Source organism: Cupressus sempervirens, chromosome 11, assembly GCF_028749045.1.
Source record: "Cupressus sempervirens isolate cs-2001-9-10 chromosome 11, ASM2874904v1, whole genome shotgun sequence".
Classification (NCBI taxonomy): Eukaryota; Viridiplantae; Streptophyta; class Pinopsida; order Cupressales; family Cupressaceae; genus Cupressus; species Cupressus sempervirens.
The window spans coordinates 696,228,656-696,300,744 of NC_143128.1; the positions used below are offsets into that span (position 1 = coordinate 696,228,656).

The 72,089-nt window shown below is 37.0% G+C and overlaps 1 protein-coding gene across 2 annotated transcripts; it reads left to right on the forward strand.

Moving 5' to 3' along the window:
- Positions 1 to 8,461: 8,461 nt before the first annotated feature.
- On the forward strand, positions 8,462 to 23,784 carry LOC149531602 (uncharacterized). Of its 2 annotated transcripts, none has more exons than XM_089810574.1 (11): positions 8,462 to 9,617; positions 16,183 to 16,481; positions 18,069 to 18,797; positions 18,915 to 19,012; positions 19,121 to 19,180; positions 19,537 to 19,625; positions 19,766 to 19,831; positions 21,072 to 21,494; positions 21,592 to 21,666; positions 22,255 to 22,528; positions 22,799 to 23,784. In XM_089810574.1, the coding sequence occupies exons 2-11, from the start codon at positions 16,222 to 16,224 to the stop codon at positions 23,515 to 23,517; spliced, it is 2,793 nt and encodes a 930-aa protein (XP_089666700.1). In that variant the 5' UTR covers positions 8,462 to 9,617; positions 16,183 to 16,221; the 3' UTR covers positions 23,518 to 23,784. The 2 variants fall into 2 exon arrangements, with proteins under 2 accessions (XP_089666700.1, XP_089666701.1); XM_089810575.1 differs by having other exon boundaries at positions 8,462 to 8,987.
- The last annotated feature ends 48,305 nt before the right edge of the window (positions 23,785 to 72,089 follow it).

Below are 72,089 nucleotides of genomic sequence, written 5' to 3' on the forward strand. Positions count from 1 at the left end.
ATAGATATTGTGACTCATTGTCCATGCACAAATCTGGGTTCCAACAAAAGATTTGGCATTATCTGAGATGATAGTAGAAGGAGCTCCAAACCTAGATACAATTCCATCAAGGAATTCAACAACTGATGGCTCTGTAGCATCCTTCAAGGCAACTGCCTCTGTCCACCTAGTGAAATAATCGGTAGCAGCCAAGATCCATTTATGACCTGCACTAGATGGAGGATTAATGGGGCCTATAAAATCCAACCCCCACTGGGTGAAGGGTTGATCCACCTAAATGGGGTGAAGAGGAAGAGCTGCAAGTCTCTGTTTGCCTGAGAAAAAAGCACATCTCTCACATTTTCTCACATACCTATAACAATCATGGAACAGAGATGGCCAGTAATATCCAGCCCTCATGATCTTCATGGCAGTTGTTCTTGCAGAGAAGTGGCCACCATCAGGGCCATCATGAAGTTCTTTAATCATCCTCTCAACCTGATCCTCTTCAATACATCTCAACAAGGTCCCATTAAAATCCCTCCTGAATAGGATATTATCAATCACAACATAGGGAATGGACTGCAGTCTGTATTGTCTTCTTTTAGCTCTATCCAATCCCTGAGGGTATCCATTCCCAGATAAAAATTTCCTCATGTCATCCATCCAGCTCCTTGGGGCATTAACATTTCTTTCCTCGTGCTGCTCTGCAATTACCATAGCAGTCCCTTCATCTGAATCCTGACCTGATAACATTTCTTTGCATAATCTTCTCCCTCTTACCAACTTGGTAATTTGAATATCAACATCATATTCCATTACCCTAGTGATCCATCCAGCTCTCTTTTCACTGATGTCCTTGCTTAACAAGAAATCTTTTACACTCGCATGAGGCACCAACAAATGGATCCTATTGTGGGATAAGAGGTGTCTAAATTTCTTCAAAGCTTTAATGACTGCAAGGGCTTGCTTCTCAACAAAGCTATACTTATCTTCATATTCCTTGAGTCCTTCACTAAAGAAGGCTATGGGCTACTCCTCATTCTTGTCATTTGTCTGAGTCAAGACAGCAGAAACACTTGACTCACCACCTAAAGTGTAGAGGATGAAATCTTTCTCAAAATTTGGGTTCATGGGAGTGGGGGCTGAGGCTATGGCTGCCTTAATTTCTTCAAAACTCTCCTTCCCCTCCTTGGTCCATGAGAAGACCATATCTTTCTTAAGCATGGTTGTGAGGGGTTTCACCATGATGGCAAGATTAGGAATAAGCCTTCTTACAAAATTTATCCTACCAAGGAAACTTTGCAGCCCTTTCTTGTGTTTAGGGAGAGGAAGGGCAAGTATTGCTTTTGTTCTTTCTGGATCAATGGTCAACCCATCCTTAGATACAATGTGTCCCAGTAATTTTCCTTGGCTTGTAGCAAAGACACACTTGGCTGGGTTGAGGGAAACCCCAAACTCTCTACATCTTAGAAATACCTGTCTCAAATGATCAAGATGATCTTTTACATTCTTGGAATATACAGTTATATCATCAAGGTATACTAAGACAAACTTGTCGATTAATCTTTTGAAAGCTACCTCCATTGCCTTTTGGAATGTGGCACCTACATTTGTTAGTCCAAATGGCATCTTGCAATAAGCATAGGTGCCCCATTTAGTAGTAAATGTTGTCTTATATCTGTCAGATTCTTTAACCAACACTTGGTTATAACCAGAAAATCCATCAAGAAAAGAGAACCTCCTTGACCCACTGACCTTGGACAGAATTTGCTCCATAGAAGGGAGAGGATGGTGATCCTTAAGGGAAGCCTGATTAAGATCCCTAAAGTCCACACACAATCTGATTTCTCCATTCTTCTTCCTTACAGGGACAAGGTTAGCCACCCATGATGAGTGTTTGATAGGAAAAATTATGTTAGCTTCAATCAACTTGGATAGTTCCTTCCTCATTAAGGGTTCAATCTTGGGATTCACTGGCCTCTATTTTTGCCTTACTGGTTTGACCCTATCAACTAGATCTATGGTATGCTAAAACAAACTAGGGTCAAACCCCTTTAAGTCATCATATGTCCAAGCAAACACATCATTAAATTCTTGACATAGATGAATGAAATTTTCTTGCTCAGCCTTAGAACATACCTTCCCCATGTGAAGAGATTTTCCATCAGCAATAGTAACTGGAGCATGATCATCCTTTTCTGCAGCTAGATTTATTCCTTTGCCTCTTGTCTGATCATCAAGATTAAAGACACTCTCCAAGGTAATGAGACCCTTGGGCAACTTGTTGGAACTGAGGTGAATGATCTGATCACCATACTGATCTTGTAGTCTTCACTGATTTCTTTCTGAAAATTCTGCTTCATTCTGCAAGAAACTCACAATCTTCTCATCAGACTCAAACACCTGCCAATGAGTATTATTATCAGGAACAACAGGCCTTACTACCACCCTTATTTGTTGCTTCTTCTCTTCCTCAAGATTCCCTGGCACATCATAAGATGCACCCACTGCTGCAAGTCTATCAGCATATTTTTTTCTTTCCTAGGAATGCTCTGGATATTAAATGCTTGGAAACCCTCAAGCAAATCCCAGACTCTGTGTTTGTAAGACTTGAGCAGGCCGTTTTTGGTGATATTCTGATTTCTCACTTGGTTCACTACCAACTCACTGTCTCCATATACTTTCAAGGCTTGAATTCCCCTCTTTTGGGCAAGTAGGAGACCTTGGATCAAAGATTCATACTCGGCCACATTATTGGTACAACTGAATTGGAGCCTAAAAGAGAAGTAGTATCTTATTTGTGCAGGAGAGATCAACATAACACCAGCCCTTGCTCCATTTCTATTCCTTGAGCCATCAAAGTACATATTCCATATTCCACTTATGTCATCATTAGCTCCAATAAGATCAGGAACTTGAGCCTCCTTCTCTATTATGCAATATGTACTAAGGCCTGTCTCAAGAGTTTTCGACATAGGCTCAAACTGACATGTATTTGCCCACTCATCTAAGAAGAAATCAAGAATCTCTACTATGGAGGTGGCAGGCTCATTTACTATGTCATTTTCATCCATCTCCAAAATGGGGCAATTCATATTAATGAAGTTGGGAGTGTAGGGTTCAGTGTGATGAAGGGCTTGAGGTTCTGCTCTAATTGAAGCGTTGGCCCCATATCTAGTCTTAAATGACATATAAGACCAATCAACAGATATGAATCCACCTATTTGGGTAGTGAAGTCTCTTGAAAGACAGATGGCAAAATAGGGCTTGACTTTAGCAACAAATATGTCTTGAATCACAGTACAACCAGGGCATGCATGTAGGGCCATTTCCACATTCCTAAGGATGCCTACAGTTTTGACAGTACTCCCATCTAGTTGTAACACATCCCTAATAATGGGCTCATATTTCATTCCTAAAGCATCAACAACACACCTAGGCATTACTGAGTTGCTAGCCCCCGAATCTATCATGCAATTATGGACTAACTTGCCCCCTATAATCAGAGAAACATAGAATGGAGGAGGTCTAACCTTTTTATTTGTCTCCACATCACCTGATGGTTGTACTAAACTAGTGTCACTCTCCATGGTAGATGACTGATCTTTGGGCTCAATCTTTTCCAATTCTTGCTGTAGCATCCTTTTCTGCATTGGTATGGTGGCAACTGCATCCCACATGGAAATGCTTACGTTGGTTTTCTTCATTTTCTCTACCACACTCAAGGGTGCATTAGGAATTTTGGAGGAAACTTTGGGAGCTGTACCCATGAGAGACTAAGATGGAGCAACATAGGGATCACTTGCATCCTCCTTTCTTGGACCTTGCCTTTGCTGTTGTGAAGTGTTTGTCTGCTCATTTGCTTTTTGTGTATGAGGTATAACACTCGAAGTTGAGGCCTGCTCAGGTGAAAGGGGGGCAGTATGTTCCATAGCTCTCTTCTTGCTTCTTGTGTTATGAGCAACGAAATCCTGGTTTACATTATAATGCTCCTCCATCTGGTGATTCAAAAAAGAGCAATCACCCTGCCTCTGAACATATGAGGCCTCCTTGGGATGATCTTCCTTGTGTGATTGCTTTACTGCGGACTCCTGGACAGTTAGGGCCAAATAAGATTCTGCTTTCTGACATAGGCAGTAGGTATAAGAATAGTTACATGAAGGACAGAAGTCTTGATCTTGGGCTAAGTTATTTTGAGGAACTAAAGCTCTACTCTGATTTGAGCTTGAAGCAGCAACATGACTATTTTGCCTATTCTGATCAAAAGAGCTATTCCAATGATTAGGAGGCCTACCACCACTTGGGGCCTGATGTTGTAATTGGGGGGGCTTACCACTTTGGGCTTGCTGCCTTTCTAAGGCCACCACCTTGTTACTCATTTTTTGTATTAGAGAAAAACTATCCTCTAATCTCTTCCCTTGGTCCTTCAATTCCTTCCCCTGCTCTTGCAATTTTTTATCCAGAGTCCTCTCTCTTTTATCTATATTCAGCACCAGACCTTGGAGCATTTCCTTGAGTTCCTCTATTCTGTTTGAGGATGTGGAAGCTTGGGGAACTGGAGTAAAGGCTTGTGACATAGAAATTGTAGGAAGGGGGGCTATTGCTGGTTGGTGGTTGGGAACATCAGGAAAGAAAGGCATAGGAGGCCTTGGAGCCAACTTTCCTCCTTGTGTTAGGATGTTCTCAGCTTTTATAGCTGTCTCATAAGCATTCGGTAATGTATCTCCTCCCATAGTTTGGATTGTAGTGGCAATGTCACTGTTGAAAGCTCTAAGGTAATGCAAGAAGGCATTACCAGGGGTAGGTTTCACTATAGTAGGTATTCTATCCCATGTCTTTTGGAATCTGTAATTAAAATCAGTCATACATTCATGGGGGGCTCTTTTTATTGTAGTCAGCTGCTCTAGTAGTGACAAATGGTCACTCTTATCCTCAAAATGTTTGCATAATCCTACTCCTAGTCCATCCCAATCAGTTATGGAACCATGAGCTAAGCCTCTATACCACTGTAATGCTTTTCCTTTTAAAGATGAGGCTAGAAGTCTGATAGCAACATCGTCTTCTGTAATACCATGAATATTGCAGACATTCGCTACCTCTTGGATATGCTCTAAAGGGGAAATAGAAGTTTCACCAGTAAAATCAGGTATACTTTTTAGTGCAGATACTAGTATATCATGTCTTTGGGCTAACAACAGAGGACTTCCACCATTAAAGGTGGCAAAAGCGTGAACTCTTGGCTGTGCCATATAAACAAGTGTTCTATTGATGAGTGTTGATGGCAATCTAGGCTGAGTTCGAACAGTAGGGGGAGTAGAGACAGATCTTACAGGTATATCAACTATTATTCTACCCCTAACTGGTGATAATGAAGTTTTAGTCCTTCTTCTCCTAGGATTTGAAAGAGAAAGCTCTTGATATTGAAATTTACCTCTAGAAGACGCCCTTGTTTCAATCCTGGGCATGAATTACTACAAACTTGGTCTAGAACCAGACTTTTTTGATGTTCAGAGTCGCCAAGTACTTGAAGAATCAGCCTCTTAAAGGTTCGAAAACTGAAGCCAGCACTACTTCTTCAGCATTTATCTCTAGAATCCTTTCTTCTTGACACCAGTAGACTTGAAATCTTCTGGTATGAGTCCCACCGGGCGTGCCAAAAACTGTTGTCACTTAGGTCTGCACCCTTGTCCAAGGCTTAGGCGCGAGGACAACCTAGTGAAACATGGAAACAACCTCCAAGCTGTGGGACTTGAACTGCGAGGTTGAGTCTCCGGAGAAGGCCGACTTCCTCTTACTGTCAGGGCGCACCTATCTATTCTCAAAAGGGAAAGGGAGAAAGAGAGCATTAAAGCAAATCTACCTAGTCTAATCTAAGGCGGTGATGCACCAAAATAGAGTGTTCAGACTCATTTCTGCCCATATATGCACTACGGAACTAGGGTAACATTCAAGGTCATACATTCATTCAGACTTATATCGGCCAACAGCCACATACAGATCAGGAGACCAATTGAATAACACCAAAAATAGAAGATTTCACTTGTATATTATTCAATAGGCCAAAGATAGATACGGTATGCAGACCACTGATCTCAACAATACATCAATGAGAGGCAAAACACTACACACACATGTTGATGGCTGAAAGAGATGATACAGGATGTTTTATCTAGCTCAGGGACAAAGGAATTTTTTACTGCAAGTCTGCGAGCAGCAGCCGAGAAAATCAGGAAGAGTCGACCCTTACAAAATGTACAAAATCTGCCTTTATAGTTCAGGCGTAACTGAGATATTTTACTGCTGAAATGACCCTGCAACTACCTGCCATTGAGTCCCGTGGAAGACAATCATGGAAAAAATCTCAAGAAAATTTGATCTCTTTCGCCAATAATGTCCTGAGAAGATTGAAAACGGCGCCATAACTGCGCTCCGACTTGGTAGATGGATCAACGGATGGATGGAGTGTCATTCTGTGTTTTACATTTACTCTGGTAGGTCGAGATTGATCATGGAGATCAGTTCGCATGACAAAATCGATTATCTTCGCTTCCTGGTTCATGAATCCATCGAAGTCAAAAGGTCAACCGGGCTCCTTATGCGTCAACTAGGCCGCGCGGGCCAATTGCATTTCTTTATTTTGCCACCTGGAGGTCCTCCCACGGTTAACCACCCTTCATTGGACTAACCACCCCACCTTGAATACTATAATGACTGTGACGGTTACACTAACCGCCAACCGCCATCCTAGACTGCGCCGACAGGACACATGTCGACAAGGCGCTGTGTCATCAACATAACCCTCGCACATCTCCGCCATAGCGCGATGGCGTCTATCGTTGATCGGCCTCGATCCAACGATCATGGAGACTTGTCATTCTGCAACGTCTTTCCCTTGTAAATCACTGGGCCCGTGGCACATGTGGCACTTCCCTATTGGTCCGACGATCGCTTAATCCTTACTTCGCCAGCTGCATGAAACATGGTTCCACCAGGACACGTGGCGCACGGGCGCTATGTCACCGACGTTAACTCCCGGGTAAGTCTTGATAGTGAGATAATGCCAGTCGTAGATCCCTGCGGATCCGACGATCGTGAAGACTCGCCATTCGTGCTGGGACTACTGGGCCCGCTGTACACCGTGCGCTGACTCATACACATGGCACCTCCTTATTTGGTTCGACGAAACACTAGCTGGCAACCCAAGACCTGATCCGTAGAGCGACCACGTGTCAGCTAGGCGCCATGTCGCTAGGCGGAAATCGAGGTCAAATTCCCATAGTGCCATAGCGCCCACTGACGGTGTGCCCTAAGATTTACATGTGTCCCCATCCGATTTGCCACGTCGACTGCGCTTGCACAGTACCCGCTGGGACCCATCCGTTTGATCATTCCTTGCCACGGTGAACTTTCCGTTTGGGCGCTATGTCGCCATCGAAAAATGCGTGGGTTTTCCGTTGGCGCCATGGTGCCTCGTTGTATTTTTGAAACCTCCGGGCCGTGAAACTTGTTTGCCCGCCGCCATGAAGCCTCTGACCTGCCATACTCTGCAATCTGCGACTGGACCCATCCCACTCGGCGCCATATCTGTAACTGCACCACACTCTGGATGGCACCTGGTGATCCTTGGTGAGACTGGTCCTGTCGATCCACGTGGCGGATGGTCGCCATGTCGCTATGATAAAATCCGCACATCTCCGCCATAGCGGGATGGCGCCATCCATTGATGCGACCCAATCCGATGATCGTGGGGACTCGTCGTACCTCGTGCTTCCGCCCTCCATGTCGATACACCTGGCATCGCCTTGAGACACGGCCCCACCTGACATGCGTCACCAGGGCGCGATGTCGCTGTCATAACCCTCGCGCAACTCCTCCATAGCGCGATGGCGCTTATCGTTGATCTGAGCTGATCCGACGGTGGTGAACGTAAGCCCCGACTGTGTTAGCTGTGCCGACAGGAACTTTGACTTGGCACACGTGGTTCCTCCTGATTCGTCGCCGCAACACCTGATCATGTCGGTCGTTGAAACTCGCCGCCGTGACTATTTCCGCTGGGCGCTATGTCGCTATGGAGATTTTTCGACCGATTTGCGATAGCGACATAGCGCCAAGGGCGTCAAGAACCTTTTCCGACCTGCGGAACGCCGAACCCACCCCTGCAACGTGTTGTCAGGGCGTCATCGCGCTATAATAAATATCGCGCATTTCCCTTATAGCACGATGGCGCCAACCGTTGGCACCGCTTAGATCTGACGGCCAGAAACTTGCAGGTTGTAACATTAAAACACTTATTCGAGACTAACCGTTGCACGAGCCATACTTTCAAAATTTAAATTCTTGGCGGTAAAACCAGAGGTAACAGAGCTGAAACTTCTAAAGTGAAATAAAATTCATGGACTCTTACAATTTTCCTTAAAAAATCTAAGCGGATGCAGCTGCTAATGGTTTGACCCAAAATCTACTTGGAAATCCTTGTAGAATGAACACGAGCCACTTGACGGCAGTAGCGATGGGAGGTGACGACTCAAAATGGGCAGTTGTAGTAGATGACTTAGCATTAAGAAACCGACGCCTCAAGGGATTTAGCATTGTTTTCAGAGAAATTCTCGAGAAGCGCTCGACACTATTCGATTACCAAGGGAGAAGGCGGGTAGGAAACAACAGGAAAATGGGCGCGATTTGGAAAAATATGGGCATGATTTTCACAATTAGCAGTAGGGCACACTGCCCTTTCAGGCGAGGACTGCAAAATGCAGAGAAATGGATATATTTTTTCTTGGTTAGGGCGCGGGGATCGTCGCAAGTCTTGCCTGAGTGTTGTAACCAGATAGCGTTTGGCAGGTGCTATGGCTCGAGCCAAATTACTCGACTTTGACCTCCAGAAGCAGCTGCTACCTTGCATACAAGACGTCGTGCCTCTCCTCGCAATTTTGTATCTCAACATTTTAGCGGCAAACCAAGTTGGAAGGGAAAATAATACTTTCTAAGATTCAAAGAAGGAAAAGGTGCAGTAAAATTGTTCTTAAGTTAGTAAATTTAAGGCAAAAACAAAGGTGTACAGAGTAGTTATTCCCTGGACTGCCCTCATGGAACGATAGAGCGATGTTGGCTGACTAACTCAAACGAGACTCTACTGGCATCTCTGAAGAGGGGCGATTACGTGAATTGCATTCTTTTTAAAATAGATCTGCAATTTATTGGAGATATGCCATGTTTCACAATATCATTAGAAATGACGCTTTGAAATCTTTGCAGACGTTCAAAATAAGAATGAATGCGCTTTAAAATTTAATATATGATCTTGAACTTCTCATCCAACTTTGTTCTGATGTCAATGTTAGTGTTGTAAAAATTAAAAGAGCAGGAAAAATATAGAGAAGAACAACAATACAAGTCTTCAGATTTATGTGAAAAGACAGAAGATGGCCAAAAAGATTTTGTATTTTTTCAGAAAATTTCACAGTTGGAACAACATTCAAAAGTTCATGAAAAAATGATTTCTCTTAGTATAAAAAGTTCTAGTTGCAGAATCCTAACTGAAGACAACTTATTAAAAATAGTGATTATGAATCACACTGCTACATATTAAACCCTATGAAGACTATCTTTCACTGCTGGAATAACATCCTACCAAGGTACGCTATAATGACTCCACCTTCCAACATGTAGGTCTGGAAATGAATTGTAAAGAAAACACTGACAAACTAATATGTACAGGAAATTAGACAATAGTATGTGTTCAATGAAGCTGTTATATCATTCATCTAAGTATATGGTTATGCAGAAAGGCCTTGCTATAGAAGACACTAATTGAGAAAGAGTAGATCTTCTTGATTGTCAAAATTTTAAATTGCTCGAGCGCAAGCAATCCCATGAAGAGTGGACTAATATAACCCCTACCATAAATAAGATATCAATGACCTCGAAAATAGTCTTAGTTCTAGGGCTTTGCGATTTTCTCTACTAAACCAGCAAAGATTAGGCAGCCCAGACAATGATAGAATAAGGATGACAATTAGCAAAAGTAGCCACTTGGTGGATAACAATAAATAATAGCAACAATACATTAGAAAGCAATGATTGATATAAAGGAAACAACACTCTTAGTAAGCTATCTAACACAGATTCCTAATTCTAGTGATCAAATATGCTCAACAACAATTACGATTAGTTATGGGTCACACAAAAGTTTGGAAGAAACATCACTCTTGAAGAGAAGGTGGTGCAGGAGCACCTGACCAAACAAGCAAAGCGATGAAGCCATCAAGTCTTGATTAGGGAAAGGATAAGTCCAATGGACCACTTGAAGTCTTGAAGCCAGTTATGGCATATGATGTAATGAAACCAATGAATGTAAATGTAAAATCCTATTGGTCCTAATAAGGACCATACGATCCAAGATGATGTAATTGGGCATAAGAATGATCCCAGGGGTTGGTATAGGTCAATAGGAGTCAAAAGTAACCTTATTGTTCAGGAACATATAAAGTTGTGAATAACACACAATTAGGACCAAATTGGTCAATAGGTGCTAGTTGACAACATGGTCCAAATTGACAAATTAGGATGATGGATGGGCATAGAAAGGAGTTTCAGATGTTTTAAACCAGGATTAGGTGGATCAAGGCATTTACAAGCCTTTGGAGTCATTAAAAAGGATTAAATTGCGTTTGGAGGGAAAATCAAGATTTTTAATTATAAAACTAACTGCTAGTTGCCCAAACCATTAGTTTGAAGTTTTTTACAAGTTTTGGAAGTTAGAGTTGGTTCAAACCAGTTTGTTTGGACTTTACAAGTCACATTACATGCGAAGGAAGGCAGATGAAGTGATTGGAGAGGATTTCTTATCTGGTTGTATGGACTGTACTCATGAAGAAATAATAAAACTTAGATTTTTGGCAAGTTCTGAGCACATTTTGATTGTTTCTCTTACAAGCTCCATTGGAACCTTCTAGAAGATTTTTTGGACACATTTCCTAGTCCCTTCTATGGCATTTTGAATCCATTTATGAAATTTTTTAACAGACTGTAGGACTGATCTTTAACAGCATACGAGTTGTTGATAAATTTGTAAGTTTTTCAATGGAATAAGGCCATTCCAATTTTTGTATCATCCGTTTCTTGTGGAATGGGTCTTCAACATCTTCAATATGCTCCTGCTAACAACTTTGATGCAGTATTGGATGGTGATCACCAAAGTACTCAAGGAAGGCTTAAGAAGAGTATGTGAAGGGTGTGAGCAGGTATTGGATTGGAACATCTGCCCACATAAGGATAGTGTTTTACGTTTGAATATGTATAAGGACATTAAGGACATGCTGTAGGATCCTTTGTTTGGTCTTGGAAGTGAAGGTACATGCCATTTTGAGAAAGCCCTAGATATAGGGCTTAAACAAGGATGGTTTTCTGATTGATCCATCAAACAAGGATAGCTGTACAAAATACCTACAGAATTCTTAGTTTGGAGTCATAACTAGATTTTGTGCCAAGTTTCAGGTCTTTGTGACAAGTTTCAGGGGTACTTACTCACAAAATTGGCCTAATTAGGCCTAAAATTGGTGCAAACAGCATTGGATCTCCCCTAATATCGAAAGGAGGGATATGAATCCTTGAAGTATGTTATACAACTTCCAAAAGGGTGTCTGGAACTCTAATTTAATTGCTGAGTGTTTTGGGATGGAATTGAGAAAACTGAGAAAAACTAGTCTGGGTAGAGCTACTAGGACATAAAGGCTTAGTTTGGGCTGAATAAGAGGGTTAATGCCAAGTTGAGAAAGAACAAGTTTCTGGATCACTGAAATCTGTTGAATGGGACATGTTAAGGCCAATGTTACCCCAGTATTGGGGTACATTGGGATGGCGGGACTTTGGAATGAGTTTTCGAGACAAGGGGAAAATGGGCCTTATTTTCGGGATGGTGAGGGGATGGCCAGGGGATGGTGGCAAGGGAAGGACAGGGCAGGGAGGAGTGTTTTATAGTATACATATAGAACTTGAAATGCTTGTTATGAAATGATGTTTCAGTAGAACATACCAAATTAAAATACTTGAACATAGCTAGAATGCAACATGAACTAGAACCATTGAACATTCAACATAGTAACAAATTACATCCCAATAGTAGCATTCAAAAAACAAAAGTCAAATAGAAATCCAAGTCCTCATACTAACAGCAGCATGGTTGCAGAATGGCGAAGGTGGGGGTACCTGGGTACGTGAGTACCGGGTGCAGGACGTCTCGTGGATGGGTACATTGAGGTTTGGGAGGGGGGTGCGATTCCCCATGTAACACTGGTTAAGGCCCTAGAGGGTGTTGGAATACATTATTGAAATTGGTGGTTGAGTATGAGGGTTTGAGAGAAGCCCAATGAAAGGATATAGGCTTAAAACATGAAGAGTTTTGAACCAAGTGACATTGATCAGTGAGATCTGTGGGTCTACCAAGCTTTGCATCACAAGGTAGCCACCATAAAGGACAGAACCCTTCAGCAACAAGAGAAGGGTATTTATAATTTAAGGAGGAACTTTGATTGAAGAAAGGCACAAACCAACCAATGTCAGCACTCATCCAAAGAGAAGAAATCAGCATCAAAAGAGGAAAAGGGAATCAAGTGAAATCCATCTACTTTACTATAGCAGTCTGAGAACGTATAACCCGCAATAGTCTTATATTCTACAAGTATAGGGGGCAAGATTTAGGGCAATTCAAAAGGGAACATTACAAGAAATTAAACAGTTGATCAGTCATTTCATCTAAGTTGTTCATTAGTTTGTGAGTATGATAGCTTTTGCTTGGTATGAGTTTGGATGCTGCTAGGCAAAAGAGTTGTTAGAGAATGTGCTTCTGGATTCAACTGCGTGGATTTTGTTAGCATCAATGTTCAGATGGCAGACATTAGATTTTCATAGTCCATAGCCTTTGAGGATGCACTTCTGGATTCAATTGTGTGGATTTTGTTAGCATCAAGGTTTTGGATCATACTCAATGATCCATCATTAGGAAATGCAAACAAGGTAAAGAACTGACTCTTTATCACTGACAATATTTTTGAGGAGCCTTGTAGCCTAAAAATTTCTTTGAAGAAGACATCAACTACTTGTGGAGCTCTATAATCAGTGGTTATTGCCATTAAATGTGCATATTGGTAAGGTGTTCTTGTTTATGAACATGCTTGTGCTCCAAATTTTCCTTACAATGGAAACAATTTTTCTTTTTGTAGTTCTCTGTCGTCATTTCTTGGTAGAAATGCTTTTCAAACCAATTTTTCTATAGGGAAGTTGCGAGGCTAGACTTTTGGTTTTGGGTTAGTCTTCATATGATGTAATTTCTAATCTTGTTGCCTTTTGAATCAAAAATCTAGTGTACTAGGATTGAGGGCACCTACCAAACCAGAATTTTCATACATTTTGATAAACTTAATATAACTTCTTATCTTAAAACTGCATTTGTATTGTCTTTGGGACACAATTTAATGTGATCACTGCATAGACAAGTATGCGAGCGAATGTGCCAAGAATCAGTATCTATCAGATTGATTATTATGATTTGGACAAGATTTAATTAAGTGCCACGTTTCATCTAAGGCTAGGGATTTGTGAATATAGATTGCGGCACTAAAAGCCTGAGCAAATAAAGGAATGAAAGCCAACCTGGGTTAAAACAATGTTTAGGACCAATTAGAGGGGAGAAATATGACATGCTACCAGCATGATACATGCACTGTCCCTAAAAGAGAATAAAATAATTAAAATTTATACTTCTGGCTGCTAGTTATGCATCTATGAGAAGAAAATGGCCTTATTCATAAAACTTCACCTTTTCTCTATTCTCTAAGCTGATCACTACATTTAGAGTTTATTCCATAATAGGAGCACTTGTAAAACTTAACAATTCACTAAACAGGGTGGTTTCCAACAGCCACATGAGATGAAGAGGCAGGGGAGGAAAGAGGGTGCAATTATCTTGGAGGAGACACCACATTTTGTGAAAAGGTAATGGGGGTGTCTATTCATCCCCCTTGACAGATATTTAAGGAAGAATTTCATTTGGAGGAAAGCATTGAATAGGATCAGGAATCCACATACATGCATGTGTGTGTGTGCCCGCTCGTGTAAGTAAATATATACGTCAGTGAGATACAACCTACATGCATATTAAACAGGGTTCAATTATCTTGGAGGAGACAACCTGTTTGGTGAAAACAGGTAATGGGAGTATCTATTCATCCCCCTTGACAGATATTTAAGGAAGATTTTCATTTGGAGAAAATCATTGAATAGGATCAGGAATCCAGATAGATACACATATATATTTATGTATGTATATAAGTAAGTATATATAGTAGTGAGACATAACCTACATACATTGTTCTGAACTATTTGGCATGCCATGTGTGGAATCTAACAAGACTAGATGATTTGCTTGAATTACTTTAATCACAAATAATTTTGCATTGATTTAAGAAAGAAAATCTATTAGAAACAGAAAAGTGAAACACAAGGAATGTGGGGATATGAACTCCTACTCATAAGGTGGATGCCTATCAAGTTAGTTCCTTGTGGGCACTGATTGAGTTTGTTACTTGTTGGCCAAGGCGTCACATTGAGTTCAATTACTTGTTCAAAGTTCATGGGTTTAATTGGGGTGGATTGTCTCCTAGCGTTCTATGGTGCTTCTTCCCTCAAGTTTCTATTAGGGTTGCAACTCTAATATGTGTGTCTATAGGTGGGAATCTTCATTGCTATATTCAATGCCAAATAATTAACTTACTTGATGCAATTACTAATATGTAATTTAATAAGAAAATACTCTTGCCGATAAATTTAGTCGTTGCTATTGTCATTTAGGCCCTAGGGCAATATTTTAGGTATATAACAAAAGGGGACATTACATTAAACCTTTAGTCAGATGTTTCCTTGAATGAACACAAGATTGAATTAAATGCTTTTGTCAGACACTTCAGCTACTTGGTGTTTGATCTCTGAATTTATCTGTTATAGATTAAGTTTTGGGATTTGAGATCTTGAACATATCAGAGAAAGATGACAAAGAATCTGAGGTTTAAAATATTCTCTGCTAGCTCAGATGGATCAAAATATTCCCTGAGGGATATGTCATTACATGGAGAAAAATTGCCTCTATTACAAGTTCTACTTTTGGATTAACTGTCAAATGGGAAATCATACATATTATCGTCATCCAGAACTGAAAAGGGTGACTAATGCTGTAGTAGGAACCTCAGCAGAAGTTCCATCATTGGGTCCAGTGCAGACTGAACCTCCTCCTTCTCTTGGAGTAGAAGAGCTAAAGTCAGTAAGGAGTTGTCTCAAAGTTCTCTCAAGGTGGGGTAATATATCCAAAGACAAAACATTTCATTACAGTTCATTGTAGCAAGGGTTTTTCTTAAAATTTGTAGTTCGCATGGGTTTTGTATGTCAAGTGTTTTCAAACAGTATAAGTGTTTATTGCAATTTTCCAGTCCTAGATGCTATGCAGAATGTTATAAGGTTGGATGTCTATACCATTGGGCAGCATTTTTTTATCATAGTTAATGTGAAACTTCTGTGGTGCAGAGAGAAGATAAATGTTTTGGATGAAGCTATAGACAAACTAGATAGATATCATAAACTAATGTTGCCAAGGAAGAGGTCTCAAATAGAAATACCAGCACCTGTTCCACATAAACAAGTTTGCATCACCATGATGAATATTAGGGTTTGTATCAGAAATGCCTGTCCAGAAATATAGTATATTATCCTTGCATTTCTCTGTTTCATTACATTTTCTATTTTTGTAACATTTTCCTCATTCAAAATTTTTGCTAGTTTTCCTTTATCTGTTGATTGTAGAAGGTCAAGAATTTGGTAAGAAGGTTGAGAAAATTCAGTAAACGTAGAATTGGTGTTTTCAAATTTTTAAATTTTCTCTTTTGTACCTTCATCCATGCTGTAGGAATTTTTGACAAGCACTTTTGCTTGCCAGTTATAAAAAAGAGAGAGATAAGTGTTTAGATAATATCTTGGGTTTATAATTTTCTGTAGTTGAATACCACATTCTCTCAAGGAACTTGTTATAGTTTAGGATTGTTCTTAATTGTATTTTGAACAGGTCCATGTGCTGCCTAGTATAGATAGTAGAACTCTAGTAAAGAAAATAGGCATTATCTGATCTATTGCTTGATGCTTTATGAATGGTCTCAGGTGCCAGGCTATCCCAACAATATTTCTAGAGCATCTATAATGATAGATAGGGAAAGAGATATATTGAGCTCGAGAAAGGTTAGTACTCATTCAAAAGTCAAGGATAAGACCTTGGCAGCTAGAAGTGAAAGCTGGGAAACGACAAAATTGATCAGAAGATATTCTGGAATGAAGTTAGATGTTTCTGTCAAGTCAGAACCAAATAGAATGCTGGATGGAGATAAAGATTATAAACAGGGTAAACAGCAAAGGCCCAGCTCTGAGACCCACTCGAGGTCAAGTGAAAGCCATGGCTTCAGGTAGGACTTTTCATTAACATTATTTAATCTCAATTATTCAGGATGGTTGTTTACTTGTTCTAAAATGTTTACATTCAATGTTGATGGGTCAACATAATGTAGTGTCACAAATATTGATGTGGTCAGAGATTTTGAGTATTGCATTTTCGGCAAAGATAATAAATGAAGATTTTCATTAGGATCTAATGATGTTGTGCAGTAGTTTAAGGCTATTAGTTGAACTGCCTCTGAAGTACAAATGTTGTTCTAGTAATTTAGTTTTTCTCAGCTAGTACGTTCAGAGGCTCCCAGCTAATCCTCTCTACTGGTTGTCACCACTCTTAATACTTTTCTGAACATTACAGAAGAAACTGATTATGTTTATTTTGAATTCTTTGTATTGCAAAAATTGGGTCATGCATTGAGGATAATGTACATCCTTATCATGGATGCTTGCTGTCTCTGGTTGCATTACCAGAGTTTATCAATTCTTTTTATACAAAATCTAAAAGGCTTTATAAAAGCATTGTATTATGTAAACTAACAAACAGCAAAGAAAAGAACTCCAGAAAATATTTATTCATTGATAATGCAGATAATTATCTTGTGGGATAAAAAGTATATATATGCAATTACTAGCAAATAGAAGAAGATTGAAAAATTTAGTCGAATGACATGGAGATATTAGGGAAATTATACACCTGGACCATACTCTTGGGTAATTCAAATGTTGAAGGTAAATCTTGATGAAGTGAAAATCAGATTTTTATAAGTGAAAAAAGTCACTTGTACATCAACCCATGACTAATGTTGTTGCTTAAATTATAACATTGTTTAGTTAACATTTTCAATTTTAACTATTGACACTTTTTGTTCATGTCATTGATAGATGGAAACCAACGGATGATGTTTTATAAACTAAAGGAGGGGTAAAAATTTATTCAAACATAAGAGGGGAAAAAGGAGCAGAGTGCTCAGCAAAGATTTACTGTATTGTACCTAATTTTGTCACAGAGTGAAAACCATTGGTTTAATATTGATTAGAATCCTATTATTAGATTTGGATATTATCCAATTTGTTTGGTTTCTATAAGACTTTTATCAAAAGCATAGGAACCTTTGCTTTGTGAAGGAGTTTCTACCACTCCTATTCTTCAGATTGTATAACTGTTATGCATATATATTGATTCAGAGATGATATGTATTAAACTAAGTTCAAAAAGAGGTTCCATTTCAAATGATTAGTGGAAAGTTAAATACAAATGTTTTGCTTAACACTAAATTTCATTGAAATGGTCAAAAGATTTAGGACTTTTCAGTCTCTGTTAATAACTCAACAAAAAGAAGAATACTTTGTATCATCATGAAAATATCAATGGTGACATTTAATTTTAATTATCTTAGGCTCATAAGTTATTGAATCTGCCAATTTTGAAGATGGATCTAGAATCTAGATTCTGTTATCGTACATTATCTGATCTTGGTCAAGTGTGGAAATAAGGCTATACACTTCACTAGCTCTCCTGTCAATGCTCAGAATTCTTCCTCAATTTTGAGCTTGTCTTGCTAATGTCTTAACATTCAATATCTGTATGTTGTTGTATTCAGGTCCAATATCTGCAACAAAAATCATGCAGCAAACCCTGCAAAAGGAAAGGGTGGTTGTTCTTTTGTGAAATTATCTCCAAATGTTCCACACACCTCTCCAATATTTGATAACCGTGAACGGACTTCAAATCCAAATAGAGTTCAGAGCACTGGTGGCTTAAATAGTTGCAAGCAATCATTGTCATCAGGATTCTCATCAACACCTGCTATCCACTGGTCTGAACAAAAGCCACGAAAACGTCAACGTATAAAAAGAACAAATTTGATGCCTCTAATTTTGAATCATGACAATTTAGCAAATTTGTTGGAGAGGTCTTTAATACCTAATTCAACTGAAAGCAGTGACCAAAGTAATCTAAGATGCTCTTCCAACAATAATGCTTTCCAGCACAGCAGATTAAAGACTGGAAATATCTTTTCTTTAGCTGCTTTTTCTGAGAGCGAGGAATCAGGATCTGGTGACAAGTGCAAGAACAAGAGGAAGAAACAAGGAGATGCAATTGAGAAAAATGCACCTGTTTGTCAAAAGGTTGGATTATTTCTTTTGCCTTTAGTTAAGGAAAAAAATGTCATTGAACCAGAGAGTGGAGATGGTGTCCAGAGACGAGGAAGGAGTGGGAAGGATAGCACTTCTCTTAGAATGAATGGTCCTATAAGTGGAAACCTTGAAAATCCTGCACCTAGAAAGAAACTAAGAAGCACAAGGCTAGTTACTGATAAAGTAGCAAGGTTAGTAATTTTATTATTTAAAACATTTTAATTTTTGCATGATTAAATACTTAGAATAATTTTAAAGAATTGGCCATTATATTTGCATGAATGATAGCAGCTTCTCGGTTTGTTCAGTAGGACAAGTCAATCTCCAACCAGAAATTCTTCAGTGAATCGAAAGGGAGTTATCCAACCAAGGTGTCCAATTAAGAATGGATTATCAAAACTTACAGGCATGCTGCAGTTATTATTTGATAATTGAGTGTTTTCTTTCTATGTAAATTGAGAAACATTGTTCTCTACTGTCATATTATGTTAATGCTGGCTGGTGATCTTTGTAGGGGATTTGGATGATAGGGAAGAACTCCTGGCAACTGTTAATGCTTCTAATAATGCAAGTGGTATGAATTTGAGTCTTACTGGATTAAGGATAAGAAAATTGGAAATAATTTTGAATATGAATACATTCTCAGGCCTGAAGCTGAAACCGCTGATTGCTATAATTCATCATTTTGCTAAATTCACATTCTCTTCGAGAAAAATAAAAGTTGCACGTGATGCTTCTGTTTAGATTCCTAATTTTTTTCTATGAAGTTAGCCTGATTGAAACATTTGAAGAAGTTTGACCTAATATCTGTAAGTTTTTCTTTGAGGTGAATAGTCTTATATGTTTACCAAGGTTCCTGAAAATGATCTCAGTTGCATAGAATAATTCTTTTTACTATCTGGTAGCTTGACGTAGAAGTATTTGTGTCAGATGTTGCATGCTCAGGATCCTTTTGTAAGCAAATGGAACCATTTTTTGCATCTGCTACTCAAGACAACCAAGAATTTCTCAAGCAACTGGTAACAGCTTTATCATGCATGACTGCTGCCAATAAATATATTTAAGGATTCCACTCTTGAAACTTATGTAATTTTATCATTTTCTTCAATTGGATCTTTGTTTGATCTTTTGTTGTTGACATTTTTGTTGGTATATGCAGGTCAGAGAGGTAGAGGATGAAGATGCAATTCTTATGTGTCCTACTGCTGGTAATCAAACTGGAGAGGTGATTCATTTCTTTCATTCATTGAATATCTCAGTTTTATTATACATGAGATTCAGAGTAAAGCAGACATTTTAGTCTCCAAAATGAAACAAAGCAGCTTATAAAGCAAAGAGGTTTTCTAGTATATACAGTATATTCCTTAAATTTGAAAACAAAAGAAATCATGCTTATTCAGACTTTAGCTTTTTAGATCAACCAATTACTCATTAGCAATGATTTCCCCAAATATATTCAGATTATATACTTTACCAGCTCAACTACTATACAATGTTTGGATAACAAGAAACAACATATGCTAGTATTATTTAGACCGTTCGTCCATTATACAATTCAAATACCATATGCTTGTCTTACTCAGGATGTCTGCCCATAATACAATTTGAATAACTTTCTACAGCCCAGAATAGGGACTCGGTCAATCGAGGATTTAGAAAGAGATATATTTCATACGTCCAATAAATAGGCAATTAGTTTTCCAGACTTTATCTCAGGCTACAATAGCAGCATGTAAACCAATTGCATGTAACTTGTAAGAACTCTTGAACTGTATTCAAATCTTACAGGCACCTGTAGCTTTATTCCCAAGGCTTCTCTTTGAGTAGTTTGGCCTCAGAATGCTGATTAGGAGTGCCTGGGAGTGATACTTATCTTCTGGTATCAATGCCTTTCTTCTACACAAGGTCTGAAATCTGGGATATGCATTGCCATGCTCAATATAGCACTTCACCTGATGTGGCTAGTTGATTTCTGGCTTCCACGGAAAGGTTGTGACCCAATCCTTAGAGGATGCCCTCAAACTTCTTGCAGGTGTTCTGATTCATAATGCTTTTGTAGACTCCAGTGCTGCTCCTGGGCAGAGAGGCAAACCAGTTAGGAACTAGCTTAACTCGTGTAAATATGAATGGCTGTGAAATGACAAATAAATGATGCTTAATTAATGGCACTGGCACGAACCATGTCCTACAAAGTTCAGTAGTTTCATATACTTAAATTTTAATTAATAGTTAAGGTGGACTCCTTGGCAAATTAGTTTATCACACAAAATGGCTCATTTTCTGTAGAATATACTACATATTGTTTACTAAGCATCCAGGGCTCATGCTGAATGTTTTTAATAGATGTAGAGATTTTGACAGTTTGGAATTGCCTTTGATATTTTAGCATTGATTTATTGTGAGGATATTTTTTTATGTAAATTTCATATTTGCTGTCTTTAAATAAATAATTCCTCTTTTGCCAGGCTGATATTATCTATAGTATGCTGCCAGCAAATGGAAGTCCAATTGTTTTGAGTAATCAAAAAAGATATATGGATGTGTCTGTGGATAATGAGTCCTTGAAGCCTTCTAGCAATTTGAATGCTAAAGAGGACATCAAGACACCTGGAAAACCTAGTTGTCTTTATGACAGGATGGTTCCACTTTATCAAAGACTGCTTTCAGCTTTAATTGTTGAGGAAAACTCTAACGAAACAAATAGAAAATTGGATGCTGGACCAGAAGATGACTGTCTTCATTGCACAAATGACTATTCTCCTTGTGGTGATTGTACTCATATTGAAATTGATACTGAAAATGCATATGGCATTCAATCACAAGAGTTGGACCTAGATCAACGAATATTACTGGAACTCCAAACTATTGGACTATTTCAAGAATTGATGGTATATTTTCTAGCTAATTTTTCTCTATCATTGTGTCTTGAAGATTTTTTGTTTCCTTCACAATTTTCTTGTAATGTGCTTCCATTTCCCCTTTCAGCCAGATCTAGAAAATAGGGGAGATGAGGAAATGAAAACAGAGACTTGTAAGCTTAAGGATGAGCTCGAGCAACAGGTGATTTTAATCAAAATTGCTTCCAGTAAATCAATTTTCTCATTTCTTGCTTTCCTAAAAGTTGTAATGTTTCATCAAATTATAAATGCTGATGGAAAAGTGCATATAGTTAAGTATCCACTAGAAATCCTAGAATCCTCTTGAGAAAGGACACTTTCAGCTTTCAATTTTTAATGTGAATGATTTCGTTCTCCAGGGTATTTTTTTTTTTTCCATGTGAAGATCACCCCAATCTGCATGGTTCTCAGGTAGCATTAAACTCGTTTCTTGCAGTGTCAGCAGGAAAATGTCAGGATTTGTATCAAGTGAACACGGAAACATTTATAATCTGTTTATTTTCAAATCATGAAAATTCATTAGATTCATTATGGATTCTGCAGAACTTGTGAAATGTTGTTTGGGTTTGCCCAAATTAATCTGGACAGAAACCAAAAGATTCTCTCACCTCCTAAGAAATTCCACTGCGAGAAACTATAAAACTGCTTTAGAGTTCAACCTTTAGTAGCACATAAAATATTTAGAGAAAGGTATCATATAGAAATGAATATCATTCTTTATTTTTATCTGAGGGAATTATTTCTTTTACAGGGATTGCAAGGCACCAACTCACGTGGTTGTAAAATTGCACAAAACAAAGTAAAAAAGCAAGCTACTCAGAGTTTTGTTGAAGGGACACTAGCTGAGTGTAGAATGTTTGAAGAAACTGGCAGGAGGTGCCTTTCAGAGGCATCTTTAAAAGAAGGAATGTTCTCAATATCCTTGAAGGAAAAGGATACAAAGTTACTTGGTGATGCTATCAAGGGTGACACTGCAAATTCACTTTCTGATAGTGCACATGCTCTCTCAGATATCAAAACATCAGGTTTTGTACATACATGTGCTGAGTTTAGTCACTTCTTTCTGTTTTGTGGGGGATATTCTCTTTTAGTGCTTGTTATCTTAGTACTAATGGCATAAAGTCCTTTGTTAATAGATAATTGATTTAAAGTTACTTTACACTAAAAGCTTTCAGAGTCTTGTTAACCTGGCCTCAGGAACTGTATTATTCGAATGGCCACAGGTAGCGGGTTGAGTCTGAAATTAGTCAATTTGTATAGCAATTAAATTCATTCATTCCTTGTTGTGTTTGCAGCTGATCCTATAGTCCCTCCAGGACAAGCTTCTCATATTGTTGTACAACATATGCAGAAGCTAGAGAATGGAGATTGGGAATTATGTAACACAAGGCAAGGTACAGCTTCTTTTTCAATGCGGACTGTTCTGAAAGGTGAGACATGGTCAACACCTGGGAAAAATATAGAACGTCTACTCGAAGAAGTTAACAAAAGTGGCACTTTAAGGGGTACAGCAGCTGTTGGGACTACTCTACCTAGGGGGGCTAAAAGAAAACGCAGTAAAAGAGACAGAGAGGGCAAGGTGCAGGCCAAAGAGATCATAATCAGATCTGGCTGTACTAGGAATTGTCAACCAGATCTGGCCAATGCAAAGGGTGAGATGAGAAACAAGCTCAAACCAAGGCACAAAACTGCTTGGTTGTCTGCTGCAGAAAATGACCTTCTTGGCAGGCCATCTAAAGAACAAACACCATCATTGGCATCAAGTTATTGGGAAAAAATTAGTGATAAAGTGGTGAAAGTGAATGTTGAAATGCCTGTGTTACAGAATTCCATTTCTGATGATGATACATCCGGTGATAATATCCCCATAGATTTGTCACATTTGCAACTTCCTAGTGCAGAAGACATTGCAAATTGGTTGAACTATGAGGATATTAGCTTGCCAAATGCTGACACTGATTACATGGGTCTTGCTGTACCAAATGATGATGTAGATGGCCTGAACATGTTTTGAGAACAAAATGAAGCTGTGGAGCTACTGTTGTGTATTCTTGAAAACTTGAAACTTTTTAAAGTGGTTCTCAGAAGTTGACCACTGATGCAAGTTATCTTTGTTTCGGATGCTTGTATCATATTCAAGTAGTTAAATTCTTTTAAAGATCTCTTGTACAAGTTAGCTTTGCAACTAGGAGCGAAATTGGTTTTTGTCATCACAGGAATTGGTCGCATTGTAACAAAGTAGCAAATTGTTAATGCATTAGCTTTAGTTTGATCTGTACAAGTGAACTCTTCATAATACCTAAGGTTATGACAAGCTTTCCATCGTGGACTTTGCTTTTAAACAGTGTTACCCCGGCGCGGGGGTGCAACGGTGCGGGGGGACGGCGGGATGAGTTTCGGGTGCGGGAAAAAAATAGACTCAATTTGGGGACGGCGGGGGTGCGGCGGCGGGGGAGCGGAGGGAGGGTTCGGGGGGGGGGGGAGGAGAGGGAGTGGGGGGAGGGGGTTGCATAGTATATATATGATTGAAAATGCTAATTATGAAATGATACTTCAATATATTATATAACAATGTAACATTAACATACCAAATATAGTTGACTACAATGAATAGAGAATTAAAATGTGATTCACAAACCATAAGTTCAAACTTGATTCTTGAAACTTGAAATTTGAAATTTCATAACCATTACTATTACTAATGACCATTTGACAAATTAACTTAGTTCAAGATGCAAGATTCAAAATTCATTGTTCAAATATGATTTTATGAATATCATATATCATAAAGATGCTCATGATGACAATGAGCCGAATAGCATGAAACAGTGAAATAATAATAATGTATCATAGCCATATCAAAGTGAATATAATCAACAAAATGACAAAATGCCAATAATGAGAATGGAATCATGATATCATCTCAAGTGCTCTCTAATCATCCCCTATGTCGAAGTCCTCATCATTGGAACTACTAGACTCCTCGTGGGTAAGATCCTGATCTTCTAAAGGAACACCAACTAGCCCTATAGTGGCTTCTGCATCGGCATCCTCATCAATCTGAGCTAGATCCTCTGGCTCCACATCCCATCGTGCTGCAAGGCTCTCCTTGTACTCGTGTGTCTTGTGATCTTTGAGCCGCAAGTGACCATGTACAACAACCAGCTTCTCCGCTCTCTTAGAGGTAAGTCTGTTCCTCTTAAGAGAGTGAATGAAGCTATAGGTGGACCAATTCCTCTCTACAGCTGAGGAGCTAGACACCTGAGATAATAAAGTTGAAAGTTACAACTTACAAGTTACAAACAAATGTTCATACAATTTGTAACAAATGATAAATGGTAAATCGATGATTAATAATTATTGAATCAATGAATCATAAATTAAAATCAACAAGGTAAAACTCTTCAAGTTAAGATTATAAAGGGCTGGAATTAGTTATTAGTATTACAAACCTGAGAAAGCAGTCGAATGGCTAGTGAGGTGATCTTTAACTTTTGTGACCCATGACATTTTCACCACAAAATGGGATTCTTTTGTGCCATGGTTTTGAGATCCACCTTTGCAATATCCGAGTATCCTACAAGTTACAAGTTTTAAAGTTTACAACATAATATTAAAATTATAAATAACTTAAATAAAGTTATAACTTATAAGTTACAATTAATTATTAAAAGAACTTATAATTATAAAGAGTTTAGAGCACTGAATCAAGATTTAAAGATTACCTGAAAGACTAATAAATTCGGACCACTCGGTGCGAATCTCACTAGCAGTTGGCAATGCATCGAAAGAACCCATTCTTCACCTCATCATCCCGAAGTGGTGTGACTCTACCAAGCCTAAGTATGTACCACTTCGGGTTCAATGCATAGGCAGCCATGTGCAAAGGAGTGTTCAACTTCTTCCACCCGCAGTGAATGGTAGGCTCAATGTGCTCCATATAGAATGCTAGAGTGGGGTCTCTCTCATGCACAACAGCCCTCATCTGCCCAAGCATGGAATCAATGCACTCATAAACCTCTCCAAGGCTAGGTGAATCTGCATCTCCATATTTGATCACCTGAAACACTGGAGTAATGATGGAGACTATGTATTTTGCATCACTCCAAAACTGATCACTCGTCACTGTCTGCTTTACCCTCTTCCCCTACTCTGTTCTGGACTCTGGCCATCGATTCCATTCTTGTGTCATAACCATGAGTTGCAATGGCTCTTGCAACTCAATCATTCTCTCCAAGAGAATATAATATGATGCATACCTGGTCTCAACTGGTTTTAGGAATTGCTTCTTTGTGAAGCTCCTGAAAAGTGCATGTGATGTATGGTGATTGCAGATAAATATCTGCACCTCTCTCCCATCATTAACCACCTTTCTAATCCACTCTATTTTCCCCATGTCTTTGAGTGCATTGTTCATGGCATGCACACAACATGGAGTCCACCAAATATGCCTATAAGCTGCCTCAACAAGCCTCCCTGCAGCTTTGCACACGTGCTGCATTTGTCACAACTTGGACCACATTTTGTGGTCCAACCTCCTCAATGGCTTCCCTAAGCACATGAAACTGAAAATCAGCATCTTTACGATGCCCTGAACAATCAATTGCCTTCAAAAAGTATGGGCCCTCCATGCATGTAACCATAATGTTGATGAGTGGACGATGACTAATGTCCGTCCACCCATCCATGATAATGCTGCAACTTGACTCCATCCAACATGCTTTCATTTGCTCCATCAAGATCTCAACCTTGTCATAGGCTCTATCCAACACTGTAGTCTTCAGCTTGTGGTCACCTAGTGGTAAATATGATGGCTCTCCCTCATTCACTGACATGGTCATCATCCTCACAAAATAGGGAGATCGAGCCACATGTGTAGAGATGCCATTGGAAAAGAAGAAATCACCAACAACATCATCTAACCGGTCCCTTGCATGTATGTTAAATAAATGAACAATGGGGTTACTATTACTACGACTTGTAGTTGCTTTCCGTTTCCCCCTACTATTGTCCCCTCCTGAACTATGTGTAGGTGAGGAGAATGATGGTGTAGGTGACATAATCCCTGCTCTCTGATGCAAGATACGAGTAGATGTATCTCGCTGCCCCTGTAACTACTGTATATGCTGTACCTATTGCCTAGCAGACAAAGATCTAAGCACTGGAACTTCACTATCATCAGGAATGCCCCATAACTTATTCACTTCAATTCTGTATTTGACATTCTCAGGATTTGACAAGAATATGCATGGGTTCACACCATAGCCACTCCAAAAAAGAAGGTGTGAATTAACTCTTGTAATGCTGCCAAACCATTCTGCTCCACATATATTGCACTTCCATTTGCGTAAGTGTAGGACATGTAATTTTTGTAGCAAACTATTTAAGAGGGGACTTTGGGTCATAAGGACCCCTAGCATACTTCCTCAAAGTCTTTGAAGGGCAATCAATAGAAGGCACCCCTGGTGCAACATAAGGAGTCTCAGATTGACCATCTACATCAACCCCATGATCACTTCCTTCAGGCTCAGGTTCAGGCTCATAATCAGATGCACTTGGCTCATTAATTTCCATGTCTTCTGCACTTTAGTCGGATCTAGAAGCCATTTATAAAACTGCATTTCACAAAATGAAAATAAAATTATAAAAATGATCATGATACATTTCAGCCCAAGTAAAAATAATTTAAAACTTAAAACTTTACATATGCTGAAACGTTTTACTAAGTTACTTTCAAGTTTCAAGTTTCATTCTTGAATCTTGTTGATAGTTGATAGTTCTTCGTTCTATGATTCATATTTTTTTAATTTTTATTTTATTATCTATATTAATTTTTAATTTTTTTTATTGTTCTTAAAATAAAAATATGGCAATATGGCATATGCTAAAACGTATTTTAATTTTACTAAATATGTTTCAGCATATGCCATATTGCCATATTGATATTTTAAAATAAAAATATCAATATGGCAATATGGCATATGCTGAAACATCTTTTACTAAATACGTTTCAGCATATGCCATATTGCCATATTAATATTTTTATTTTAAGAACAATGAAAAAATTAAAATTTAATATAGATAAAATAAAAACTCATAGAACTAAGAACTATCAAGATTCAACTATCAACAAGATTCAAGAATGAAACTTGAAAGTAACTTAGTAAAACTAAATAGTAAAACTAAAATACTAAATACTAAATTTAAAAATTATAAATTGATTTTTAAAATAAAAAAAACTAAGTAAAATAATAAAACCCTACCTTGAAAGCTTGAACTTGAGGAGACACTTGCCAAATCAAACCTTCTTGCTCCTCTTGCTCCTCTTGCTCTTGCAATCCCTTGCAAAAACACCCACTAATCTCTCACAAGCTCCTCCAAACAATCTTTCTCACTTAGCTCCTTGCTGCTCCAAAAAGGTGAAATGAAAATGAGATCTATTGGTCTTATTAAGCCTTCAAATAGACCACATGGGACCCACACCCAATTAGGCTAAGCAAACTTAAAAAACAATAACAAAAAAAATTGCAAACACACATGTTTTTTTTAACTTTTTTGGGCCTCTTCTCGAAGCACCCTGCGAGCACATAGGAAGCACCCCGCGAGCACCTGAGAAGCACCTGCACACCCGCGCACCTGGGAAGCACCCGAGCACCACATCCCACCCGGTGCTCGACTTGTGCGGCGGGGGTGCGGTGGCGAAAAAGGTGCTGGCGGGGGTGCTCGGGTGCGTGACGCACCCGCACCGGGTGCGCGCACCCGGGTAACACTGCTTTTAAACAAGAATGGGAGGCAAAGTGGATAGGACATTCATTCCATGTCATAAATTTTTTTTTTATCATGCTTTTTGATCTAGCCATCTCTTACAAGCTGAACAATCTGCATGCATTTGAACTCAGTTCTTTAGACTTGAAAATCTTACATTTTCTGTTGTACATCCCTAGCCTTGGTTTCAGAAGTCATGTGTTGCATCTTCTCTATCTGACTTGTTCTATTTAAGACAGAATTTTGTGAGAACTTCATGGGAAATCATCATTTTGTAGTTGCTACAGATGTTAGTTTTGGTACTGGCCTCCATCTTTAGAACAAATCAATAAGGTTGAGGATTAATAAGGTTGATAATTGTTATAGTAGTTGGATACTAGATTCACCCCTCCCTTCCCCCCCCCCTCCCCCTCGCCCCCCCCTTTCTTAGTTATATTGGTGGACTTTACTTTCTAACAATTGGTATCACAGCCTTAGGTCCTTGAAGATAAAACTTTATAGCTTTGGGAGATCAATGATGAGTCACTTCAGAAAAAAAAAGTCCTAAGTTTGATGGAGTTAACTATGACAGCTGGAAGGAAAAGATGAAGACTCATTTGCTATGTATGGGTCTAGTATATTGGCTTTTCACAAAGAGTGACAAAGCAATTGTGGAAGAAGGCAAGCTTGATTAATGAAGTGAACTAGAAAGAGATTTGTTTGTGTAACATGCGAGCCAGAGAAGCACTACCGTCAGCTATTCCTGAAAATGAATACAATCATATTTAATCACTAGAGACATCTCATAAAATTTGGAAATCTTTAGAATCTACATTTGAAGGAGATAAGCATGCTAAAAGACTGAGATTACAAAATTGGATATGTTTGTTTCAAGAGGCTAAAATGATGGAAGATGAATTTGTTAGAATCTATACTGGTAGAATATCTTAGATTGTTGCAAGAAATAAGTCTTGTGAAGGATCTAAAGTGGAAGATGAGATTGTGTGGAAGATTTTGAAAACTTTGACATCACCATTCAAACGAGTAGCGCAGATGATTGAAATTTTGATGCCCTACATTAAAAAGTTCACCAAGGAGACTTTGCTTGGAATATTGGAAGCAACAAAATCTAGTTGGAGGCAGTTTGGAGAATTGACAAGAGTTGGAAACAACTTTTAGTGCATTAAGTATTTGTCCTTGTTTATCCAGAAGTGCAAGCACCCATGGAGACTATGTTAGTAGTGGCAAATCCAGATCTGAAGAAGATAGAAAGATTGAAAAAAGTACAGTCTTTCTTGTGAGAAGAGAACCACATGGTAAGAAGTTCTTTAAATGTTGGACTTGTAATGAATTTAGTCATTATGCTTCTAAGTGTCCTAAAAGAGAGAAAACGTATAAGAGAAATTTCAAGCCTAGAATACCTAGAGATTGCTTGTATGCAATTGAAGATGATGAATCTGAGGAAAGAGTTTAGAGTGAAAGTGATGATGAGCTAGGATTTGGGGCTATATAAGAAGAAAGTTATGAAATTGAAATTAGAGAAGAAAAAGCCCTAGTTTATAAAGTTGAAAATAAATATGATTGGATTATAGATAGTGGATGTTCACATCATATGACTGGTGATATGAACAAATTTTTTAAATTTTGAAATCATGATGGAGTTACTGTTAGAGTTGGTAACAATGCGCCTTGTCATATCACAAGGATATGATCTATTACTCTTGATGGAAAAACTAACATTGATGATGTTTATTTTGTTGTTGGTTTGACATAACTTGTTGAGCATTGGACAGTTGGTTGACAAAGGTTATCAATTGAAATTCACAAAGAAGACCGCATTATCAAAGATAAGGATGGTAAGCTGTTTTGAACCAGTACAACATCCAAAGGTAATGTGTTTCAATTGAATCCCACTAAGATGACTTGTTTGTTTGCAAAAGTGGATAATAGTTAGTTATGGCATAGAAGGTTCTATTATATAAACTTTGATAACATTGTGAAGGCTAGTAGTACATTTGTAGTCAAAGATTTTCCTATAATTATGAAGCTTGCTATTGTTGTGTGCAACAAATGTATAATGGCTAAGAAGAAGAAGGTTTCCTTTCCCAACAAGAAGTTCATTGCTACAAAGAAGTTGGAGATTGTTCATATAGACTTGAGTGACCCTACCAGAACAAGCGGTTTCTATGGAGAAACGTACTTTATGATTTTTTTTGATGATTTCACTAGAATGATGTGGGTAGCATTTCTTAAAGAAAAAATCTGAAGCATTTGAGAAGTTCAAGATATTTAAGAATAGAGTTGAGAATGAATTTGGAGTAAAGATTAAATGTTTGATATTAGATAGAGGTGGAGAGTTTACTTCTAGAGAGTTTAACATTTTTATGAATAAAATGGAATTAAGAGACAATTATCGTCACCTAAGACCCATGAGCAAAATGGGATAGCAAAAAGGAGGAACAGATTTGTATCAGAGGCAACAAGTTCAATGATGTATCCAAAAAAATTTGAAGGGACGCAGTTAATACAACAATATACACCATGAATAGAGTACATATCAGAAAAGGTACAAGCAAGACTCCTTATGAATTGTGGTTTGGTCATACACCTTCAGTGAATAGAATTTTTGGAAGTGTTGCATAAAAAGAGATGATGATATTGGTAAGTTTGATCCAAGAAGCAATGAAGGTATGTTTGTTGGTTATTCATTGAAAGAAAAGCTTATAGATGTTTTAATCATACAAACTAAGATAATTGTTGTGTGTGCAAATCTAAAAGTGGATGAAAAGTTTGGAGTTAAAGAAATGATGATAGATTATAATTCTGATGAGGAAGAAGATAGTCCTAGATTTGTTAGAGAGACTATTGAAGTTTTCTCAAGTTGAATGTAAGAGCGCAAATGGGGCATGCAAGGATGATCATTGGATTTAAGCAATGAAGGAAGAACTTGATCCAATTGTGAAGAACAAGACATGAGAATTGGTTCTCAGGCCTAAAGACAAGAATGTTATAGGAACTAAATGGGTATGCGGAAACAAGATGAATGAATTAGGTGAAGTTGTGAGAAACAAAGCTAGATTGGTATGTAAAGGATATTCATAGCACAAAGACATAGATTATAAATAAACATTTTCCCCTATAGTCAGAATGGAAGCAGTAAGAATGTTCTTGGATTATGCAACAAATAATTTTTTTAAAGTGTATTAGATGAATATCAAGTTAGCCTTTTTGAATGGAGAATTTGAAGAAGATGTCTACATTGAGTAGCTTGAAGGATTTCTTTTGACAGAAGAAAATGATATGGTATGTAGATTGAAGAAAGCAGTGTATAAACTAAAGCAAGCACCTAGAACCTGGTATGCAAGATTGGATAAGTATTTGACAAAACTTGAATTTGTGAAAGGTATGACAGATAGTAATCTATATTTGAAAGAAATTAAAAATTATTTGTTGATCATTGTGATATTTTTTGATGACATAATCTTTGGAGGTAATGATGAAGCATGTCATAAATTTGTTGAAGAAATGAAGAATGAATTTGAGATGAGTATGATTGGTGAGATGAAGTTTTTCTTGGGTTTACAGATTGTACAAAACAATGATGGTATTTTCATATCACAAGCTAAGCATTTGAAAGACTTGTTCAAAAGATTTGGCTTGGAGAGTTGTAAGCCTATTGGTACACCTATTGTAACTAGTCACAAGTTATCTAGCAAAGATGAGACACATATCATTGAGAAGAAGAAGTATAGATCAATGATTGGAGGCTTGCAATATTTGACTCACAACAAACAAGATATAACAAATGCAGTTGGGATAGTAGTACGATTTCAAGTTGATCCTAAGGAATCTCATTATGTAGCATTAAACAAGATATTTAGATATTTGAAGGTTACACCCGATTATGGATTATGGTATAATAGATCAAGTGATTTCACTTTATGTGCTTATACTGATGTGGATTGGGCAAGTAGTATGGATGAATGAAAGATCACTAATGGTGGAGCATTTATTCTTTGAGGAAGATTGGTTTTTTGGCTAAGCAAAAAATATGATTGCATCTCATAGAGTATAGTTGAAGCATAGTATGTGGCAGTAGCAAACAATTGTAATCAAATTATGTGGATGAAGAAGATGCTAAAAGATATTGGGATAGAGTTTTCAAAATCTGTTATCATACATTTTGATAACACAAGTACAACAAGTATGTCCAAGAATCATGTATTGCATTTTAAGACTAAAGATATATCTATTAAGTATCATGTTTTGAGAGAGAAAGTTGCATAAATAGAAATCAGATTGGAGTATGTCAGTACAAAGGATTAGATTGTAGATATCTTTATGAAGCCTTTTCCCAAAGATACATTTGAGTACTTGCAAGGTATGTTTGGGGTTATGCCCCTGCTTACTCTTGAGTAGATGATGTAGAGGTTGCATTAGTCTAGTGGTACATAACACTATCGTTTGACTAGAGTGAATGTTGATGCTTTTTGTATGGGGAGTATTTGAGATGAGTAGAGTCATCTATGACTCTTGGTAATTGGTCTAAAACAATTTCTTTGGACACTTGAGGTGATTGAAGAATTGGAGCAAATGATTGACCTAATGTAGCCTTTATCATTGATGTCAATGGGGGAGAATATGCAAGAAAAACATCTCTATGTGTGAATGGGGGAGATATTGATATCTCCTACATATAAGATTTCAATGGGAAGATACATTGAATGGGGGAGAAGTTGAGAGTTGTTTAATATGAAAAATTGATGGTGATGCCAAAGAAAGATATATTAAATAGAGTAGTGTTCTAGTGAGGCTCAGATTGATGAAGATGATTTCAAAAGATGAGAACAACAACAATAGCAACATAATGTTGTTGGTATTCTTAGAACTTAGATTTTTTTCATCTATGTTGCCATCAATGCCAAAGGGGGAGTTGTTATCATGAATTTTGATATTATCCCTTTGGGGGAGTATCCCAAGCATTGCCAGAGCATGTTCAGATTGTTAACATGATTGACATGTTGCAGTCATGATTGTGTTTGTCATTGATGTCAACATAGCATTAATTGTGTGAAGATTGACAGAGTAGAAGATAGAGAATGAGGTCGTACAAGTAGAGGTTTGATGGCTAGATCAAGCGTTGTTAAGGACATATTCTAAACTATGTCGTGATGATGAGGTTAAGTTCACATCAAGTAAGGAGAAGATATGCAGAAGATATACTTGATATACAAAGAGAAATATACATACAAAGTATCTAAGAAGTAGTTTCTAGTGATTGATTATGTATCTTTATTGAGATAGAATCATGATATGTGAAGTTAAATTGTGATAGAAGACATTCTGATGATGATGTTAGTGAGTGCACAAGGTCTAGAGTCGCATGTGTGAAAAATTGAAAAGATTGTGAGCTAACAATGTTGTGTAATTGTAATATAATTAAGTATCTTGATGTGGTCCAATTATAATTAATTAGGAAAGCCTCAAGGCTAACTCAAGGAGTTGTTTTGAGGACACGGTATAAAGGAAGGCATTTTCCTTGATTGTAAGTATGCATTGTGATCATGATAGAATGAGAAAGAGAAGAGTATTTGGTAAATGTGAGTAAGTGATCCAAGAGATTATTGGATACAAAGTTGGTGATCTAGTATCAAGATCAAGAGTAGAAGTCTAGTTGACAAGACAGAGGAAGAGGAAGAACAAGTACAATTTATTCTATTATTCTATGGCACAAGGAATAACAGAAAGATCAGTTGCATAGTGAGTTTAGTGATCCTGCCCCTGAAGCTATTTAGACAGTTGGTTCATCTACATTCTACAAATCCTAATAGTGTTGGAATCTCCTAACAAGGATTTGAAGTATCCTAATAGAAACTGATATGTACTGTATGTATTTCGTTGGATCTTAACAACGTCCATCCTCTAACAAGGAATATTATATTAGCACATCATTTTGTGGGTACCATCCTCGCCGAGGTTTTCCCTCTAATCATGGGTTTCCCTAGTTAACATATATGGTGTTATTGTGTATGAGTATTTTTTTATGGTTGCTTATTTCTTATATGATTAAGTATTAATATAGTTTATAATTGTTATAATAGTTGGATAACTAATTCAAACCCCTCACCCCCTCAGTTATATTGGTGGATTTTACATTCTAACATAAACATAGTGGAGGAATGAAAGGACACTTTGATCGAGATAAGACAATTTCCATTATCAGTGAACATTATTTTTTGCCTCAATTTTCAGAGGATGTGAAGAATTTATGGGCAGAGTTGTCTAGTGTGTCAGATAGCTAAAGGAGTGAGTCAAAATATTGGACTCTATCAGCCATTGCATGTTTCATCAAATCCTTGGGAAGACATAATTATGGATTTTGTTCATGGTTTGTCAATGACACAAAGAGGAAACGATTCAATATTTGTGGTGGTTGATAGGTTTTTGAAGATGACTCATTTAATTCTTTTCCACAAGACCTATGATGTTGTTTACATTAAAAATTTATTTTTTAGAGAGGCGATGAGGTTACATGGTCTTCCAAAGAGTATTGTTTTAGTTCGAGATACAAAGTTTGTTGGGTACTTTTGGAGAACCTTATGGAAGAAGTTGAAGACAAAGTTAAAGTTAAATTCTAAGCATCACCCCTAAATTGAAGGGTGAATTGAAGTAGTGAATAAAAGTCTGGGTAATCTATTGAGGTGTTTAGTAGGGGATAAGCCCAAGGAATGGTATTTGATTATACCATAGGCATAATTCTCTTACAATAATTCTATGAACAAGAGTGTTGGTAGGTCACCATTCCAAATTGTGTATGTGAGTAGTCCAAGGACTGCACCAAAGTTGAGGAAGATGGAGCAAGGAGCCATAACTAGTGTTGAGGCACATAACTTTGTTGAATATGTCAATAACTTGCATGATGAAGTGTGTGAGCATATCATCAAGATGAAAATGCAGTATAAGGTTAGGGTAAATCAAAAGGGGAGACATAAAGGAGTTCCAAGTTGGAGATTTGGTTATTGTGTATTTGAGAAAAAGGACAATTTCCAGTGGGCACTTACAACAAGCTAAAAGAAAGAAATTTGTTTCCTATAAGATTTTAAAGAATCATGATTCAGGAAGTGGAGTTGTTGGATTGAATCGACATTTCTCTTTTTTTCAATATTGTAGATTTAATAGAATATCATGAATATGGTATAGAGGAGGAACCAATAGCTAAACAATGGCCAATTCCTACCTCTAAGAAGGAGGAGATTCAAGAAATCTTGGAAAACCACATAAGGAGTACTACAAATAGACACTATGAGGAGTATCTTTTGAAGTGGAAAGGATGACTCATAGAAGACTCAACCTAGTTATCTAAGGTAGAGGTTGATTGCTTGGGTTTTCCTCATCTAGCTCAAATGTGACTAGATCACATTTCAAACAACTCTAAGTGTCTAATGCAAGTCTATCCAATGGTGTAAGGGAAATCCTTTGTCACCCAAAAATATGTTTAGTGATAGTTTTATGTAATGTGTTTGTATTTATGGATACCCATTTGGGCCAAATAGTGATTATGACTCTCATATTTCTAGCTTTTTGGTAGTTTTTTTGTGCACCTTAGGATAAGTGCAAGTGTAGAAAATGGGTTATTTCTTATACATCCATAATTATCAAGAGTTATGGGGTGTAAGTTGGAGATATGATTGGAATTAAGATTTCAAGTACTCCAGAAAAAAATCAGGTCAAAAGTTTTTGCAAGTTGAAAGCTATTATAATTTTAAGCTTCCCTGAGACCTGCTAAAAATTCTTTGTAGTCCAATTTGAGGCACTAAACAACCTTGTAAGGTCCCATAAAGTGGGGGGCACACAAAGTTTCTCAAATGACTATAGTGCTCTCAGAGAACTTTCCAAAAATGTAAATAGTTTGTCAATTGAAGTCTCAAATGAAAAGTTATGTCTCTAGGAAGTTGGAATACCTTTTCTAGAATCTTGTAATGTTGCACCGACTTCTAACTTGAATTCTACAACCTATTTTTGTGGTGGCCACCAAATGGTACAATATAAAATGTATTCCTAATCCTAAACCTAAAATAGGCTACTTAAGGCCCACTCTTGAGGTTTAAAAGTTTTTATTTTATTTTTTTAATAGAGTTTGGGAGAAGGTACCGTGGGAAGGGTTTTTCTCTAGAATCTAATAAAATTATAGCCCATAAGACATGTAGCAGAGCCTATTGTTATTTGAATATATGTAATAGCTTCTTAATATAGATAATAAAATTTTCCTTTCCTATTGTATTCATTTGTCTTGAGTTGCTCCCTCGTCAGGGCTTAAAAATTTAAGCCCCAAAATTTATGTGAGCTAGTGGTCATGAACTTTTTTATTGAGCATATTCAATTCACGTAGTAAAAAAACATAAAAAATAGAAAAATCAATTGGTACAAATGAACTCCCTCTAAGTAATCAATTTATCATTCTTGAATGATCTCCCTCTTTGAAGATAATCTATCCCATATTGCAATATCTTCCTCAAGTATTTTGTGCAATCAATCTCTCCCTCTTTCTTTATTATATTTCTATTCAATCTTTCCCTCTTTGACAAAAATGCCAAAGACACTATCTCTTTACCTCATACATCTTGATTATGTAGGTGATTGCATGTTAGGTCTCAATTCTTCATCTGTCACCTTCATATGACTGATCTTTTATGTTGTTCTTCTTCTTCACCACTACCTTAGTCAACTCCCAAAGTAGAACTATCTGCATCAATGTGTAATATAGGTTGTTCAACACATCTGATGCAATTATTCTCTGATAGAAACTTTGTTTAGGGGAATCACCCCTAGTTTAGCTCTAAGATATTCATGAGCATCCTTAGGTAAAGCTTCAGTGAATATGTTAGTGATTTTCTCTTTTATATTCACATATTCTAATTTCATTTCTTTGTCTTAAGCTAGCTCTCTCAAGTAATAATACTTTATAGCAATGTGTTTTATCATTATGTGCATAACATGGTTCTTTGATATATTAATAGGACTTGTGTTATCAGAATAGATAATCACTGGATCCGTAATTTCTTCCTTCATACCTTTCAACAATTTCTTGATCCACATAGTATCTGAACAATTTATAGTTGCTGCCACATACTTGGCTTCAATAGTTGATTAGGAAATGTAGTTCTACTTCTTGCTTGTCTTGAAACTAGTCTCTTTCCTAGAAATAATTCACCAACACTTGTGCTCTTTCTTTGAGTGCTCTTTCTTTCATCAACATTTCTTGCCCAATCAAAATTAGTAAATACCTTTAGTTAAAACCTATCATTCTTATTGTAATATAATCCATAGACTTCTGTTCCTTTTAGATATCTTAGTATACTCTTTAATATCATCATGTGATTGTCCTTAGGACTTGCTAAAAATATAACAACTATCCCAACAACTAATGGAGTATCTGGTCTACTATGAAAAAAAATCACATTTTGCCAATCATGATCTATATTGTGTCTGGTTCACATCAGCATAATTGTCATTCTTAGATAGTTTGTTTATAGTAATCATAGGTGTACTGTGATGTCCCCTTCTAGCTAGAGACATCACTTTAGCTGGTGATTATCCTATCAGAGACCCTCGTAGGCTAATAAGATTGGATAGAGGGTCACCTTGGTGTGGAGATCCTCCAAGGACCAAAGCAGAGTACTCTTCTGAGTTGCCAGATTTTGTTTATGATGAGTTTTTTTTTGAGTTTGGCTTGGTCAGGTTATTTTTAGCAGTTTTGGAGTTATAAAGATAGACCCTTGCTATTTTTAGAAAAGGGGTATGGTCATATGCAGTTCTATCATGTTAGCTCCCAGTCCAAACGACATTCAAAAATGTTGAGTAATAATGGAGATATTAATGTTTATTTAGTTAAAATAAACATTATTGGTTTTGAGTCTATATTGTTAAGTTATAATATATAACTTAAGTGAGGGTCATGATATCATAAAAGGGGCCATTGTTTCAATTAATTGTGGGTCCAAGCTTATGGAAAATTTAAAAAGGATTTTCTATGTTTTAATGTAATAACATTTTTTTATGTTATTATTATATCTTTTATCCCACATTGAGCGTGGAGACTCATTTTGGAGTTGAGGAGTCCTTATAAAAAAACCTTGTCTTCCTTCAAGAGGAGGTTATGAGAATTGCTTAAAAAATTTGCCTTGTGAAATTTCTTGAAATTGTGGCAACAAGGGTTTCTACAAGTTTGAGAAGAATTTAGATTGTGAAGAACATAGTATCTTCAGAGTTGATGCAATTTGAGGGTGTGAAATATCACTTGAATTTTTCCTGTGAGTTGACTTCATTCTGGAGTCAATATTGTGTTTTAGTAGGAAAGAATTGGATGAATCTGTTTACAGGTTGGAAGGGGTTATAATAGTAGCTACAGTGTTGTGAACAGTACAATGCTACAGTGAATTAAAAATTAGAAATTTAATATTGTGATTTTTGATAGGCGCTGCCCAAGGAGGAAGCAACCAGCAGTGTGGTTGCATATTGGAGACAAAAATTAGGTGTTTTTTCAACTATTAATGATGATGTTTTTAATGTATTCTTCCAGCAATAAGTATTGTACATACATTAGGAGCCATCTGAATAAATGAATTTGATTAGCATTATAATTAGATTTGAGTTATAATTTTAAGTAAGAATAGTTTTCAATATTTGTATTTTCCTTTCATCAACTCAAAAACCCAAAACAACTTAAAACATTCAAAAATAAATAAAAAATAATCATTACACCGAGGGAAACAAACAGTGATTAGCGTAGAGCCTAGTTGGGGTTCTTACATTGGTATTAGAGCCTCATTCCTGCCATCCTAAGGGTTTGGGGAGTCATATGCAACCACTGGAAATTGGACCACATAGGTACCATACTCGTAGGAGAGCTCTGATTGAAAGAGAACAGTTATAGAAAACATGAAATATGGAAGAGAGGCATGATGGTAGTCCACCTAGAAATGGGAGGAATAATGATGATCAGGATACCAGATAATTCTACCGTGCTATGGTTATAGGGGCAGCAACAGATGGAACAGACATTACAAGCACTCACTACTATGGCAGAAAGGATGAACCCACCTGTTAGACAAAATGGGGAGCCGAGAGAACAGGAAGATAACAAGAGTGCTACAGGTAATCAGAGACCACAATGGACCCATTCTAGAATAGCTGATAGGCCTACATGCCCTACATTTGTTTCGGAGGAGGCAGAAGAAGCTTCAGTAGAGGAGGCGACAGGAGACCCCATATTTGCAGATGCACTCATGGCTGCAAATGATGAATGGGAATTATTAGCTCCACAGGTTTGGGAGAGGATGACCTTTGAATGCTTTGTAAATTAGGGGAGAGAGCATTACAGGTCACTCAGACAAGATAGGAGGCCTAGAGGTCAAAATAGTGAGTTGAAGAGGTCTACAGGAAAGCTTGTTATGCCTACATTTGATGGGAGTGGTAAGATGACAACTCAAGCTTGGATTCATAAGCTTGACACATTTTTGGTACTGAGGCCAATGACAGAGATTGAAGCTATCAAATATGCCACCTTGCATTTGGAGGGAATAACACATGATTGGTGGTACCATGGTATGATAACACATCAACATAACCAGGTGACAGAATACTAGGACTTCATGGATAGGTTGGTTGAAAGATTTGACAAGAAAGATCCAGAGATTTACTTCCGAGACTTAGCACAGCTGAAACAAACAGGCAACTTGGAGTATTTCATTGGTGAATTTCAGCGGTTGGCAGTCATGGTGCCAAACATTTCAGAGCATAGATTGATAGTTCTTTTCATTGAGGGCCTATCCGAACCATTGAGATGTTGGATAAAGGCATTTGATCCTATTTCTTTATAGGAACTGATGAAAAAGGAAAGAAGTATGGAACATGCAGTCCCAACAAACAAATTTCAGTCCAAAGGAGCATCTTCTAGTAAGGATAACAAACCATTTTATAAAAAACCAGAGTGGACTTATTTTAAAAATGATTCTAAAGATAAAACTCCAACACCTTTTGATAGGGAAACATTAAATGATTTGAGGAAGAAAAAATTATGTTTCTACTATAAGGGACCCTATGATGCAAACCATGATTGTCCTCTTAGGCCAAAGGGAAAAGCTAACAGAGTTATGTGGAGATACTATGAGGAATCAGAATCAGATAATTCAGATTAGCAGTCTGATATAGAGGAAATAGATGGTGAAAAAGAGGAAGACAAGGCTGAAAACTTGTCTAAAATGGAGTCCAAGGATGGGGAAGGAGATGGGCAACTTAGGGAAGCTCGTCTCACTAGTATTAAGCAAGAAGGGTCATTCTGGATGAGAGAAGTACTTGCTGGACAGCAAGTCATAACCTTGGTTGATACAGGTGCCACTCATAATTTCATTGATGCTAGGATGGTGGAGAAGTGTGGCATACAAACAGAGGAGTTTGGGGGAATTAGAGTGAGGGTAGCGGATGGCTATGTCCTCAAATGTGATCGTAAGATCACTGGACTCCCATTGAAAGTTAATAATTATGACTTTAAGGCAGATTTTTATGTTGTACCTATGGGAGATACAGATATAGTTCTTGGGATGAGTTGGTTGCACGATATTGGTGAGTTCACTCTTAACCTCAAGGAGATGGAGATGAGGTTTAAAGTGAATGGGAAGACACATATTCTTAAGGCAATCAAGGACAGTGATCTCAAGATGGTCTCTTTTCATAGAATGGCTAGATTGATTTGACATGATCAGGTAGAGTGGGCAGTAGAGTGCATGTTGATGCCATCACAGGAGGGACAACATAAGATTGAATATCCTCCTGATATTCAAGAGCTTAGAGTTAAACACTCTAAGGTGTTCAGTGACATTCCACCAGGTAGACCACCAGACAAAGGTATTGAGCACATCATTGAGTTAAAGGAGGGGGCTAAACCCATCATGATTACACCTTACAGGCATCCAAAGAGGTTGACAGATGGAATTGAGAAAACCATAAAGGAGTTACTTGCTATGGGCCACATTAGACCAAGTAAGTCTCCTTTTGCTTCTTCAGTGGTGTTAGTAAAGAATGATGAGACATTGAGGATGTACATTGATTACAGAGTGCTTAATAGGAAGACGATTAAAAATAGGTACCCCATTCTTAGGATCGATGAGTTTTATGGAGCTTGCTTCTTCTCAAAGATAGATTTGAGATCAGGTTATCACTAGATCAGAGTTAGAGAGCAGGACATCTAGAAGATAGCCTTTAGATGTCATTGTGGCCATTTTGAGTTTGTAGTTATGCCATTTGGGCTAACTAACGCACCTGCTACTTTTCAAGCAACAATGAATAGGGTTTTCCATCCTCAGTTGAGGAGATTTGTACTTGTCTTCTTCGATGATATCTTGGTATATAGTAGATCTTGGGAGGAGCACTTGGTTCACCTAGACACGGTGTTGGGTATATTGGACAGAGAATCCTTGTATGCAAAGGAGTCGAAGTGTGATTTAGGCATGATAGAGTTGTTGTACTTGGGTCACATCATTAGTGCCAAGGGCGTGCACATGGATCCTGAAAAGATTCGTGCCATTGTGGAGTGGCCTTCACCGGTGAACCTTACACAGTTGAGGGGATTTTTAGGACTATGTGGTTTCTACAAGAGGTTTGTGGATGGATATTCCAGGCATGCGGCACCCTTGACAGATTTGATGAGAAAGGGAGCTTTCTTGTGGACTCTTGAGGCACAGGAGTGTTTTGAGAAATTTAAGGGGTTGATGACTTCTTGTCCAGTGTTAGCATTACCAAATTTTAGCAAACCTTTTGAGCTACATTGTGATGCTTCCGGAGAGGGCATTGGAGCGGTGCTTATACAGGAGAAGCACCCTATTGCTTATGAGAGTAGGAAATTGAGAGGGCCAGAGAGGAGCTTCAACATATATGATAAGGATATGTTAGCCATTATGCATGCTTTGGCCAAATTCAGGCAATATTTGGTAGGTAGAAAATTTTGTATCAAAATTGACCATAATAGCCTAAGACACTTTTTGGGGTAGTGTAATGCTACTCTAAGCAAACAAATACAACTGATACTAAGAACAAGAAAATGAACACAATGAATTTTTTTTATTTTTATTTTCTTTTTATTCAACATAGTAAATATGTCCATACATAGATCTGTCTACACTAAGTGTGTATACTTCATAATAATAAAGGATTTCATCTACACACATCTCCATTGAGATACAAATACATATGGAATTTAGAATAAGAATGAGAAACAACATCATCTTTAAAAAAATTCCTATGCCTTCTACAAGGTCCCTACAATAATCAAATTTCTGATCTAGGTGAACTTTAACAAAAATCCTTATACTCTTGTTAGCCAACTAGAAGCACCGAAAAAAAATCATAAAGAAGTACAACACAACACAAAAGGGGCTTAGTACACTCTAAAATTCAAGCATGTGCACCTGCAATCATGTTAGAATTGAATATACATAAACAATATACAACCACCAGATAAATCAAATATAGTGCAGTTTGAAATTAAAGTTCCACAAGCAAGAAGTGTTCAACTACTCACTAAATCAGAAATAAACTCGCACTAAGAATAACCTTTAAATGATTCATATATATATTGAGGTGTCATCACCATGGTACTAAGATACTACATCTGTGAAAAGAATGCCCATAGTCAACACATGGTGGAACTCTCTATTGTACTCATCATTTGACGTAATAGAGGTTTACCTTGTTCTTCAAAATTAACCATATTAGGTTTAAGTCATTGATAAGGCCAATTATCTTTTATATGTAATTAACCTACCCAATTCATTTTAGAGTTATCACTGAATTAATTAACTGAATAGGATAAACCTAAATTCAGTCACCCCGATATATGATCATTACAGTTATTCCTAAAACACACGTCATACATATATAAAAGGAATGTACATGTTTCTAGACAATATTTCTGTTCATCACATGTTTCTACATTCTCTTCTACTGTTACTTATCTTCTACTGCCATATTCGAAAATAAACTTAGGTTACCATATCAATGATGATAAATACTATAACATTACAATCTAAACTATTGAAATAATCTCTCCAACATATAATGAATTTAAAACATCTTTTAGACAAGATTCTATCTTTAAAACCTTTAAAATATCTCAAAATGTTTACAGAGTTGCTGCCCACTAATCTTTTACGTAATTGATATTTAATAGGAAATTACATTAAAAGATTCGACACTTCAATTTACATCAAAGAAAGGAAACTTCTGTTTGCAACTAATTTAACAAATTAAACATCATTGACTGAAACCAAATATCTATATATTGAAAATTTGAAATCAATATACTTTGTAACATAACCGCAAATTCACATTAACTTCTGCCAAACTATCTTATAATCCATTTAAAACTACAGCATCAAAACAATTTTCTTTTTCCTAATCACAATTCCTTCTCGAATTCAAAAATTACAATAAAACATCGCATACAACCAATTTTTTTTTTTTTTTTTTTGTTTATGCCCTTTTTTATACATGTTAGCTTCTCAAAAAGAACAGAACGAAATAGAGAGTATAAAGCTATTCCTTCTAAACTCAACACCACTGTTATCATGTTCCTGAATCTTTATGAAACCAATGCAAACAACCATACTATTTAATTAAAAGAACGATCAACCAACAATCATAACCTCCTTCCCACAAATATCCTTAATTTTGTTACAAGTAATTCATAATACAACATTGATTCGTGCCCTACTCAACAAATTATTTAATACCTAATACAAACATAACCCCAGATTCCATTTCCACAAACTAAATATTTCTTTTTCCCACACCCACATCTGGGTAAATACAAAACTCGGTTTAAAAAACCAAATTATGTACATACACAGACGTAGATGTCACAATTATACAATAGCATACAACAACTAAATTTGTTCGTCCATTAAACACTTCAAAAATGAAATGCAGAAACAAAATAGAATAGGGTTTAAGAAAAAGGCCTCTACCTCCAAATCAAAGTAGACAATGCCTCAAATGAACCCAAACAACCAAGTTTGCTGCTCAAGCGAATCTATCTACCAACAGAACAAACACTCACCACAGAAGAGCAACTTCAATTGATAAATCAAGATGAGCAATAGCAAATGACGACAAACATCTCTTCCATAACCAATATCAAATGAATACCATTTTACCCCTGCCATATAGCCGATTCTCTTGCAACCGACTCGGTTACTTCACAGAACAAAGGAGAATGACCCTTATTTTGGCCAAAACTCGGCAAAATTATAGAGCTCAAAAAACTAGTCGACAACCACTTTCAAGCTCTTTAAAACTTCCAATAAATGCCATAAATGAAATGGCTATATCTCAGGTCCATACTACGGCTGCATGATACCACCGCCACATACTATGCAACACAAAACCCAACCAAAACCTCGATATATTCCATTCGAGTTTAAGTGATGATAAAATCACTATCACATAATACATTACCGATAGCCCATTTAAGGCTTCCATAACATATTCGAGGATATAAATGAATTCAGCCACAGGTTCAAACCCAATTGAACACCTTATACATGCCAAAGCCTCTCTACTAAGGCTTAAACAATCATGACTAGGGTATCCTTTTCCCTTACAAAACATAAAAACTTGCCACATGAAACTAGATTTAAATCAAATAAACCTTAATCATATGTGTATATCCTTGAAACAAAACAATACCATGGAACAAGTTATTTAACAAATTCCATAAATATCCTTAACATTATATCATTTATAGACTAAAATAGATATCACCTTACTATAATGACCAAGAAATGAAACTAACATTGAAATACATTTATTTTTCATTTTCCTGAATAAAACATCAAAAAGTTATTATCTATTCTATTTTAAACAATAAAGTTTGATACAAGAATTAAGTAGCGTATTAGCAAATTCTACATATTTGAATCCTTTTACAATCTACGAACCAAACTAGAGAATGAACAATATATCTGTAACATCGCAAACCCAAACAAAACTACTATAATTTAAATAAAATGAAAAATAGAGTTTGATAGTTTCCTTGCATAAAGCATAAACCACAACATCAAACTGAAACAAATGAAAAGAAACAGATAGAAGTAAGGTCAGGCGTGACAGGTAGCAAGATCTCAATGATAGGCAGCAAAAGTGGGTGAGCAAGTTACAGTCCTATGACTTTGACATTACATATTTTAAGGGGACACAGAATGTAGTTGCTGATACCTTATCATGTAGGCCCCATTTGAGCTTCTTGACAGACATATCGGAGGATTGGAGACACTTGATCCTTGCAGAGTATGAAAAGGACACTTGGGCAACTGGATTCATAGATGAGACTATTCAAGATAGCAAGTACACCCTTGTGGATGAGCTCATCATTTACAAAGGACGAATATTTTTGGTCCTAGGATCAGTAGTGAGGAGGGTGGTTTTGAAATCTTTTCATGATTCACCTATGGTAGGACATCCTGGTTTCTACAAGACATCCTGACAGATTAGAGAGCGATTCACATGCAAAGGGCTCAAAGCAGAGGTACTTCAGTATGTTAGGGAGTGTCCCACTTGCCAGTAGAATAAGAAAGAACACTCCTATCCAGCCGATTTACTTCAACCACTTCTGATTCCTGATAGGAAGTGGGAGTGTTTGTCTATGGACTTCATCACAGGACTACCTAGAGCCCAAGGTAGGGACTGCATATATGTGGTTGTGGATCGCCTTACGAAGTTTGCACACTTCTTTTCGATCACTACTACATACACTGCTACACAGGTGGCAGAGTTGTTCTTCAAAGAGATATTCAGATTACATGGCTTACCTTGGAGCATTGTAAGTGACAGAGACAATAGGCTTATGAGTCACTTTTGGCAGGAGCTATTCAAGTTGTGTGCGATAGAGCTCACTCCGAATTACAGCTACCACCCTCAGACAGATGGTCAAACAGAGATAGTAAACAAATGGGTGGAGGGATATCTCAAAAATTATATAGCAGGGAAATAGAGGGCGTGGGTAAAGTGGATTTATCTCTGTGAGTATTGCTACAATACCACTTATCACATGTCTATTCAAATGTTACCCTTTATGGCCCTGTATGGGTATGAGGCACCCAATTTTATGGATTTGCTTTTGAGTGATAGTAGAGTGCCCAGTGTAGGTGATTTGTTACAGGAGAGTCAAGAACTTGTTAAGACTCTCAAGGATAATCTAACTAAGGCACAAAATCAGCAGAAGCAGTATGCAGATCAGAAGAGGACTGAGCGGACTTTTGAGGTTGGAGACATGGTGTATCTTATGTTGTAGCCTTACCGTCAATCCACTCTCAAGAAGAGTGGTGCCGAGAAACTCAACCCGCGATACTATGGTCCATTTAGGATTATCAGGAAAGTGGGAGAGGTGACTTATGAGTTAGACTTGCCGGCGGAGAGCAAGGTGCACAATGTTTTTCATGTGTTATGCCTCAAGAAAGCATTAGGGCACCATATTGTGCCTTCTACAGTACTACCACCCCTGGATGATGAGGGAAAACTTGTTTTGATACCGGAGGCTATCATTGATTTTAGAGAGAGGAACTTGAGGAGACGTACCATCCAAGAATATTTGGTGAAGTGGAAGGATTTGCCGGTAGAGGATGCTACTTGGGAGAGCGAGGAGATTTTACAGCATCCAAAGTTGAGATTGCTTGAGGACAAGCAATTTCAGGGAGGGCAGACTGTGATGTCCCCTTTTAGCTAGAGACATCACTTTAGCTAGTGATTAGCCTATTAGACACCCTCGTAGGCTAATAAGATTGGATAGAGGGTCACCTTGGTGTGGAGATCCTCCAAGGACCATAGCAGAGTACTCTTCTGGGTTGCCAGAGTTTGTTTATGATGAGTTTTGCTTTGAGTTTGGCTTGGTTAGGCTATTTTTAGCAGTTTTGGAGTTATAAAGATAGACCCCTGCTATTTTTAGAAAAGGGGTATGGTCATATGCAGTTCTATCATGTTAGCTCCCAGTCTAAACAACATTCAAAAATGTTGAGTAATAATGGAGATATTAATGTTTATTTAGTTAAAATAAACATTATTGGTTTTGGGCCTATATTGTTAAGTTATAATATATAACTTAAGTGAGGGTCATGATATCATAAAAGGGGCCATTGTTTCAATTAATTGTGGGTCCAAGCTTATGGAAAAATTAAAAGGGATTTTCTAAGTTTTAATGTAATAACATTTTTTATGTTATTATTATATCTTTTATCCCACATTGAGCGTGGAGACTCATTCTGGAGTTGAGGAGTCCTTATAAACAAACCTTGTTTTCATTCAAGAGGAGGTTATGAGAATTGCTTAAAAAATTTGCCTTGTGAAATTTCTTGAAGTTGTGGCAACAAGGGTTTCTACAAGTTTGAGAAGAATTTAGATTGTGGAGAATGTAGTATCTTCAGAGTTGATGCAATTTGAGGGTGTGAAATATCACTTGAATTTTGCCTGTGAGTTGACTTCATTCTGGAGTCAATATTGTGTTTTAGTAGGAAAGAATTGGATGAATCTGTTTACAGGTTGGAAGGGGTTATAACAGCGGCTATAGTGCTGTGAACAGTACAACGCTACAGTGAATTAAAAATTAAAAATTGAATATTGTGGTTTTTGATAGGCGCTGCCCAAGGAGGAAGCAACCAGCAGCATGGTTGCATAGTGGAGACAAAAATCAGGTTTTTTTTCAATTATTAATGATGATGTTTTTAATGTATTCTTCCAGCAATAAGTATTGTACATACATTAGGAGCCATCTGGATAAATGAATTTGATTAGCATTATAATCAGATTTGAGTTATAATTTTAGGTAAGATTAGTTTTCAATATTTGTATTTTCCTTTCATCAACTCAAAAACCCAAAAATAGCTTAAAACATTAAAAAACAAATAAAAAACAATCACTACACCCAGGGAAACAAACAGTGATTAGCGTAGAGCCTAGTTGGGGTTCTTACATGTACCCAATGGTTTAAAGTCTTCCATCCCAAAAGTTTTTAATATCTCCTTGATATATTTTAACTGTGTAATGAAGATACATTGCTTCATTTGATATACTTATAAACCAACAAAGAATTTGATCTCAACAAACATTAACATTTTAAATTCCTTCTTCATTTCATCAAAAAAAGTTTTGCATAATGCTTGCTTTCCTCCAAATATGATATCATCCATAAAATTTTCATATAACAATGCCTCATTGTTCTTTCTAGTCTTTAAATATAGATTGATGTTATCATTTGTCCGTGTAAAACCAATCTTTACCAAATAATTATGAAGTCTTTCATACCATGCTCTTAGGGCTTATTTCAAACCATATAAAGCTTTATGCAACTTGCATATCATGTTCTTCTTGTCAGGGTCCATAAACCCTTTAGGCTATTGAATTTATACTTCTTCTAGTATTGCATTCAAAAATGCAGATTTGACATCCATTTGATATACATTGAATCCTTTATAAGTAGAATATGCAAGTATAGATCTGTGTCCTTCTAATCTTGCTACAAGGGAAATTTTTTCCCTATAGTCAACATATTCCTCTTATGCATATCCTTTGCATACCAATCTAGCTTTATTCCTTATAACTTCACCTTTCTCATTCAACTTGTTTCTGAATATTCACTTTGTTCAAATAACATTTTTGTCTTTAGGTTTGGGTACTAGAGACCAAGTTTTGTTCTTTTCAATTTGTTTAATTTCTTCATTCATAGCTTATATCCAGTCTTCATTCCCCAAAGCATATTTCATAGATTTGGGCTCAAACTCACAAAGTGAACATGCATCACTTCATAGTCTTTTTCTTGTCATAACACCAAACTCTTTATCTCTAATGATTTGTTCAAGTGCTTGATGTCTTCTGGCATATTTTGCTAACATAGACTCTTTTCTTCTTTTTTCTTCAATGGATTCATTTTGAAAAATAATCTCAAACTCGTCATCTCTTCCTTACATAGGTTTAGATTTAGTTTATGTGTGCTTGACATTGTCTTCCTATTGTTCAACTTCCTCTATTTGTGACTCAACATCATCTATCTATTGCTCAACACCTACATTCCATTTCTTGACAACTAGTTAGTGCAACTCAATATTCCTAGTCTGCTAAGGATCTACAACTTTGATTTCTTGTTCAGGTGGACTGCTTGAAGCACTTCCATTCACATATATGAATGAATTGTAATATTTAGGTTATGTCTTACATTCAACTTGATTTTTCTCTATAAATTCATCAAATATTACATTTGCACTTTCCACAACTTTGTTAATGTTAGAATTCAAATGCTTATAAGCTTTACACTTTGTAGAATATCCTAAGAATATGCCTTCATCACTTTTAGCATCAAGTTTTCCATTCCTATTGTCTTTTAAGTGTGTAACATTTTCTTCCAAAGACTTTGAAATATTTCACATGAGGTGCATAACCATACCATAATTCAAAAGGTGTAGCATTTGTACCTTTCTTGACTTGCACTTTGTTCAGAGTATAAATAGTTGTACTTACAACTTCTCTCCAATATTTCTATGACACATTTATTTCCATCATTAGTGTTCCAACACAATCCATGGTTGATATATTATTTCTTTCAACTATTCCATTCTAAGGAGGGCTCCTAGGTGCAGACATCTACCTTTTGAATCCTCTGTCATTGTAGAATATGTTGAACTCATTGAAAATGAATTCATCACCTCTATTAGATCTCAAGCACTTCAAAATCTTCCCTGTCTCCTTCTCAACTATAGCAAAAAACCACCTAAATATCTTAAAAGCATCATATTTTTCTTTAAGAAATATCAAAATAATCATTCTAGAGTATTGATCTACAAATAAAATGATGTATTTGTCTCCATAGTAGCTTTGAACTCTAATACATCCACATAAGTCGTTATGAACCAATTCCAAAATGTCATCGGATGAATATATTTTTCTCTTGAAACTAGACTGTCATTTTTCCCAATTGACATTGTTTACATACAACATTGTTAAGTTTCTTCAGTTTAGGAAATCCTCTTACTCTTTTCATTTTACAAATGTTAACCAAATTGTTAAAATTTACATGACATAACCTTTTGTGCCATAACCAAATATCTTCATATTGTGCAATAAAGCATGTCTCATTAGATAAATCTAGGTAGAACAACCTACCTCTTGTTTGGTCACTACTTTCAATCAGTTTACCATCATCATCAAATATTTTGGCCTTTCTGTAATAGAATTCAAGTCTGTAACCTGAATTGTTTAACTATGAAATACTCAACAAATTATAGTTAAGTCCTTCAACCCAGTAAATATTGACATATTTAATTTTATCAGTTAGTTAAATTGTCCATTTACTTGTTACAAGACATGGAATATCATTACCAAAATTTACACATCCACCTTTGTATGGTCCAATGTCCTCAAATTGACTTTTATCATCAGTCATGTGATTAGAGCAACCACTATCAATTATCCATCTATCACTTTTGTTTACATAAGAAATTGAAGTAGTTTTCTCATCTTCACAAGAATCTTCTTTCATGAAAACATAGACTACTTCTTCATTATTACTTTTAGACTCATTATCAAATTCTTCTTTAGCAATATAACAAGATTTCTTATCTTTGTCCTTGTAGTTCTTGCTTTCTTGAAGTCTTCGTCATATCTTCTTCCTTTTTACTTTCTCTCATCCTTGTCTTATCAATTAGAACTCATTGTAGCAATATGATTAGCCTTATTGCATGAAAATATATTATAGGAAGCTTACCTTTGTATTTTCCTTTGCCTCTTCCAAATCTCCTAGCTATAATTGCCTCAAGTTCATCAATTTCATCATTAGAAGTATCACTATCATTTTTCACATATTTTTCTTTTTCCTTTCTTGCTAAGAACCAATTGTGATTTAAAAGAATATTCAATAGTAGTAGAGTGTAATTATGAATATGTGACATCTCAAAAGCAGCAAGCCTACTAATTACTCCTTCTAGAGTTAGGTTATTACTTGGTGTACATCTTAGCTCTTGTATTGCAGAAACACTAATAGCATAAATATTAAGTAGAGTTCTCAATATCTTGCTGATTATTATTTCATCTACAATCTTTCCATGAGCTCCTCTTATAGTATTGACAAATTCTTTGATTCTCATACAATATTGTACTATGTTCACACCTTTTGTCATTTTCATCTCATTGAACTTACCTCTTAGGGTTTCTAATTTGGCTCTCAAGACATTATAATCTCCTCCATATATAGTCTTTTCTTTATCCTACATTTCCTTTGAATTTGTGCATTCCTTTAGGTCATGAAACTCATCATAGCTTAGGGCTAAAACAATCTCCAACATTGAGTGATTATGTTCTTTCTTTTCTTTCAGTTGTTGGGTAGTCAGAGGGATTGTTGTAATGTCTACATATGCATTATCCAGAAACTACAGTGCAACATCACTAATGTTGGCTATATGTAATCTCATCAACTTATTCCATGCAGAAAAGTTAGCTTTGTTCAACTTTGGGTCCTCTCTCTTGTATACCATGATCTTTGACTTTGAGTACCTTAAAACTCTTCTTTACATGCACCGATACTTTGATACCAATTGTTAAAATATTTAGAATAGCTTAGGGGGGGGTTGAATTAGTTATCAGAGGTCCAAATGTACCAATTGAAAAAACATACAATTTCATATCTTATCATTCCATTGCTTAGACTTTACTGTAAACTATTAGCAACATTAACTGGCTATCCATTGTTTTAAAAAATAATAGACTTGCAGAATGTAAACATTTAAACAATAAAGCATCATAATAACATGTAATGCCCTTCTTGGAGATCCTTGGAACAAGGATGAAATACAAGCCAAGATTTTTTTAACAAGTATGAGTGCACATGACAACATTGTACTCGGATCACATAGATCACAATGGAAGACATAACCACCATCTCGACAACAATGAATCTCAAAATGCCACTACCCGAATTGACACGCACACAATAGAAAATAGAAACCCAAAAAGAAAATAAAACAAAGAATCTAAGATTTGTTAAGGCATGGAAAATTAAGTAAACCCAAAGGGTACTAGAATCACCAAAAATTGATCCCAAAAATTAGTGGAGATGCCCCCTTTTTTCACATGAGGACCACAAACTGACAGATTTTTGTGCAAAGATGTGCAACGTGCCATGTGAGGAAGTATTTTCCATGCAAAGGATTTCCACCATACAGATCAAGAAAGTACTTGACCAAAAAACCAAGATACCCAAAACTATTGTTGAGTTTTGCATGAGAAAGTGCCAAAGGCCATGCAAGGAAACCCAATACTCTATGTGAGATCTTGCATTCTCACATGAGAAAGGATGATTTCACATGAGATCCCAAGACACCAAACTAGAAAACAAAAAGATAAAAAACTAAGGAATGAAGTTCCTCCACACTAGGGAGTATTAGATCCACATTATGAGGCATTAACACTCAAACAATAATTGAAAAATGGAAAGCCAAAATCTTAATCTAACGAGTAAACATACTATTGAAGGGAAAGTACAAAAGGTAACATTGTAATGTACTAAAATAACATCACAATGAACAATACAACCAAACTAAGTACATGGTTCCTCCCAATCATAATAGCATCATAAGACCATTGTGGACCTAGCCATCCCCCATGTATAACATCCCAAGCTACTGATCAGATCATTGGTACTATCATATAAGGATGCCACTACTAAAACATGCTATAACATAAGCATAAGGAAATCTAACATGCTAAAAGTAAAGCATAAGATAATCCTATAAATCCATATAACATTATCTATCATATGCTAATTGACATAATAAGGAAATGCTTCAATAACTAATAACATCTAAATATCATATACAAGAATTCCAGTGAAAGCATAAACCACAAGAAAGCATACTTTGGAACCTAAAGTACCAAGAAAAAGCATCCATCAACGATTGTACTAGGAAAATAGACCGTCTCTATACACTAGTCCCTAACAGTGATATAGGTAGCTAGGCCTCCCAACCACATGGAACCTGTAGGCCCACTCCCATCATGCTAATGGAGATAATGATCCAACCAAAAACACACAGAAAGAAAATGTCCATAGCTAACACACATGCTAGACATTATATGATTGAAATAAAAAACATAAATAATGTATAAACTACAGGTCCTAGTCAAACACTCAATGGGCTACTAAGTAGGGGTTAATATCATGGAGAGTCACTTAGCATCAAAAAGCCCAAGCTAGTATTGGCAACTGAACTCCCAAATAGGAAATACACACTCCAAGCGGTAGCTCTTCCCAACAGAAGGCACATGAGCCCAAATTTTTATTCATCTTATATTTATTACCACCCAATATTTAAATTTAGTTATCACTTATATAAAACTTCCTCTGCCAACTAGTGGGAAATAGTCATTAGGTTGTGAGATAGAAGCCCCTCCATGTGCTACCCTACCCTATCCAAGCTCATCCAACAATGAGTGCCCGTAGGCATGCAAATTCCCAACCCAACCCAAATGATTTCATAAAAGATCTTCAATTTTCTAATTTGCAAAATAGAAAAGTGAGAATACAAATCCCTTTTTCAATACTTATTCCCATTTTTTAGTGAATAGTCAATGAGGGAAAATAGCCAGTTAGATTAGCTAGACTCTAAATCAACCCATGAAAATAACTTATTCCTCATAATGGGAATTCACCTAAGGAAAAGCTACAATAAATTAAATTTGAGAAGATTTAAAGCCCAAAAACTCAAAATCACAGAAAATCACTTAACAACTTTTGTGACAATGTGAACCTCTAAATGCACAAACATGCTCACTAGTCTAATCACATAATGTAGATGAGTTTGGATTTAATAATCACCGAAAGGTTTAATTAAACAATTAAAATAAGGATATGTCAATCATACATGGACGACATTGGTAAAACATGAATAGTTGAATCACTAACTCCATGTGCCACTACCAAGGATATGATTCTTGCACACTAAAACACACTATCAAGTGCAAGTGCATAATAATATCATAGCTGAAGCAATAATGCATTAAATACCTAATTAATACATTTACATCACTCATGTTTGAATAAAGCATAAAGAGACAAGAATGAAGTAAATAACCATAACATAAAATCCATCACATAACATAATTAGAAAATGTGTCCAAATACTAGATAATCATATATCATCATAGATCTACTGTCATCTCAAAATGGCATCAACATGCAAATATGATAACAGAACAACATAGCAGTAAAGCATTTATGGTACTAAATCAAAGTATAACATTCAACCCTCAGATCATCTCAAAGTATATAAAAAAGAGTATCAAGTATCTCTCAAGTAAAAAATAAACAAGGTACAAAATGTAGACACGAGAGGCACTACATAACTTCCACACAAATTTGACACTAGGATTTTACATGAAAACCTAATTTTGGGAAAACCATCAGCAATATGTCACCAATTTTTACTCTTCTAAAGTGAGCCCTATTAGGAGCCAACCCTGTTAAAGGTTACAATACATACTATTAAATGTAACCTTGTTAAAGGATTTAATCACCCTATTAGGAGTGGCCTTGTTAGAGGAATTTAAAACATTCCATTAGAATGTCACCTGGTTAAAGGATTTACATAGATTGTTCAATCCTTATGATTGTTAGGTTAACCTTGATTAAAGGATTTTAAATACTATTCACAATGGTTAGAAAGTACTAGTAGGTTTGATCTATTTAGTACAACTAACTTTACATGTTCAAATCTATGTTTAACTCCTCATACATATTCATTTTTTGGCTCCATTATCATCTCAATGTTAGATTGGCAACTCTTCAAGAAATCACCCTTCACCTCTTCACAACTCTATTAAGCCTTCTACTTAGATTTTCTAGTAAAAAACATCAATAATAGCTTCAAATATTTGAAACTCTTTCAAACACACACTTGTTCTCTAATTTATTCTCTTCCACATAAGCATACTAAAAGTGATGCAGGAACATCCTTGGTTGGCTAGAAATCCTACATGTGGGCATGGATTGACCTTGGAGTTGGAGGAATAAGTCAAAGAATGAAGGGTGACTAGGTTGATACTGAATTAGTTTGGTTGTTTTATTACCTAAGTGACTTGATTAATGAAGATGTTTGGTGATGCTTGAGGCACTTTCCAGATATTGGGAGCTCAGTTTGCAATAGAAGCTCGACAGTTGTTTTTCCCAAGTTAGCTTAGTTAGTGAAGGAAATTAGTCATGTCTAGTGGAATGCTAACACTTGGCATAGTTTTCTTTGACACCCAGTTTGGTCTTTGTTCCTGTGGTGCTTGAGTTGTTAGTGAGCCAACTTTTGACATTTTTTAATGTATGAGTATTTAATTTGTGTTGCAACCAACTTGTGTCTTATGGAAACATTTAATGTAAGGGTTGATTTTAATTTGTAATGGGCTAGGTTGACCTGTGGGTTAGTTGGGTATAAGTAGGGGTGTTTTGTGGAGTCTTAAGGCATGAGATAGTAGATCATCTAGCTTGGAGAAGAGGATGAAGTGTAGAAGCAAGTTTTGAGAAGGGCTAGTAGCCGAGGCTTAGGAAATAAGGAGATTGCTTGGTGGGCTTGCAAGCACAACTTTAGATGTTCCTTGGAGGTTTCTACTAGAGTGTGGATCTGGACTAGCTAGGGTTAGTGTTGTGAGTTGGATCTTGAGAGATCTTGTAGAACTACTTTTTAATTTCCTTTTGTATTTAGCCCTAACCTAGAAGGCCTTACAGTTGGACATATGGCATTTAAACAATTGCTTTATAAATAAAGAGTTGCATTGGTATCATATTGTGTATCTTATTGCTATACTGCCACTGTGTGGTTATTTATAGGAATCCAAATTATGTCCAATAAGGGTACCCTCAGATTCTCACTCCATCAAGTGGTATTAGAGCTCAGTTGTTCCTAAGTGTGTAGATCGAGTGCTGAAGTTGAGGCAGTTTTTACTAAGACTTGGGTGAAGGTTGGAAGAGAAGGTCAATCTTGTGGATCCGATTGAACTTCTAGATTTATTGCCTTGGGTTTGCAAAGGATATTGTAAGATGCCTCCAATAATATTGGACCCTAGCAAAATTGATGATCTTAGTGTTGTTGTAGAAGAAAGGATCTCTAAGAAGATTAAAGTATAATTCAAATCTAATATAGCATTGATGAAGAGTGACATGATTCCTAAAATTTTGAGTGCTATAGGTGGTGTACCTTGGCATGTGGTTAGTGAAGATGGTTATGAGGAAGTGGCTAAACACTTTGAAGTTACTTGATCTAGTGGTGAGGACAAAAATAATCATGTGGAGAGACATATTGAAACTAGGGCTGGTCAATTTGCTAGACCTAGATCTTAATAAAAGTTGAATCATAAGATGGATGTTTCTAATTTATTAGGTACTTTGACTCCTAAAAACCTGATTGATTGGATTGGTGAATTGGAATACACTTTAAGCTTGAGAATATTGAAGATCCACTCATTGTAAGGTTGGTACAAACTAAGTTTAAAGGACATGTTGATCTTTGGTGGAAAGAACTGCAAAGAGACAGAGAGGAGGAAGATGAAATAAAGATCACTAAATGGAGGTTGTTGGTAACTAAATTGATGGATGAATTTATTCCTACTAATTATGAACTTGAGTTGTTCAAAAGGTTACAGAAATTGAAACAAAAAGGTATGACTATGAAAGATTATACCAAGGAGTTCTATTCAGTTTGGGCATAAAGAATTGTCAAAGGAGAAGGTACCTTAGATACATTAATGGTTTGAGATTCAATATCAAAGATGAGGTTGGTATTTTGAAGATTGATTTGATTGAGGATTCTCATCAGTATGATCTAAAGGTAGAAGATAAGTTGAAGAGGAAATGTCAAGGTAATTCTAGAGGGAAGGAGAAGCATAATATCTTGGCAAAAGCTAAACCACGTTAAGAAGATGAACCAAAACCTATTAATCAAAAGAGAAGGATAGGTAGAGGTGAGTTTAAAGGTACTTTCTATAGATATGGTGAAGTAGGGAATAGATCATTTGAATATCCTCATGGTAAGAGAGATGTTGAGAATGAGGTTGAAGGCCATAATAGTCAACCTAATCAAGGAGAGAGTTTATTGGCTTGATTAGTGTTGATTGGTTAGAGGACAATGGAATCTTGTTAAAGGAATGGTTTTTTAGGACTCGTTGTAAGTTTGGTGGTAAAGTCTATAAGGTGATTATGGATGGTGTTAGTATTGACAACCTTGTTGCTGAGGAGATGGTTCAAAAACTTGGTTTGAGAAGAGTAAGACAGTTTTATCCTTATAGAATTGCCTAGTTGCAAGATAACTATTTTTTGGAAGCGAGGGAGCAATGACTTATTGATTTCCAGATTGGGTAGTATAAGGATCAAGTATTGTGTGATATTGTGGACATGAATAGTTGTTATGTGTTGCTTAGTACACCTTGGTAGTATGATTGCATGGATGTGCATGATTGTGTCATGAATGTGTTTATAATTGTGAAAGGTAGAAAGAAGCATTTCCTGATTCCTTTTTTGAATGAGGAGCTTAGTAGGAGGAGCCTAAGTATTAGAAGTCAAGTTGAGTTGGAAGATTCTAAGAGGGTTGGAGATCAACATGGAAAACTGACCTATAGCACACCAAGGATGGATGAAAAGATGAAAAGAAGAAGAAGAAGAGAAAGGAAAAGGATGCACAAGTTGAGGACTTGGAGGATATGTATGTGAAGAACCAAATTGGGATTTATATGTTGAATCCTAGAAGATGTTCTTCCAAATACTCAGAACATCTTTTCAAACCTGGGGTGTCTGATGCAGCAAGATCCATGGTTGCCTAGCAATCCTACATGTTGGTATGGATTGACCTTAGAGTTGGAGGACTCAGGCAAAGAACAAAGGGTGGCTGAATCGATACTGATTTGGTTTGGTTGTGTTAACTGAGTGTCTCAGTTAATGAAGATGTTCAATGATGCATGGGGCCCACTCGACAGATATTGGGAGCTTGGTTTACATTGGGAGCTCAGAAATAGTTTTTCCTAAGTCAACTCGATTAGTAAAGGATCTCGATTATGTATGGTGGAATACTAACACTTGACATGGTTTTCTTTGACACTTAGTTTGTTCTTTGTTCCTATGGTGCCTGAGTTGTTAGTGAGCCAAATTTTGGCATTTATTTTATGTATGGGTATTTAATTTGTACTACAACGACTTGTGGTTTATGCAAACATTTAATGAAAGGGTTTATTTTAATTTGTAATGGGATAGGCCAACCTATGGCTGGCTTAGGTATAAGAAAGGGTGTATTTTGGAGTCTTAAGGCATGTAACAATAGATTATCTAGCTTGGAGAAGAGGAAGAAGTGTAGGAGCAAGTTTTGAGAAGGGCTAGTAGCCGAGGCTTGGGAAACAAGGAGATTGCTTGGTTGGCTTGCGAGCACAAGTTTAGATCTTCCTTATAGGTTTCTACAAGAGTGTGTATTTAGACTAGTTGGATTTAGTATTGTGAGTTGGACCTTGAGGGAGCTTGCATAACTATTTTGTAATTTCTTTTTGTAGTTGGCCCTAACTTAGAAGGCCTTACAATTGTGCTTATTGCATGTAAATAATTGTTTTATAAATAAAGAGTTGCATTGATATCATATTGTGTGTCTTGTTATTGTGTTTCCACTATGTTGTTATTTGCAGAGATCTAGATTACCTCTAGTAGGGGTAACCTCAGATCCTTGCTACGTTAGAAAGTTTGCCTTTGTACCTCCTTAAATATGCAATTATGATCTTTTGTAACTTAATCAACACCGTAGATCTTAGGGTTTGTGATTCAATCTATCAAATACAACATACCTAATCAACTTTTTGGTTATCTCATCTTTTTTAGATACATCTCTTTAAATTTATCTCTTAGATCATTTACTTAATCCTCTCCTACAATTAAATGATCCAACTGATCAATCCTTATCTTCAACACATTTTCCATATCCAAAGAGCTCTACATAGTCGGCTAGAAACTATGATTCCTCTCAAATAATTAAAATGGTGGTCCTTGGCCAACACTAAGTTCTGACACTCAATCATCACTAAATTTCTTGGTGGCTATATAATTTCTTTCTTGACATCGACTTTGTCACTCCGTCAATACTGATACTCGGTCAACAGTAGATTTTCTTGGCACATATAGTGGCTTGGTTGACACTAGCATCACTGGAAATGTACATTAAAATTCCTTGGTCTTTTACTCTATTGCTTGGCCAAGCCTACATAAGTGATCTATCTTTTCTTGCACTTGTCAAGACTTGAACATCACTATCTTCTCCTCTATCAACATGATTTAAACAATCACTTTGTCTTGTTAAAGTATATCTAATCAAATGTCAATTTTTAGTTTCCTCTTCATAACTTGATATTTCCTCTAGATACTTTTTATATGAAGAACTTCTCAAATCCTCTTCATCAATCAAATAAATATAACATTTAGTTCAAATAATAAATTGTCTTATCAATAGATTTGACATTAGTAACAACACAACAATTTTTTGAATTTTAGTTTCCAAAAACCTATAAACATGTACATGCATTTAAACATTACACATGTTGATCTAATTACTTATTTAATATATATGGGTGTTTATCTATAATAGTTATTCAATATATGTGTGTGTGTGTTTCTTGTTTATATATATGTAAGAATTTTTCTTAAGGAAAAATTCACCCAAGAACAAAGAACTCAAATACAAGCACAACTATAGACTAGAAAGAGTATGATAAAAATGATGATATATTCATTCAATGTAATGATAGTACACTAGGAGTGCCTATATATAAATGCCTTTGGGATACATATAGAATGCCTAAGAATTAGCTACATGATAAGTCATACAACCATGCACATGTCCACCAGATATGGGTTATCCTCCATTAAGCACAAAAGTAAGTGCGATGATGAGGGGATAAGCCTACAAGGTTGTAACTCACAAATTTATGTTGTAGACAACATGTGATAAAAAGGGAGTGCAAATAGCTATGTTGTCTACATGAAAACTTAGTGAATGATGCAAAATTTAGTGTTGTAGACACCATGTGCTAAATTAGAGTTGCATACTTCTGTATTGTCAACATGACAACTCATAATGGTATGCAAACTCCTAAGTGTTTGACAAAATAAATAATAAGATAATGCAATAAAATAAAACAATGCATTAACCTAAGTAAAGTAAAGTGTTAATAGTAAATATGTATTTACACCAACACCCCTCTTTAAGTGTAACTTAGGGGAATGCCCTTAAGCTTATGAAAACTAGGATGAAATGCATGATGGGTCTTAGCTACTAGGCCATGTTAGGTACCCATGTACATAATGAAAATGAAATCTCTCATAAAGCAGAGAAAGAGGGAAAACCTCATGGAAAAAACCCTCCCACAAAAAGAGAGATGAAAAGGGATGCATGGATGGATGTTATAATCAAGACCCCCTCATTACAATATACATATAGTATATACAATAGTGAAGAATGAGAAGAACAAGACCTCATAAGAGGAAAAAGTCCCCTCCATAAGAAAGAAAAGGAAGAGAGACAAGGTAGTCCCCCTACCCCCCAATCAAGAATGTTGACCAGTGATTGCTGCTCCAAGGAAGAATCTAGTCCATGAGTGCAGAATGATGTTCCTCCCCTTTGGAAGAAAAAAAGGCAAAAGTACAATCCTAAAGATGTATGGTGTCCCTGAAACCTACTTAAGTGTCCCTGTGTCGATTCTAATGGTTACCCCTTCCAACAATACTAAAAATAATGAATGCTGATCTAGCAAGGATGTCTATTGAACCTATACGAAGGAGCCAACTATCTCCTCAACTGATAAAGAGACCTCTGACAACTACTATTCATAAGGATCTACACTCACATCAACCTATAAAGATTGATCATGTAGAGAATGGACATGAGGTTTAGAGTGAGCCCTTACAACAACTATAGAAGGATCATCTTTATCAAAGAGAAGATGTGAATCATCAAGGATGTCTCCCAAATCTATGGTGTGTGACTCCACAATCAAACTTGTAATGTCTGCCATGTAGTTGTCAACTAAAGCTAGAGCTAGAAGACAAGAAGTACCTTGCTTTGCTGGACCTATCACTATGGAAATGTATGCATGTGGACTATATTGATGCCATGACCTCTTCCTGCAACTATCAATAGAACCCCACATCTGAATCTATTAAAGCACTATCGCTAGTGTCACTATTAGTTTCCATAGTGTATGAAGTGTGGAAAGGATTGGAGGATAAGTTGGGTGAACTTTTCTCAAAGTGAACATCCTTCTCCACAAAAATCTCATGAGTCTTTGGATCCATAAGTCTGTAAGCCTTAACACAGTCTTCATACCTAATGAAAGTATAAGGCCTAGGTGTTGGTGCCTTATATTCCTTAGAAGATAGGTTTTCCCATGTTGGACAACCAAAGACTTTGAAGTGACTCACAACTGGTTTTCTGCCACACTATGCCTTAAAAGGAGTTTTTCCATCTAAGGCATTATGAGGAGACCTATAAGGTATGTAAGTAGTACTAGTAATGGCTTCAACTTCAAGTATTGGATCAAGAGACTTGGCTTCTATCATGTAACTTGCTATTGCCTTAAGAGTTCTAATCCTCATAGCTATAACATTTTTCTTGTGCGGACTAAATGCTGGTGGGTTCTGAAGATCAATCCCCTCAAGTATGCAAAAGTCTTTAAGTCTTATGTCCACATATCTTCTTTCATTATCCATCCTTAGAACCTTGATGCCTTTCCTTGATTTGTGTTCAACATGAGTCTTAAAGGCTTGAAGCTTATGAACCACTTCACTTTTGTGATGAGGAAAGTAGACCCATGTGAATCATGAAAAGTCATCAACAAAAGTAAGTATTTAGTGGCCTTGGTTGACTGATGTCATTGCAAAGGGTCTTGCTAAAACCATGTGAACCAACTCGAGAACAACTGGTGCTCTAGAAGACTTCCCTTTATCATACTTCTCCTCAATATGCATATCCACTAAACATGATGAATATTCATGCTTAGAAAATTTGATGTTAGGTAGACTTTTGACCATGTGTTTGAAGAAAATTTGTTAAAGGTAGCAGAAGTCAAGATGACCAAACTGCTCATGCCATAATGTAGTTTGAGAATTAGAGTGAGTCAACAAGGCTTGAGAAGGAGACTTAGGCACAAAGTGGGAGAAGGAATAAAGCCTCTTGTCATGATTGAATTTCCCCACTACAACTAATGAATCATCTCTAAGATTGCACACCATCACTGAACCTTGAAGCAACTCAACTTTGTGTCCATCTCCAAGGTGAGTGATTTGATAAACTAAGAGGAGATTGGAGCTAAGGTTTAGAACATAGAGAACATATTTGAATTCCCCATTTTCCATTTCCACATGTCCTCTTCCTTCAGCTTCCATTTTGGTATCATCTCCCATGAAAATGTGCGGTACTTATGATTGCTTCAATGAAGAAAAGTCTCCCTTTGAAGAACCCATATGATAGGAGGCACTTAAATCAAGAATCCACTCTAAAGAAGAACTTGTATTTTCCATAAGTGCTTTCCCTTTTCCATTTGAAGAGGTTGGAGTTGAATCCTTGGAAGTACTTGGCACTTGAAATTTGCTATTCCTAAGTAGATTTTTCAACTCATCAATTCTCTTAGTCTTGCAATGATGCTCATCATGATTTGGATTTTTGCAATATGCACAAAAAAGTTTTTTCTTCTTTTCATTACTTCCCTTCTTGTTGGAAGAAAAATTGCCTTGTTGTGAGGAGGATTGTTGTGTCTCAGATTGTGATATTTGCTTCCACTACTTCTTCATGTTGTTGCTAAAAATTCTCCCTCCTTGACTTGATTGGTGCTCATCACTAGCCACCAATTCTTTGGTCTTTGATGTTGTGAGAAGTCCCAAATCTATCAAGTGAGATTGTTTAACAATTAACATCTCTGTAAATGCATCAAATGTAGGCTTTTCCTAAGAACTTCCCATGGTCAACCTATGAGTATTATAACTCAGAACGAGGGCCTACTCTATAGGTGTATGCGTGAATATGTGGCCTCTGCTAACACACACACTTCAACCTGGTCATTATATGTGGATTCATCCTGGAATGAATATTAGATTGTTCATTCGAAAATCAGCCTGCAAAGCGACCTGTTGCCTTTTATCTAAAGGGAATTGCTTGTTAGATATCCTCAGATTCAAGGTGTTTAAGCAACCAGACCCTGTAAGAACGAAGGATTTGAATGCAATTTAAGCTATATGAATGTGCAAGTAATCTAGATGAAGTACAAGCAATTAATCTAAGAAATAAAAGACATTAAACTAAAAATGTATGCATTATTAAGCTAGATGAATTTAAACTAAGAATGCAAGATGTATGTAAAAATATGAGCAAATGTGAGTATGAATTCTAGGAGCAATTTGATGCAAATTCTCCAAATTCATCCTCTCAAAATGAAGAGATGAGGGTCTCTTAAATAGACTTTCCTGGAATTCATCAACAGTTGAGATCGATTTCAATCAACGGTTAGGATTAAAGGTGAAGTTCAGTCATAAAGGGAAATTCCCAAATTAAAGGGAGTTAACAGATTTAAATTGATTAGAAAAAGGAGTTAACTGATTCAATTTGAGTAGAAAAAGGAGTTAACTGATTTAACTCATTTTTTATCAATAGTGAATTGGAAATTTCCCTTTTTGAATTGAAGAGAGATTTTATTGAGATATTTAATTTAATAAAATGAGATATGCTCTCATAATTACTTTTTCTATTTAATTAAATAATCTTTTAATGAATTAGAGACACTTTACTTATTTAATTAAATAACTTCATTTAATTAATTAGGAATGACTTCCTATTTAATTAAATAACTTTGTTTAATTAATTAGAAGTAAGTACTCCATTTAATTAAATAATTTCATTTAATTAATTAGAAATACCTTTCCCATTTAATTAAATAATTACATTTAATTAATCAAGATAGGCATATTTATTAAATTAAATAAATTTAATTCCATAGTACATTAGCCTTAGGAAATAATTTAATTTAATAAAGTATAAATACTTTAAATTAAATTATAATTAAATCAAGTAGGTTTAATGCGACTAATATGAGTACGTACTATAGGAATTAAATAAGAAATGTGATGAATGCAGATTAGGGTTTTTTGCATCTAGCAATTAAGTCAAGTAGTGAATAGCAGAATGAGAATTGCCTATTAGAATAGGACTTTAGGATTAGTTAGAAATAGACCAGAATTGGTATCAGGACAATGAGCCAATTTTGGGGTATTACATTTTGCCCCTCTTTGAATGAATGTGCGAGCAACACGTTCAATTCAAAAAAAATTAGAAAGCATGATGCAAAGATGAGATTGGTTCTAAAGTTGATGACACGGAGACCAATTGATAAGCTTTTAAGGACTATCTCTAGAACAGAGCTTAATCCTAAAGAATCCAAGTAGAGCACTTAGATACCTAAGATTGGTAGCATTTAAAAGACCATCTCCAGAATAGAGTGTAATCTTTAAGGATCCAAATAGAACATCTAGATACCTGAAATTGATAAGCATTTAAAAGGTTTCTTCAAAACAAAGTTTAACCTTTAAGGATCTAGATAGAACATCTAGATACCCGAGAATAATAGTATTTAGAAGACTATCTCCAAAACAAAGCGTAATCTTCAAGGATCCAGATAGAACACCTAGATACTTGAGATTGAAAGCATTTAGAAGACTATCTCCATAATGGAGCTTAACCTTCAAGGATCTAGATAGAACACCTAGATACCCAAGAGATTGAAAAAAAGATAACAAGGTCCAATCATGAGTCATAGAATCATCCCCAGAATGAGGCTTGATCCTCAGGAGTTGGGGTTTAGACTGTCCCAATACCCATCTATCGAACTTTGAGAAGAGTTGTTATAAGGTTGATCAATTGATTAAAAGATAAGATAGATGGCAAAGATGCTAGATAGAAGGGAATAAAATGCCCCGAGTGATGAGATGCCCCAAGTGATAAGGACATAAGATGGGAACCAGATGCCCCAAGCAATAGGTATTCAATGATGTAATCATCCTGCCCCCTCAAGAGCGAAATGGAAAGATGACACACTAGAAATATGATTTGAAGAAGTACATCATGAGATGTAGAAGAAATCTGAGATTCAACAGAATCTAGAAAAGATCATAATGATCTAAAGAAGATTCAGGGTGGAGTTGAAATGATTGTGAAGTTGCAAAGACCAAGTTTGACCAGATTTAGCCCTAGTTGACTTAAGTTGACTATTTTCAAAATAATTTTTGAAAATATGGAGAATGTAAAGTTGAAAGGATTCTAAGAACCACAAAGTATCAGAAAGATTTGGGCTGCACAAGCATTCGATCGCGTCGGTTCCTAAAATTTTAAAATGCTTTTTTGAGGCTCTTAGGTGTGTCAAATTTTGAATTTGATGTCGAAAATGGATTTAGAATGATCCAATTAGCCAAGGGTGTGATTTTCGTGCAAATCCGAGCACTTTGAAAAATTTGGTGAACACCTATATAAGGGCTTGAAGGGTCATTTTCAATTCATTTGTGCTTTTGTCTTGTAGTGATTTTCAGCTCTGATAGAGACATGGCAGTGAATGTGAGATATCATCATTTTGAGCACTCTAGATGACACAGCCGGCCAACAAACTATAGACCACTGGCGAGTCGTCGATTTTCCATCTTTGTACTTTTGTTTTCATGCATTTTGAGGTCATTTATTGCACATTTTAGCATTTTTTTAGGGGTCAAATCTTTCTTCACGTGAGATTGATCTCTTCTCGCCCGAAGATCGTCTTTCTTTGTGCGAAGATTCAGGGATGTCTGTTTCTTCACACGCAGTAGTGAGGATCTTCACGTAGGAGGCATTTGGTTTCGCGCGAAGAAAGAGATTCTTCGTGCGAAGCGATTCGATTTTCGTGCAAAATCTTATTTTCTCACGCAGACATTGATTTCTTCGCGTGAGAAACTCTTTTTTTGCGTGAATGCATGATTCTTCGCGCGAAGAAATATGTCTTCATGTGAAAATGTATAATTTCATGCAAAATTTTATGAATTTCTCGCGAAATTCCATGACAGTTTTGACTTTCACACTTAAAAATTGCATTTTATTTTGTTTTGATGCTTCGTTTCGACTTGATACTGATCATTTGTTTGTCATTTTTTTATTGTGCATGCAGGAGGTCTTTGGAGACATTGTATTTAGGTCACACTATCTGCCATATGGAGAGTTATTGCAGAGTCTGGATGATGCAGATCGGGCACATATTGCTCGATTAGGTTTGTCTTCTCTTTGCCGGATTCTAGCCATGATGGTGAATCACGGCTTACTCACAGCTTTGGTGGAGCATTTCCATTCGGAGACGAACACCTTCCACTTGCCGATGGGTGAGATGACCATCACTCTAGAGGACATCTGGAGGATTTTGAGGATTCCTTTCCACAACACTTAGGTCATCTATGATATAGTGCCTCGAGCAGGGACAAAGGCATTATCAGTTATGTTCAGGAGAGAGCTACTGAGGGTGAGGGCCATTAGTTGGGATGAGCTCATGCATACCTATGGACCGACACACAGGCTGGCATCTATGCTGGCTATATTCTTGAGCTATTTCTTATGTTCTGACAGAGGACAGCATGGTTTGGAGTGCATGTGGGGGGTCATGCTCCGTAGGATGGTTGAGGCACCCAAGATCTTTGGGTGGGGTCAATGCATGTTGGCCCATCCTTTTCATGAGATGCATGAGGTCATCTTCCACGAGAAGAAGACCATGATAGCGGGAGTATATGTGTTACAGATCTAGGCCTGGGAGCATCTCCCTGTATGTAGGCTGATTTTTGAGGATGCTCAAGAGCCCATGTAGCCCTATATTTGTAGATATCGAGGGCATATTACCCAGGCCCACCTGGGTAAGACAGAGCAGTGGAGGATACGTCTTGATGACCTGGTGTCTATTGTATGGTGACCCTGGCAAGAGACAAAGGACTGGGATGATGCTCCCAAAGAGTTACCATGGATGTTCAGTTCTTGACCATTGGTGGGCAGGACGACATCTGTTATGGAGAGATTTGTGATCTCTCGAGTGTGGCGGCAGTATGGCCAACCATAAGATATTTCACCTAAGTTCTACACCTATGCCATGTTGTAGAAGGACATCGAGTGGGGGTGGCTAGCACGGATGGATCTAGGATGATCCATGATAGACATCCATAGCCTAGATGTAGTTCAGTGGGATTACCTGCCAGTGATAGCAGATGCTGGGATGACGCCTGCATATTAGACATTTTTGATTAGCCATCCATTCTCACATTTTACAGATCCAGTGGGGACGGCAGGGTAGGTAGGCAGACAAAGAGACAGGCACCCCAGCAGCAGTAGGCACAGCCACAGCCTCCAGTTCAGCCACAACAGTAATCACGAGTTCGGTACCGGGTTTAATAGATGCAGATTCCCCCATGTTAGATGGGATCAGACCCAGGTGCTGGGGGTAGTGGGAGTGGATAGAGTCAATGCCGTAGGTAGAGGACAGAGGAGGAGGCCCCTCAGCAGGAGGCTCCACAGTAGCAGGTGCCACCATAGCCGCAGGCACCACCACAGAAGTAGGCACCTGAGATGTTAGATGAGGATATGCCAGACCAGCCAGTAGGTGGGGTGTAGGATGCGATACAGAGGTATCAAAAGCGGGTTCGTGTGGCCTCCCGACAGTTGGGAGAGTTGCAGATTGCAGTAGCAGTTTGGGATGCGCAGCTAGTGGAGAGACAGTGAGAGATAGATCATCAAAGGGAGCGTGCAGAGACTACAAAGTGGAGGCTGGAGCTAGCACATGATGAGATCCACTTCTAGTCTACTCAGGCTGCGTATTACTATGCTGCATACACCAACGCTGTGCCAGATGAGACATTGCAGGTGCAGCGATTTTCTCAGTATGCACGAGATTCTGGAGGCACACGACCTCCTATCAGGCCAAATATGGCACCACCGCCTCTACTACCTACTTCCCCTGCTCCTCCTGGAGGTGAGGGTTCAGGACAGAGTTAGATGCTTTGTGCCTGATTTTTGATTTTGATCCTTGGCTATGTATCGATTGGTGTGCCAGCACCACATGTATCATTTTTGATCGATTACGCTCGAGTAGCAACCATTTTTTTACTGACCCATTCTTTTGATATATATACACAATATTTTGAGCTATGTATTCCTATGTACATGTCATTGTCTATTTTGTTTTTCTTTGATGTACATGAGATGTATGTTGTACTTAGATAGAATGCATATGTATGAACTGACATCTTACATAGTGTTGCGTGTTTTTGTTTGATAGTCACAGGTATTCCATTGAGGAGCGTGAATCAACGAACCAAATGCTTGTGCAGCCGTAGAAAAAATTGATGCATGTGGAGTATGAATAGAATTACCATCGAATTGCATGTTAATGCAAATGGGGTATGTAATGCAAGACTATGTTAAATGCAAACCTAGGTCTAGTTACCAAGCCTCGATACTTAATCATCACTGGATATAAAATAAAGCTCGTATGTTATATAATTCCCACTGACATTGCAATCATGAAAATATGAATATAACATACATTATTGGGTTGTTGGGATTAAATGTAAGCATTTGAGGCACAAGAAGCCAGAATGACCAGAACATTTGTCCCTTTTAATGTAGCAAGTTAACATAAGCATCAAAGCATAGACACTAGGATGACCTGAATGTTGCTTGCATGAAAGGCACACCAAACACACGGGAGATCCCTCTTATGCTAAGCATTCAGTATTCATTCTGTCCGCAACGACCCTTGCATTCGTAACCTGAGATAGAAGCGTGCTAGATATACTCACAGTGACCCGTAGGTTCACTTAGCAGGATGAGTATCAGTATTTACTATAGCATGAAGAGTTCACTCCAAAAAACAACGAGAAGCACCAATGTTATTGATGTATTCTTATAAAAGGAGTCGAGGTACACACGACCATCCAATACGAGATGGAGGCTCTTATAGTGGACACCCCTCTTATAGGAATAAATCAACTTATTGGAACTAAACCGCAAACAAAAAGCAAAAGAAAAGATCATGCCCCCAGTCATTGCTTCTCTAGTCGAAGATGACATCATTGAATTTCTTGAGGAGACATGATAAAGCAAAACAAAGCAAAAAAAGAAAATGCTCAACATATCCAAACAAGTATATCATTTTTTGAATTCAATGTTTTTGAGATTGATGTCAAGTGTTAATGTCCAGAACAAGTTTGAAAGAAATCTCTTTAGTAAGGTGATAACAGTAGGCAGATGCAGTCAAAACGATTGGTGACTGAGGTCAAACAGGAATCTTCACGATGAAGAACCTAAGACAGACTGAGTGACAGTAGGCAGACACAGCTAGGACAACTGGTGACTGACGCAAGAGATTTTCCATAAAGGAATCTGGAGACATGACTTAGCAATAGTAGATAGACACAATTGAAACAACTGGTGACTATTGCAAAAGAGATTCCACGAGGAGAATCTTGAAAAGTGAGTGACACTAGTGACAGTAGGCAGACGCAGTGAGGACAACTAGTGACATTCGTGAAGGAGATTCTATGAGGAGAATTTTCAAAAGAGTGACACTAGCGACAATAGGCAGACGTAGTTAGAATGACTGGTGACTGTCGTGAAGGAGATTCTATGAGAATCTCAAAAATAGTGACACTATCGATAGTAGGCAGACACAGTGAGGACCACTGGTGACTATCGCTAAGGAGATTCTATGAGAATCTCAAAAATAGTGACACTGAGGGGGAATGCCCCCGAGCTGTGATAAGACTCAATCCATGGATACATGAGTAGGAAGTAGGAAAGTGAAAGCGACTAGACATAATAGCCAGAAGATATGCTGCAAGATGAGGCATTGGGAACAAGAGGCACCTATTTACTAGGTTTTCACCTTCTTGGCAAGTTTTCTCTTTTTTTTTTTTGGTGTTACCAAGGCACCTATTGCTAGGTTTTCACTAGGGTAACAAATTTTTTAGGACTTTTTCTGATTTTTAGATTTTTTTTCCAGGACATTTATATATGTACAGAGAGCTTGCTGAGATTAAATCAACTATAAAACCACTTCAGGTGGAGAGTGTTCATAGGCTCTTTAAGCACTTCTCCTTCGGTTGTGGAAAGCTGATAGGCACCAGATTCATATACTACAGTAATGATGTAAGGACCTAGCCAGTTTGGTTCAAACTTTCTCTTTGGAATTTATTGTTGTTGATTCTTAGGATTCTCTCTCAGGACGAGGTCACCCAGCTGGAAGTCACATGGCCTAATCTTCCTATTGTAGCTTCGTGCCATTCTTTGTTGATATGCTTGTAGATGATCACATGCCACTTGTCGTCGTTCATCCAGTAACACAAGCTCTTGAAGCTGAGCTATCCTGTAGTCATCATCAGTGATAAGGCCTTTCATAGATTAGGTAACGTTACAGATTAGGTAACGTTTCTCATTCTAGGTCAGACCTTTTGGAATGGTTTGATTACAAAGGTAGGAATAGATGTGATGGTAGTAGGATAATTTTTGTCCTATAATAGAATAGATCATCTTGGAATCAGGTGTGTCATAGGCTGGGTAGTGTAACTCTTCCATCAAGAACTCATGTCGTAGATCATTTTCTGGAATTTGTAGAAGGGAGGCCAGAGTGGCCATAACATTAGTCACTTTATTATTGGTGTGTGGAACTTGTTGGAAGGTGATGTGTGCAAAATAATTTGTCAATTCATCAACCATGCATTTGTAAGGAATTAGTTTCTCATCCTTTGTTTGATACACATCATTTACTTGGTTGATAACAAGCTGAGAGTCATTGAAGATATCCAACTGATCTACTCTCCATTCAGCTGCAATTTTCATACCATTGATCAAAGCTTCATATTCAACAATGTTATTTGCACAAGGAAACAAAATCTTGTACGCTTTGGGCAATGAGTATCTCTGTGGTGTAATGAAAAGTAATCCAGCATCTGATCCTTGTTGTGTGAAGGACCCATCGAAGAACATAACCCATGTATGGTGAGTGAGTGTTAGAATTGACGCATCTAGGAAATCAATGTTTATTGGTAGAAGACTCTGTATGGGTGCCTCAGCCAGCTGGTCTGCAATTGCTTGCCCCTTTATAACTTTTCATTCAACATATTGGATGTCAAACTCACTTAGTATCATGACCCATTTAGCCAATCTTCTTGTGAGAGCTGCCTTACTGAGCAAGTACTTTAATGGATCTATTTTAGCCACAAGCCATGTAGTGTGGGCAAGCATGTAGTGTCTCAACTTCTAGAAAGCAAAGACAAATGCCAAGCAAGATTTCTCAATAATGTTGTAGTTTTTCTCATAAGAGACTAATGTTTGACTTAAGTAATAAATAGCTCTTTCTTTGTTGTCATTTTCTCCCTGAGCCAACAAGATTCCCAAAGATGTTTCAGTGGCTGAAATGTATAAAAGAAAAGGCTTCCCATGCATAGGAGGCATCAAGATTGGTGGATTGATAAGATGTTTGATCTGTGTTAAGCTTTGCTCACAATCCTGGATCCAATTGAATTTCACACCCTTATGTAAGGTCTTTGTGAAGGGTTGTGATTTATCCCCCAATTGTGAAATAAACCTACAAATAGATTGAAGCCTTCCCTATAGTCCTCTCATCTGATTGATGTTCTGAGGTGGTGGCATGTCCATTATTGCTTGTACTTTTTCTAGATCTACTTCAATTCCCTTTGCAGAAATAATATAT

Coding starts and splice junctions, on each gene's coding strand:
- LOC149531602 (XM_089810574.1), top strand. CDS start 16,222: ATGATAGATAGGGAAAGAGATATATTGAGCTCGAGAAAGGTTAGTACT. Junction 19,181..19,536: donor TGCTTCTAATAATGCAAGTG/GTATGAATTTGA, acceptor TATTTGTGTCAG/ATGTTGCATGCTCAGGATCC. Junction 19,626..19,765: donor AAGAATTTCTCAAGCAACTG/GTAACAGCTTTA, acceptor TGGTATATGCAG/GTCAGAGAGGTAGAGGATGA.